The sequence below is a fragment of the Aulostomus chinensis genome, chromosome 14 (assembly GCF_037954235.1).
Source record: "Aulostomus chinensis isolate RoL2024-O1b breed Wild chromosome 14, RoL_Achi_v1.0, whole genome shotgun sequence".
In the NCBI taxonomy this organism is placed as follows: domain Eukaryota; kingdom Metazoa; phylum Chordata; class Actinopteri; order Syngnathiformes; family Aulostomidae; genus Aulostomus; species Aulostomus chinensis.
In genome coordinates this window covers 23,109,309-23,180,329 of record NC_141333.1, presented here as the reverse complement: position 1 = coordinate 23,180,329, position 71,021 = coordinate 23,109,309, and the positions used below count along the sequence as shown (strand labels likewise).

The 71,021-nt window shown below is 46.7% G+C and overlaps 3 protein-coding genes across 5 annotated transcripts in view; all 3 read right to left on the bottom strand.

Annotated features, from left to right (window-relative positions):
• Nucleotides 1-16,117, bottom strand: part of kita (KIT proto-oncogene, receptor tyrosine kinase a) — a 24,499-nt gene extending 8,382 nt beyond the window's left edge. The window contains exons 1-15 of one of the 3 annotated variants that reach the window (XM_086224645.1): nt 15,661-16,117; nt 11,861-12,115; nt 9,575-9,859; nt 9,284-9,423; nt 8,269-8,461; nt 7,754-7,940; nt 6,867-6,982; nt 6,359-6,473; nt 3,560-3,744; nt 2,047-2,153; nt 1,779-1,905; nt 1,179-1,283; nt 577-687; nt 334-475; nt 94-188 (exon numbers count right to left, since the gene is read on the bottom strand). In XM_086224645.1, coding sequence (XP_086080771.1) covers nt 94-188; nt 334-475; nt 577-687; nt 1,179-1,283; nt 1,779-1,905; nt 2,047-2,153; nt 3,560-3,744; nt 6,359-6,473; nt 6,867-6,982; nt 7,754-7,940; nt 8,269-8,461; nt 9,284-9,423; nt 9,575-9,859; nt 11,861-12,115; nt 15,661-15,715 — 2,218 coding nt within the window. In that variant the 5' untranslated portion in view covers nt 15,716-16,117. The remainder of the gene's footprint in view (nt 1-93; nt 189-333; nt 476-576; nt 688-1,178; nt 1,284-1,778; nt 1,906-2,046; nt 2,154-3,559; nt 3,745-6,358; nt 6,474-6,866; nt 6,983-7,753; nt 7,941-8,268; nt 8,462-9,283; nt 9,424-9,574; nt 9,860-11,860; nt 12,116-15,660) is intronic. The other 2 variants (XM_086224647.1, XM_086224646.1) reach the window with 2 other exon arrangements.
• Nucleotides 16,118-41,694: 25,577 nt separating this feature from the next.
• On the bottom strand, nt 41,695-58,136 carry pdgfra (platelet-derived growth factor receptor, alpha polypeptide). The gene is made up of 29 exons (XM_086224644.1): nt 57,928-58,136; nt 56,207-56,282; nt 55,838-56,128; nt 55,267-55,527; nt 54,804-54,943; nt 53,879-54,041; nt 53,206-53,398; nt 52,476-52,591; nt 52,038-52,334; nt 51,687-51,953; nt 51,471-51,604; nt 51,189-51,357; nt 50,911-51,100; nt 50,644-50,759; nt 50,397-50,523; nt 50,117-50,313; nt 49,518-49,612; nt 49,204-49,336; nt 48,805-48,909; nt 47,632-47,742; nt 47,179-47,332; nt 46,427-46,587; nt 46,051-46,166; nt 45,081-45,203; nt 44,885-44,996; nt 44,706-44,805; nt 44,492-44,597; nt 43,664-43,899; nt 41,695-43,578 (listed from the first exon to the last, which is right to left on the bottom strand). Exons 2-29 carry the CDS (start codon nt 56,262-56,264, stop codon nt 43,431-43,433), a joined length of 4,419 nt encoding a protein of 1,472 aa, XP_086080770.1. The 5' UTR covers nt 56,265-56,282; nt 57,928-58,136; the 3' UTR covers nt 41,695-43,430.
• A 4,223-nt stretch (nt 58,137-62,359) lies between these two features.
• Nucleotides 62,360-63,596, bottom strand: gsx2 (GS homeobox 2). The gene is made up of 2 exons (XM_086224006.1): nt 63,056-63,596; nt 62,360-62,964 (listed from the first exon to the last, which is right to left on the bottom strand). Exons 1-2 carry the CDS (start codon nt 63,432-63,434, stop codon nt 62,624-62,626), a joined length of 720 nt encoding a protein of 239 aa, XP_086080132.1. The 5' UTR covers nt 63,435-63,596; the 3' UTR covers nt 62,360-62,623.
• Nucleotides 63,597-71,021: the final 7,425 nt, after the last annotated feature.

Here is a 71,021-nt window from a genome sequence, read left to right as displayed (position 1 = left end):
CTGAGATCGCAAACATGACAAATGAGGTTTTTTTCCCCCTCCTTGCTTTCCTGTGTAATTTTTAGACAAGAATCCGATGAATGTCTGGCTTGCCTTTACGTAGTGAGCGTCTCTTCTCAGCAGATGAGCTGAATGGCGGTTTGCCAGCAGCAGAAGGCCTCATGGTCATGTAGCCGTTCAAGCTGTCTCTGTGAGGAGGAAAGGAGCAGTCTGATTTGAACTGAGCACAGCCACACATTCACACTGCTCCTCCTACGCACGTTCTGGATAGTAAATACTACTGTTCTATTTCCCTCTCCCTCTCCCTCTTCAGTACACATAAAAGAACCTGACCCAGCTGCATCTCTGTGTGGCACGATGTTTCTGTAGTAGCAGTCTTCCTCCAGCTTGGAGCAGATGAAATACTCTCTCTTCCTGCGTAGAAAGTTGAGGAGGTCTCCGAAGCAGCAGTACTCAGTAATCACCAGTGTGGGGCCTGCACACAAAGGAACACACCTAAGAAGCGACACGTGGCTCATTCAAAAGACAACAATCTGTCAAGTTTCACTCCGAGTCCTTCGTGACAGTGTAGCGCACCTCCAACAGTGCAGGCTCCCAGCAGGTTGACAATGTTCATGTGGTTTCCCAAGTAACTGAGGACTTTCAGCTCTGACATCAGCGCCTCTTTCTCTGTCGCGTGAGCACTTGCTGCGGGGGGGAGAGCGCAATCAGTATGCGTTTAAGAGTTGAACTATGGTTATATCTTGTTATCTGATATTTGCTGCACCAAAAAACGTTGGTTACAGCTGAAGGCTACCTTAAAGACACCTGCCAGCCTGTTGATTCAGTCAAAGTGTGCAAACCGTCAATAAACAGAGCTGAATGATCTTTTAAAACATGGAGTATCTTGTTTGCTCGCTTTTCTCTGTTTCTTTCCTGACCTCTGCTCCTCACCCAGTGCTGTCAGCCTCATTTGCTTTACACTTACCTGCCAATTTATTAAGCATAACTGGATAAACCAGTATAAAAAAGCCCTGCAGTAGATCCTGCAATAACGCAGTTTGGAGACTATAATTAGGCATTCCTCTACTCATATTTAGAAATATTATTAACACTCCCTCTATCTCTCTCACAGCCCCTTGTGTTATATTTACTGAATCTATTCCCACTTTGTTTGCATTTGTGTTGACAAGACTCACATTTGAGCATTTTCACTGCCACAGTCATGACTGAATCTGCCTTAGAGAGTCCATACGCCGTAGCTTCCACCACTTTTCCAAATGCACCAGACCCGAGTGTCTTCCCTGAAGACAAAAAGAAAGACATAAAGCTGTTTTTGCCCATCCTGTCTCCCTCCCACTTACTGGCGTCATTCCAGCATCCCTAGGACAACAGCAGTGTTAGCCCCCAGGCTGTATGCGTAAGCACCAGGACTCGCAGGATCCTGTTTAAGGAGGTTTGTTAAAAACAACACTCAGAATATGTCAACAATATTGTTTGCAGTGAGGGAGTGGGGTTTCTCCATTAATGAACTATGGAACTGGTCTGATATTGCTGAACCTCATTGCTGTGTCCATATAAAACAAAAACAGTGTCTGTGCAGCAGTGAGCAGCAGTGATGTCATAGCGAGCGCAGGGTTAAGCTTTGTCACGGGCACAAACTGCCATTTCACTGCAGAAAACAACCGGGGTTGCCCAGTGTGTCAGAAACGACAGATTGATGGTGCTGATGCCTCCACACGGGACGGGACACAGATGACTCCCAGAAAGCGGCGCCACCGTTATGAAAGGTTGCTCACCAAAGCGCAAGTTGTTTCTGGGAAACTCCCACTGGTGATCGTATGGAAGCTGGGTGGGGTCAATATACACGTAGTTGTTTCCATGGATGCCCTCGATGACTTTCCATTGAATCTGGTATTTAGGTTTCTGGCACACAAAAACAACACCACAACAATATTAGTTTTAGAAATTAACCTCATGGGGTTTGAACAGGCTCAGCTTTGTTACTTAATCTTTTCTTTCAGCAACATTTGATGAGCGGGGGTGCCTCAGGTGGAGGTGTCTTACCTGCACGTACTTGTAGAACAGAATGATAAGGACAAGGCAAAGGATGGCTGCCGCTGAGACCGAGCCAATTAGCAGCGGTGTGAACAGATCGTGGGGGACGCTTCTCTCTGCAGGAGACACGAGTTGACAGCAGTGACAATACACTCGATTTGTGACTCATTATTGGTTTGCTACACTCAAAAGGACATTGCAAAGGGGCATTAGGGTAAGCCGCGGAGGGCTCAGGCAAAGTGAAGTCCACTTTGGTCAAAACAGAGCAAACTAATCCAATTACTAGGTATATATTCTCTACCTTTTTTTAATCTGACTGTCATTTTTGGACTCTATTTTCTCAGTTAACTCAACTTTATTATCGAGTATGATACTGTTGCCTACAGCTGTGGGAGGGAGTAATTATACATAATCAGTGTTCTGTTCCTTCGTGTCTGACTGTGTGTAAAGCCTTATTGTTTTGCTCCTCTGTACAGTGGGGTGTAATAAGCTCTTTAGAGATAAGAAGCTTTCTCTCCACTTCAAAACTGAGAATGCAGAGTCTGCAGGAACTAATCCCCTGTAAACCTGTCAGTGGTTTCTAAAGCTCTGTGTATTCTCTGCACTGACACCTCCAAGCCTCCCACAGCCCCAGAACTCCCTGCACCGCCAGGACTCCCACTGTGCTCCACACACTCAGCGCCTCCGCCTGGTCTGCCGCTACTCTGTGCTGCACACAAATCCTGGGCACACACTTCCAAAGGCCTGTCCTGCCTGGCTGCAAATGCTCTCCTCCCTCATAATGCTCGCCCACATACCCGCTGTAAGCACAGTTAGCCCCCAGGGTCCTGCAAAAACCTGGGGCACCAGGTTCAGTCGGGCGCAACTTTCTTGTTCTGTCAGTCTGAGCACTGACGCGGCTGTGAGGACGTTGCGCAGCAGATGGGGGAGCCGTTATAACACAGCGGATTTGGAGTCATAGAGTAAACAATGGACGGGAGCTAATTCCTATCTGTACATGACAACATCTAATCATAGCCAACCATTTCTTAGGGTTTCTCTCCAGACTAGTATTTTACCAAACAGATTATGAACCAACCTTCATTTTTAAGGCTGCGTTTAAGAGCTAATCCCTGCCAAAATCATGCTTTTAGTAAACATTGTGAGCCGAGGAATAAATCCTCCCTGGGCCTCACAGAAGGACAGAACTGCGATGATAACTTCTTTCTTGGTAAACAGGCAGGTGTTTTTTGTTTTTTTTTCATTGTTACTGACTTTGTCATGTAGTTTTAGGTGAATCAAGCGAGTGCGGTTTTTAAAAGAGGACATTATCACATCTGTGTTATCTCCCTCCTGCTATCGGTTTTGTTTCTCTTAATTCCTGTCTCAAGGTGAGTGCATGCAGAGGATTACATCAGCAACTAAACATGAGACTAACAGGCGTTGACGCTGACTTGAATGTCACACGCGTGCTGTGGGACCACTCGTGTGTTCACATTCATTCATGTGCATTTGTGTGTGTGTGTGCGGTATCTCAACTCACCACTGATAGAGAAGAGTGTGTAAGCCTGCTCCCCCTCCACTGAAGCAACACACTCCAGAGTGCTGAACCGTCCCCTGCTGATGTTCACCCGACTTTCCACCTCTGTCTTTCCAAACATGGGACTGAAGAGTGTGACGGTCATGATGTTGTGCTCCTCCTGGGTGGCGTTCACCTGCTGGGAGCACCTGAGGGCGGACCGGACACATTTCTATGAGGATCATCTTTTATCTCATCGGGAACGAAAAAGCCACAGACATTCCATTGAATTCCCTCCGGGTGCAAAAGTTATTCAGATGTTCAAACTGCTCTTTATTCCACATCACTAAAAAGCAGCTCTTTCTTTTGTGCTCTGACTCATTAAGCACACATTTATTAGGTCGATGAACCTGATGCAGTATAAAACCAGGCAGATGCAATAAACCATCTCTTCGTGATGTTTGGTTTTATTAAATCTCTTTTTATCAAGTGCTCAGTTTTGAGGCTGGAATTTGTGGTGCTGTTGCTGCGTGAAGAGGCGTCCCTTACATGTAAGTGAGTGTGTGTTTGCATGTTTGTAACTAATGACTATTAAGTGGATTTGATTGTAATGCTACAATGACTGGATAAAGTTTGGATAATCACTCATTATTCACTGCCTGCGCTGCTTGGAATTTGTGTCGCTATGGCAACCAGGTGCTTCTCCGACTTTACATTTGACCCGAGATGAACCGTGTCCAATCATATCCATGCTGATGTATCCGGCTCCCACCAATCACAAGTCAATTCTCTCCAATCCCCCGGTCACATGGGGGGGTCATCTCATCACATTCAGCCAATCACACGTGAGCTCTGTCAATCCAACAATCCACCGTCATCATCATTCCTGACTCGCCCCACTTTAAGACCCTCATGACGCTCTTAAAAATGTTGAAACGACAGAGTCCACATCTGATTACTTGCTCGATGTCCGCCTGAGGAGAAGGCGGCGACGTGAGCGCAGTGACAGAAAAGTGCTGAAAAAAAAAAAATCACCAGAATTTTTTTCTGTGTAAATGCAATTTTTCACAGCCAATTCTCCCGACGCACCGTCACTGCACTCACGTAAACCTCATTCCCGTCGACAAAGATCACATCCAACTGAAGCTTGAAAACATTTCTCAACAAAAAGAGTCCTGCTTATGATTTGAGTGGTTGTTCTCCCGTGTGTAAGACTGGTGATCAGTGTGTCATCAGTTTCCAACCGCAGTAAATAATTTATTGCACAAGATCAGGCAGGATATTCTGTCTCTGGCCATGACAAAATGGGAATTCACTGTCCTTCTATTCAACAACCATCATCTTAACAGTGTGCAATGGTTTCATCACTGCATGTTAACAGATAAATGTGGCTAAAGGTTATGATTCGAAGATTTAGTCTGCAATCGAAGCTTCAAAACAAGTCTTTCTCAGTAAAACCCAGTAGGAAAAGTTTTTAATGCGTCATCTTTTTTTTTCTTTTTAAACAAATATCTACTCAGAGTTTGACACTGATTCTCCACACTCGGCAAAGAGTTTACTCGTGTACGGAGTCGAATCAGATCAGCTAAGACTCAAAGTACATTCAAACCAGTAAAACAGGAACGAATTCTCAGGCGAAATGACCACAAGTGTTGGCAGACCCAGTCGCTGCTACTAAATCTCCCCCTCAGCCCCCAAACACACAGTCGGACTTGCGAAATCATCCACCTGCCTTTCAGAGTGCATTCCTACTTGGGTTCTAAGCAGTGTTTTCCAGACAGGTGGCCTCGATATTTTCGCTGTTATTAACCGCTCACTGCCCACTGTCCATCTCCAAGCTGCCGTTTGTGACAAAGACTTAAGGGTCAGTTATCTGAACTGATTTGTCTTATGTGACCACAATCAAATCTTTGTAAAGTTTCCGTCTGGCTTCCGCCTCCATCACAAACCCTGGCCAGAGTCACAAACAGTGTGAGACTTGCAGCTGACAGAGACTTGGACACGTTGCACTCGACCTCAGCCAGCGATCAACACGTTGAACCACACATCCTGTTTACCATGCAGGTTGTTCTCTGTTCCACTGGCGTGGCCTCATTCTGGGCCCCCACTTACTCGGCAAATACGATACTCAATAATATGTCCCATTAAATCCTGACTGACTCAAGCGTCACATCCATCATATCTGGATGAAATCAAAAATTGGCTGTCCAGAAAAATTCTGCAGCTGAATGATTGTAGATTGGAAGGCTCTGACCCCGGCGATGGCAACACGAACATCTCTCTCCTCGTCTGGGGGCCTCATCTGATCATACACAGAGACAGAAACGCAACCAAGGCCTCATCTTTGACTCCGAGTTGTCTTTTGACTCTCGGGGGACCAAAGTGCTGCAGCCCTGCATCACAGAACTGAGGCACACATCCAAGATCAGGCCATTCCTGTCCGCTGCAGCTTCAGAGAAGGTCACCCACGCGTTTAGTATTTCCAGGCTGGGTAAATGCAATGTGCTTTATTCTGGTATCAACAATGCTTCTGCCAGGCTTGGAACAGGCACTAAAGAAGTGAGCATTAGACTGTCACTGCTGCCCTTCACTGGCCTCCTGTGAGTTTTTGATTTCGAGATTTTATTTGCCTGTTTTTACAGCTTGAAGTGGTCGGGCTCTGGCCTTTATATGTGATCCTAAACTCCCTGTGAGCCACATGGCTCAAATGTTACCCAAATCATGTCTTATCATGAAAAGGAGGGCCACTGAGACACCGGTGAAGCTTTTCAGGGCTTTCAAAGACTATAAAGTGCTCACTCGTGCCTTGTGTGGTGATCTCACCTGACATATGGCTGCTCACAGTAGTACCAGGTAATCTTGGGGGCAGGGAAGCCCTCCGCCACACAGCGCACCTGTCCATCCACCGGACCCTCGTGAGATACAATCTCAGGTTTGCCTAACAAACACAAAGTGTAACGTCAGAATATGTCACAATAAAAAAATTACAAATGATACAAGCAAGAACATGGAGAGTGCTTTTTCCTGCCATTTTCTGACCCCCAGAAGAGTTCAGGAAAAAAAATGAGAACCCAGATCTCGTCTCAGAAGAGGAGGACAAGAAAGATGATCCAGAGAGAGACCGGTGACGTCAGGAGGAGCAGGAGCACCACTTAGCACCAGGAGAGCTGTGCTGCTTTGTGCCGTGTTCATTTGGCATGAAAAGGTCAGTGACACCTAACCCTTCGAGTTGCCTACAGACAACTGCTGCAGTCTGGAGGGATGAAATTCATTGTGGGGCCTAGAGAAACAGATCGCCTTTCAGAAAAAAGTAATCTATGAAACAACTTACTGGTCACAAAGATGGTGAACGTGTGGTTCACTGATGCGTCACGGTTGGAGGCTTGAAAAGTGTAAACGCCACCCTCGGACACTTTCAGTCTCACCAGCCGCAGCTCACTGATGTACCTGAACACAAACGCACAGAATCCTTAGCGCGAGTATTTCAATGCTGCGATCGGGCATCAACAGGAAAGAGCAGACTTTCCTCATTCATGTGGAGAGACATTTGCTTTTACTTTGGCTTGTGGTCTTCATCAAACATCTTCTCATGGACACGATGCAAACACAAACAGCTGAAAAGATACTTTGACCGTGCGAGAAGCGGGAGAAAATACCAGTAACTCTCTGCAGTCGGTTTTATATTCAGTTGTTGCCCACCGTTTTAATGAATATTTCTTTCCTGAGTGGATTGATTGGTATTGATGTTGAAATGCGGTTCAACACGTGTACCATTTCCTTTAGGGAGTCCTGTCGAGGCTTAAAGGTCGCGTCCTTTTCTTGCCACATTAAGAGAAGTGTTTGTGTCACACACCGTGAAGCCAAAGCTAAACTGCATTTTGTTCGACATGCAGCCTTGAATAATATTATGTCATATTTCTATCTCAAGCACAGAGGTAATACTGCAAATACTTCATGGTTTCGATGCCTGCGTAAGCCATTTATACCCCGACAGTTCTGGTTTGTCGAGAAATCCTGAGGCCTTTTTTTTTGTTGCTGTTTTTTAAAGAATTTCAGCTACATTTCACAAGAGACTGCGACAAATGCAGCTGTTACATCAGCCCGGCCTCGGGGCTGCAGCCACCTCTGAACCAAACGTGTTAAATTCCACCAGGAGACAGTAATGAACGTTTTCATCTTTATGCTAAGACTGTGGTAAGTGTGCGTGTGTTGCAGCACCTGTACTCGTGAGTGTGAGTGGTGATGACGTGGTCAGTCGTGTTCTTCAGCTCGTGGCCCATGAAGCTCCAGGTGGAGATGTGGGGCTTTGGATAAGCCTCCATGTCAACACTCAGGGACAAACTCTCCCCTGAGCGGACATGGATGGTTCGGTTGTTTGCAGGTGTTAAGTTGATGAATCCTTTCTCTGAAAAAAAGAGGGAGAGAAACATTGTTTTGATTGATCTCAGCTGCGTTGGTCCAGAGAATTCCTGGCAACTCACAGAAACCCGACGCGTGCAAACAAAAAGCTCACATCAGAGGACGCAACAAACAAACACCGTATCCCTCAACACAAATACATAAAACATTTAGGAAAATTCGTTGGTATTCTGAGAAAGATGTATTGAGATGTAACGCAAAACGAGACTGATGTCAGATGTGACGGCAGCCAACTTTATTCTGGTGTTTCATGAGGTCAAAGGCGTGCTACGTTAGTGGCTGCAGCTTTAACTGAAATCTCTTGACGTACTCACCGTAAACATCGAGCCACAGGGACTGCGTGCTGACCCCCTTTTCATTCTCCGCTTCACATCTGTATCTCCCAGCATCTTGTAGTCTGATTGTGGTGATGTGCAACGTTGCGCTGCGCATGTGATTGAAGTCCTCCGCCAGGATGCGTGAAGCAGCATCAACCTTTGCTGGTTGCTGTGGATACCAGACGGCACCCTGTCAACGCCCAGAGATCTCTAGAGATTAACCCCGTCTGCATGTCTACCCTTGCCAAGCACACAGATACTGACACGGACACACAACTGCTGGCATGCAACACTCACACCTGCGGACACGGTAAGTTCACACATTCACGAGCTTTCACTCTCACAAGAACACACAGCCACTGATATCAGCAACAGGAAGTTCACCTCTTAACCTCTGATTCATTTGATTAAGCAAAGATAAGGCAGAGTTTCATCCATATGAAACACAGACAGAACATTGCGTTTGTGCATAAAACTTCAACATTTTTTGTGTAGAACTACAACATTGTCCTGCTGAGCCTAAGCAGTTTTACGCCTCCGCAATGGTGGCAGCTGCGGAACAAAGTTGCGTTATGTTGAGCCTCTCTAGATGTTTCATTTTTGTTAATGCGAAATTTCATGAATGCCTCAGATTTTTCTAAATTGTCCACTGGAACTCAAAGGTGAATCTTGGTGGTCAAAGGTCAAAGGTCACAGCGACAAACGTGACATCTCTGGGACATTTGGAGAGAATTTCTCCACATTTGCTGCAAATGTCCTCTGAGTCTGGATGATGAAGTGAAACAGTTTTGGAGGTCAAAGGTCACTGTGACAGGCAAACACGCCACTGGGTTAAAGTATTTCTAAATAACTTGCAGCTGTGATGGCACAAGGTTTTACAAATCCATCACTCAAACAAGCTGCAATATTTCATCAGAACTCAAGTGCAGAAAATTAGTTCCACTTATTAAAATGCAAGCTCGTCTCCCACCAACAACATGGCACACAGTATAGAAAGGCAGAGGGGTCTCACCGAGCCAGGTGGGGAGACCCACTTCAGCTTGATGTCGCTGTTGACGTTGGTGGTGTTGCAGGTGAGCGTGAGACTCTCATCCAGGGTGAGAATCACTCTTTTGGGGGCTTGCATCACAATCTCAGGAGGAGCAACAGGCACTGGTAGGAGATAATATTAAATTTAATGTGTGTGTGTGTGTGTGTGTGTGTGTGTGTGTGTGTGTGTGTGTGTGTGTGTGTGTGTGTGTGTGTGTGTGTGTGTGTGTGTGTGTCAGAGCAAATGCACACAAATGCATTTGTGTCATTTTACCTGGTTTGACTGTCAGGTAGTAGTTATGTGATCTGACATGCTGTTGCCCGAGCATCCCAGTGCACGTGTAGCAACCTTCGTAGGCTTTCTGTGTGTTGTGGATGGTGATGCCTTGCTCCAGGCTGGCAGAGAACGTGAGACCAGAGGCCAGAGCTCCACTGGAACATGTTTCTAGCTGCAGGTTGACCAGACTTGGATCAGTTGCCAGGCAGGAGATGGAAGCTGAGTCTCCCACACGAGTGAGAATGTTGAGCACCATTGATTTTCTAAAAGGGTTGTCAGGATCTGCAAAAAACAAACAAACAAACAAACATAAAATGATGTATGAGTTACAAACAAGGCTGCACGCTGTGGTGTTGAAACGTACATTTGTAATGGCCATGATTTAGAAACCTTATGCTGCTTTGGCAGGCAAACAACACACACACACACACACACACACACACACACACACACACACACACACACACAATCTCTCTCTCTCTCTCTCCTGGGATTTGCTTGTATTCTGTCTCATATACCACTTAAAATAACAAGTCTCGATAAGACCGTCCTACACATACAGTACTCTGCTAGTCAAATATAAAGGAATAGTTTTTCACTATTTAAGACTCCAACAAGAGAACAAGTCAAGAAGTGTGTCAGTGCAAGAGAACTCCCGAGTCTACCTAGTAACAGCAGGGAGCATCTGTCCACCTGTTGGTGCCCTGCAGCTACCGAGCACATAAACTACCACTTGCTCTCACAGAGCAAACTAGAACGATTGCACAACACCCACCGACCAAGTAGTTTGATCAAAACGTTCAAAAAAACAGAGGGAAAAAAATCTTGACTCCTTTTGTGAAAATGTACCGTGATGATTGCCATGAGAAAGGGGAAAATGTTTTTACTGAACCTAATCTATGAAGTAACAACTGAGAAATCGTTCATACCAAAATACGTTGAAGAGGAACCAGATGCCGTTGTTGTCGGCTGCTCCCCTGTCCCTGTTTGTGACGCAAATACTCAGTACTTACTGCATACAGTACTATTGGTTTCTCTTTACCCTGTGGGTACCCAGTGACTACAAGCTATTTATGAAAACATAAAACAAATCATATTTTTAGTCTTTTTATTTCCACACTTTACTTCACCAGTTCCAACGTTCACTCTGGTTGGAGCTAGATCTTTGCTGGCTTCCTGCGGCAGCCATATTGGATTATTGACACCTATATGGATGGATTTTCTGCCTATCTTCGTAGAGGGCACTTCCTTGGAGGATCTAAAAGTTTCACTTCCTTTGATTTTTACAGAATCTTATCTCTTTCATGCCTCGATGGATTTAGTACGCTATATTTTATGGTTCCACTGCTGGGCTGGGAGGGTTGGTGGAGTAACAACACACCCGCAGGTACCCAGTACTTTCTAAAATACTCACTTTCTACTCCCTTGAGCTGCTGTACTTACATGTAAGCAGTAGTCTGAAGTGGTAAGAGTTTAACATGTTCTTATTCATGGCTCTGGGAAATAATTTGGTCATGTCAAGGAATCTGACTCCAAATACGTTCTTGAGGGTTACCGTCTTATCTCCCTGTCTCGTCACATGATGAATGTGTGTGATGGAATGTGTGAGAGGGCACATTTTCTCTTACATTGTTTTTAGGTGGTTAAAAACTTTCTTGGTGTACATGAAACGGAGGCTGGTCCAGGAGCAAGTCAGTCTAGCAATAGAGTGAAGCACAGCCATAATCATTGAAGGAGACCTTCACAAATACTATAAACTAATAATCGTCTGTGTCTTTTCATGGACTAGTAAATGTATTAGTGTGTAGAAATGTGGTTTAGAAATGCGAAGGTGTGTGTGTTCACACGGAGGCTGAAAGCTACCAGCAAATACAAAGAGCTGGAACAGACAATCAAAACTTTAAAGTTCCCCACCTGCACCACCCGCTCTAGCAGGTAGAGCAGTTCTGATGATGCGTCCCGCGATCCGGGGTGAAGGATCAGCACATGATCTAATCCCGCAGCGATGGCAGCGAGCCAAAGGGATGTGGGGCCACACCAAGTAAGACTCAACGAGCATCTACTGAATCTGAATCTGAAACTTACAAACACCTTTATCTGCAAACACACCCACACACACTGCTCCTTGTCACTCCGGCAATAAACACTAAAAAGTTTCTTCTTTTGTACCCTGCAGTGTGTTTTCTCTCTCAATATCAATCCTCCTTCTTTATTTCCTTTCCCACACCAACCACACGAGCACAAATCACCTTCACGCTCCCTCACAAAGACAGAAGCAGTTACCCTTCACGTAGATGTAGATGGAGGCTTGCTCCCCGGATATCCTCTCCAGGCAGATGTAGCGGCCCATGTGACCCGCCTGCGCTCTGGAGATGTGGAGCGTGGACATCCCATCAACCTTTTTCTCTCCCCGCACCTTTGGTCGCTCCTCCCGGTGCCACTGCATCTCCTTCTCACCCTGGCAACGCAGGTCAAAGGGTTCGTTGAGCGGGATGACAAGGTGGGGGCCAGTGGGGGTGATAGTGGGCTTGGTGTTGCCTTAAACAAGGGGAAAAATAATCAAGGAAACATACCAGCGTCATGTGAAGCCAAACTTTTGCTTAAAAAGTGACACAATTTGCAGGAAACAATCATTTGGGGTCATGGCCACATCGGTGCTTTCAAAGTGAATTGCTTTCCGCTATTGACCGCCTGTCACTTCAGAAGGCCAAACGGTGAATTCCACGCGAACGAACTGTGCTGTGATTTCCACAATGAAGCCAGTGCGTGTTAACACCCACTTCCCCCAAGATTCACCAGCATTAACACGGCTTAAAGTACAATCCCTGATCTGAACGTAAACAACGGGATTGTCCCACCACCAAACTGACAAACAGGATTTGAACACGCCATTACTCACACAATCATCCAGGTTTCTCTAAGAAATACATCCGCTCCTATAAATACAGCTGTTTGGTCTACATCAGCAAAAACCAAAGCTCTGGGTCCTGTTTGGCTCAAAGACATCTGAATACATTTATATTTGAGATTATTTTAACGGCGCTGGTGTTATCCGTGTCTGTTCTTCCATTCATGAGCGCTCTCTCGTCTGATACAGCAGCCACCACCACAGGACGGCCAACCGCTAAAACCAAATCATAACATTCCACCTTAAGGAAACCTCTGACTGCAAACCCTTTAAACACAGCCAGCCCACGGTTCCTAACATAGCTAAAGTTGCTGTCACACACACATTGAGCCTTTAAATTCTGATTAGCATACTGTAAAACTCCAGGGAAAGAAGCTTAGTGTGACAAACTCTTGACATCTGAACACATGTCTGTAATCACACAGACATAGAATTCCTATCAGGACTGACACTGCTTACCAGCTTCAGTGATATTCTATCTGCATTTTAGCAGTCATGCTACAAAATCCAACAAACGTGTGTAGCATGAGAAAGACATGATGGATGTCATGGATGCGCTCTACAGGGGCCGATACTCAAAGGTTTAATCTGTAGAACCAACTGAAAACAGGTGGGGGAGCGAATGACTAATGTTTCCTGAACTCCAAGAAAACATCACCATGAAATCTAACAACAAAAAAAAAGGAAAAATCCAAGCAAGGGACTCAACCAGAGACGAGCCACAGAACCGTGGCTGCGGAGAGATGAACCGGCGTATGAGAGGATGCTCGCGCCATCTCCCTCCTTCAATGCAATTATCAAATCAATTTCTAGCCTTTTCCACAGAATGAAGATCCACCGCCAAGGGAGACCGAGGGGTGCTGGACACGACAGGCTCATCTTCACACTCACAGAATCACAGAACAACAAACAGCAAAGCAAAATGAAAAGGCGGGTCCACCGTGTATGGCAACTGTTAACAATGCAAGGGGGCTTCGTGTTTGCAGAACCTCAGCATCTAAATATTTACCCAGCAACTGTGGAATTTAACGCAAATGTTTGTCTGTCAACAAGAGGAAGAGAAAACTCTGATCTGCATCAAACATCCATCCTGTAACACCAGCGGAGAGCCGGAGAAAAAACATAATAAACGAGTTTAGCAGAAAAAGGTCCTCTATTACCAGCGAAATTATCTGAGTATTAACACTGAGTCATCAGTGTGTAAGCAGCTGTAACCGTTGTAGCTGCAGGACGTGGAGCTGTTGAACCACCAGCAGACAAAAACAGTTTGATATCTAATCTAATGGGTCATGGGATGAAGAAAAACAAAGTTCTGATACACAAATCTGTTTTTGCTTTTCGCAGTTGTTCTCTAATCTTTGATTTCTGGGTGAGATATTGGATCATTTGAACATTTACTGAAATGACACCACGTGAGGAATTGAGAGGGAACATTTGGTGGAGCTGTTAACAACTCATAGACGTCTGAAACGAAACCAAGACAACATGCTGCCTTTCGGCAGAAGCCAGAAAAATGACTGGAAAGCCCGATTAAAGGCTGAGCAACATGTGGTACTCAAAGGTGTCACTGAACAGTGTAAAATATCCATGGAGCAGCTAAAACTGTGAAACTGAAGCCCTGGAAAGATTGAAAATTACATAAAATGCTAACAGTAACTGTTCACCAATCGATTAGCCTCCTTTTTTTTTTTTTACAGAATTAAGTGGTGACTCTTTTAGTAAAATAGCAAGAGAATTTAAAAAATGCTCATCATAATTTCACACAGGCCAAATGTGTGCGCTCAAACTGCTGGTTTGGTCCCCCAACAGTCCAAAAGCTACAGACTCTTGGTTTTTCTGTTCTGACAGAAACAGGTGGGAAATCCTGATAATTACGAGTCGGGAACCAGCGAATGTCTGACATGTGGCTTGAAAAAGGAGAGGTTATTAAAATCGCTCATTTACTCAATTAACAGTTGCATCGCGGATGGAAATGCTGAAGTAGCCTGAACTACGGCTCCACGCGCTTCAATTTCTTGTTTAAAAACAATATTGAGTTTTGGGCTTTTATTTGATTTAAATTTGGGGGGTTTGAACTAAAATATGACAATTTCGTGGAAACTTTCGAAAAAAAATCTTTTATTTGGAGTCATTTTCTGTGCGAGTGTGAGTGTCGCAGGTCTGCGCTCGGATGCCGACGTAAAGCGCCGAAGACAAACTTCACGTCGTGCCATGTTGCGTCACAAGTCAGGTACACCAGCGGTGTGGAACGCGCTTAAATTCCCTAATGATATCAACGCGGGTATCGACGGCCTCCCGCGGGTTTGTGGGCCCATCTTTCAGCCCAGAAAGAAGCCGCAAGAATCCAGCTGATCCCGCACGATGCTCCGCTGACGCACGGAGCGCGCAAAGGAGCGCGAAGTTAAACAGCAACACTTTGCGCTTCGCCGCTTGTTTCGGAGGACTTGCCGTGACAGTTTCCCCCCAAAATTGCTGCACTCATACGAGGGGCCGCAAAAACTGTTTCCTGATGAGATAAAAACTTGACTTTAACTCGCGTTTGTTTCAAAATGACAATAAAAACCTCGCTCCTACGAAGGAGAGAGCGGCGTATTTGTGTTAAACGGCATCAAACCTGCGACGCGGTGTTTACGGAGCGGGACTCGACTGTCCAGATGATGCCAAGACGTAATAGCACAGCAACGCAACACAACCTGGGCTGCGGGGAAGAGCGGAGCCCGCTCTCAGGCGCCTGTGTGGCAGAGTAGGGAGTCGCTGCTTTACGTGCTGACTTCCAGAAACCGCATGAACCTGCCGCCCAGCCCGCGAGCAGCGAGCATCCCTCTCCGCTCCGGCCGTTTGATTACATGCTGGTAATGGCGCTCTCTTCTCTCGAGGAGAGATCAATTATTAAAGCCAGATATCCACTTCCCTCATTAGGTTTCAGCGACTTTCTTATCAGCAGCCAATTCACATCTGACTGCACTTAACTAACCAGGACAAAGAAAAGTGTGGAGAATTGCATCATGCAGGCGATGCGGAGCAAATGCAGCAAGCAAATTCATTTCACAATAATGTGGATTATCTTCCTGAGCTACCAGGAGATGAATATCTGCAGCCGCCGACGTGCAGGCGACGAAGTGAGCTGCAACAAGTTGCCTTCACAAAGTGGAAGGCACGAAGCGCCGAAGCTTACCGGGATGGGAGGTGAGCTGGAGAAAGACAGACAGCAGTATCCAGTGGTATTCCATAGTTATTATTCCATGGGTCAAGCCGTGAAGGTGAGCCAGTGCCTTTACGGTTCAGGTAGCAACTCGCCGATGGGGCTTGTGGGGAAGTTGTGTGTGTGGCTGAGACAGAAGCGCACTCACAAGCCCGAGGACGCACAGACGCTCAGTTCAGCTCGCAGCAGCAGCCGTCGGCGATCAGTAAACATGTTGTTGTCCGGGAGCGCGCCAGGCAGAGCCAGAGGGGACGGTGCAGCGGGCCGGCCAGGTGTCTCTCTCTGTCTCTGACTGACTGTGGCGTCAACATGTATATAGGACGGAGTCGGTGGCGGAGCAGCCGTCACTCCCACCTCACTCGGAGAGGGAGGCGTTTGGGACCTGCTGCTTCCCGACAAGGAAACCGAGCCCGACAGATCAAGATACACGCGTCCATGTCACGTTAGACTCACTGGTCCGTACTGATTGACTGGACTTGATCTAGATCGAGCTCTAGATACCTGGGACTAATTAAAGACCAGCCCCGGGACAGGTTTCATCTCTGGGACGCTGTTGAGGGACGACCACTATTATGGGCTGTATCACTGTGACACATGCATCATATCAGCGGTATCAGGGTGCTTCTATCACACTACATCATGATACCTCCTCCTATGATAGCATATAGAATACTTTTATCCTCTGTCGGACGTTGACGTCTCGTTGATGAATGACGGGGTGAGTTAGGACCTTGTGGGTTTTTTTAGTTGTGGACTTTTGTTTGGACTCTTCAGGGTTTTTTTTCCCATCATGAACTCTTAAAGATTAAAACGCTGAGCTTGGTAGTTTCGGCATTCCCTGTTTTCCTTGTCACCTTTAGTTTAATCCCAGTATGGGTTTGGTTCACCCTGTGCTGTTCCTGTTTTATTTTGAAATCGCTTCTCCTGTGCAATAGTTTCGCTCATACTTCCGGTTTTGGTCTTTTTCACGCTTTTTTCCAGTGCTTCACCTGTGTCAGGTCTTTGCCTACCCTCGTGTGTAACCACCTGTTCAGTGTTTATTCAGGTTGGGCCCGTCTCCTGTGTCTGGGTTCGGGGCCCCTGACTTAATCACAACCGTCCCAGAAGGATCCAACCTGACAGGGACCCACCAGAGGCACTTAACCGGCGCCCACCCCTCTTCATGGACAGGCTTTGGAGTAACTCTGAAGGTGCCTTCCCTTTCCAGGTTCTGGAGCAGAGAGCCAAGTTCTGATTGGAAAGTTCTCCCCAACCAGTCCCTCCAACCCCCCATGACCCAGTGTCCTGATTACAAGCCTGCAAATATGGACCAGCTACCCTTCAGCAAGCCCTCAGCCAGGAGAGCAGGTCACACATTTTACTGTAAGTGTTTCTGGAGGCAGGCAGGAAATATGTTGGATCCTCGACCCGCCTCCTCCGGGCTGCCAGCAGGCCCCTGAGGTGCATGAGACTCCCTGTGCTCCATAAGAACCTGGTCCAGGTGGGCTGATGACGTATTTACTCCTTATGCCAAGACACCAAGCTTGTCAGCGTTGTTTTAGTTGCTCATCGCTCCGTTGAACTCATGATTGTCGGGTAGGAATTGAGAAGAACGCACAATGAGCCTTTGTGTTTTGCTCCTTCCTGCGATCACACTCTATGAACACAGACTCTCTCTTACATATCTTTTCCATCGAACTTCGATTTTCCTGCGCTGAATAATGTTGACTGAAATCAGTGATAAAGTTCATCACCACCGGGGGGTGGGGGGGGGGCAATCTTTCCATATTCAAAAATAGATTTAAATCTTTCCTTTTATAGGTGAGGTTTATAGTTGTCTTGAACCTTCTCCTAGTTCCGTCGCTGGAGGCCCAGACTGGGGCTCCCATGATTCTCTGGGTTCCTCTGGCCTCCCCTCCCTCTCTCTCCCTGTCTTCGTCCCAACAGCTGGTCGAGGCGGTGCACGCTCATTGGGAGTCTGGCTGCCTTCAAGGTCACATGGCCACATGCTTGCTCACGAGTGAACGGTTGGGTCTCTGTAGATGTATGCAGAACGTGGTCTAGACCTGCTCTCTGTGGGACGTGTCCTGGGACATCCTCTGTCATTTACAGGCGCTATACAACATCAATAATTTATAACACTTGTCTGCCAAAAATCCCCTCTTCTCTTAATTGCATTAAACGCATTGCTGCTTCCGATTTTTGGGGGGATAATTATAGCCCTAAAAACACACGCATCCTTTGTGTAGTGATTTATATTTCATCCCCTTGGGTTGAACATGTTTTGCTTTTATGACTTATTTTTTTCCTTGTTGATGTTTTTCTTTTGGCTTAATTTGGTACACTTGTAAGATTTTAACCAAATAAAAAAACATATTGCTCTTGATTGGGTGTGATATTAATGGTACTTTTAGGAAATCCTGTGGTTCCCGATTGAGATTTACAGGCTTCAAACGTTTGGGGTCAAGAAAAAAAAAAACCCCATCCATTTCTCTAAATGCAGCCGTGGTTGCTGCCTGCCCGTTCACTGCCTGTCAGCTTCGCAGTTCCAGGTTAGTTTCCACATTCCACACTCTCACGTATTCCGAGGTTCGATCTGAAGATAATGTTTAATTCTCTGACTTTAGCCGGCTCTCCCTCCCGAGCCAAAGACGACTTCAAACAACCGTTTAGCGGGCTGAGTCATTCCCTCCGAGAGGAGCAAATTAGCCTCATTTTCAGAATATTAGTGGAGGGCTGCAATAAAAGTGGTGAGTAACAGCTTAAGTGTTCTCCCTGATTATGAGTTCAAGTCTATGTGTGTTTTTTGCGAGGTAACAACACTTTTTTGTTTTTATTTTTACAGGCCAAATAAATGATTTGTTTGTGCGTTTTGAAATACTGGCATGGACTTTAAAAATACTTGATATGATAATATCTGAGGGTGTGTGCGTGTGCGTGCAACCAAATCCAAGTATACTTCATGTGATGAAGTGATACTTGATAGACTTGAACAAACGTGCACATCTCATGTTGTATTTTACGCCCGAGGCTGTAAAGCGTTGATGTAAATGTTCTGCACGTCTGACACAAAGGAAAGCAACCAAGAATGTTATGGGTGAACGGAACCTACTTTAGCTGTCGAGAGCTGCAGCACCGCATTTCTGCAATAAAGTCTCATCTTCACTCGTAAAAATTCAAGTGGAAGCACTGGCAGACACAAAGGCATCATTTTGGTCCCGAGCACCAAAACCACAAATGCTGGAACCACAGACTCACATAGCAGCAGAATTACATTGAATTTAACACAAAAGTGCTGCTATCCGACGTGCTTCCCCACAGGAGGGTTTGAAATTACACCTAAATGAAATGTCACGACCTGCAAATCTATTTTAATTCTCTTAGCAATCCAGTCCTGACAGTCAGTCACTTTTGGTGGTTTTTCTCATTCCTCCGTATTATCAAAGGCATGAGCCGTAACTTCAAGCCTGAAGAGATTATGTCTCTCACTGCGGCATCGTCTCCGCTAACATGAGAACCACTGACCACTCTTAAAGGCTCAGATGTCTTCCACACTGTAACCAAACCTCTAATTCCACTTCCCGAAGCATTAAGTCTCATAAAAAGACGCATCAATTGTCACACATTGATTTTTGTCATTCACACAAACGTCTGACCAACACGTTGAAACCACCGATCAGCTCGACAGCAATCTGTTGGCGGTATTTATTTACCACCACGAGGACCTCGTGTTTTCAGTGGTGCTTGGTTTTGTTTTCTGTGTCTGTCAGCAGGAAAACACAGAGGCTAAGAGGCTGATTATCAGCAAACGCAGAGGAGGGATGAGGAAGAACCCATTTGATTTGTCACAGCGCCACTCGGTGGCAACAGGAAATGACATCTTTTTTTTTCTAACCTTTGATCTCCTCCTGCTGGGAGCTGGACCAGATCATCCCAAGCCTTCTCTACCGTTGCAAGTTGTTTTTGATATTTCGCCATTTTTCACATCTTCACCGCCGACTGTTTGAACCCGAACCACTGAGCTGTTGTCACGTGATGCACAGCAACACGATACGTAGTGTGTTGGTTCTGCTTGCTGTCTCGCTTCAGTGGTACATGCAGTACCTCAGCACACAGGTCTATGAGGCTTACTGAGGCCCCCCAAGAACCAGACAACTCAGATGAACGGCTGATGCCGAGAGGACATAGCGCTGAATCCCACTACAGTTGTAAAAACACAAGTTAACCGTATGATAATATCCCAGCATAAAACCTGCCCATATGCTCTTGAGCAGTTCCTCTTGGTCAGAGGAACCTGCCACCATCAAAAACGTGACCGTGATTTGGGACGTTTTGGTCCATTAGCACATGTGCAGGTGTTGCAGCAACAATCCAGGCCCCTCCTCCCCTCACCTGACACCTATCTTGATGTTTTCATTTAACCATCAACTGCAAAACAATTTCACTGCTGCCGCTGGTCATTTTCACTTCTTTCATGCACCACTGGTTGTTGTGCTGAGCTCGGGTGACCGGAGTGCTACATCCCTGATTCACAGAGAAAATGTCACCCCTCAAGCAAGACAAGTCAAATGACCGAAACCATTACAGCACAAGACAGATTAAAACCCCCCCAAATCCATACGTGTCCTGGAGGGGCTCAGAGAAGCCTCGATGGCTCCTGCTGAGCTGCCTGTCACCTCACATGGCCTCTGGATGCGAGTGGGAGAAGCGTAAACGATCTTACACATTAATGTGCTATATAAAGGGAGTACATAAAGCTCATTTACCCCATAAAACCAAGAGAAGATGTTGTTGTTTGGAAATCAACTCTCATGCTGATTTAAAAGCCCTCCTTATTGTAGGGTTGGGTTTACTTTAGTTTGTCAAAGGAATTCCAGGGAGTTTGGGTGCACAACGCCAGAATCTGGTCTGCCTGAACGGAATGGGCTCTGATATAAGTTTATACCTTCCCGTCTCCCCTATAATCACACGTTAGCTTTAAAAGGCCAATAAAACGGTAACATAAAGAGAGTAAAGAGGGCCAGAACGTCCTCGCCTTGAAGGTTTCCATCAAAAGATCCACCTGGAAGCTTGGGAGGTGCCAGGACCAGGTCTGCAAGGGGTGGAGAGTCAGGCACGTGTCTGATGATTTATAGGGTAGAAGAGAGTCATCGTGTGCTCAGAGAGAAAAGCAGGAACATGTCTCCGGTCTTCACGCTGGTTTGCGTGATCGTGTATCCAACTGACTCATGACAGATGGTTACAGGAGTTGCTTTGAACAACGTCGCTGCTTTGGTGACAGTAACATAAAGGTGCATGTGGTTGTATACACAACACCATCAGCAACATGTGGAGAGATGGAAAGATGGACTGGCAGGGTTGGGGAGACTGGGCCTGTTCAAACTTGTGCATGTGATTTAGTCAACAAGCCCCGAGGGACCTCAGACTCAGTACCAGACAATCTGATCCCAGCACAGCTGATCTTTGTCTCCTGTACGAAAAGAAGAAAGAAAAAAAGAGAAAGAAATATCAAACAGAGAGAGAAAAAAACGGGAGGAAAACTACATGCGACCACGCGTCATCAGCCAACCAATTCATCCATGTGAATTGTAGGAGATCAACCGAGACTTCAGGAGAACACACATTTATCCTCAGCTCCTTAACGTTTGGCGGCCATCTTTCCTCCTTCCTGAACACTTTACCCAACAGTTTTATAAAAACCACCGTCTATGCTGGAGAGTGAACAGTGACCCCTCAAACAAAACTCCATCTGTTTTTCCTTTGTGTCAATTTTTCCAGTTAACTAAACTAAAATGGAGAAAGTGCAGATATCTGTGTTAAAATAAGAGACAAAGTTGGGGCGGCGGCACGGTGGAGCAGCGGTCAGCACTGTGGCCCCCCATCAAGAAGGTTGTGGGTGGAGCCCCGGCTGCAGCACGGGATCTTTCTGTGTGAGTCTCCATGTTCTCCCTGTTCCTGCTGGGTTCTCTCTGGTACTCCAGCTTCCTCCACAGTCCAAAGACATCAAGAGGGACCAGGTTAATCCAGACTCTAAATTGACCGTAGGTGTGGCTGGGAGAGCCAATGGTTGTCTGTCTCTATGTGTTGGCCCTGCCATGGACTGGTGACCTGTCCAGGGTGAAGGCTGCTGGGATAGGCTCCACCCCCACCACCCTCAACAGGAGAAGAGGGAGAAGATGGAGGGATGGACAAAGTTGGGAAAAATAAAGACTAAATAAAAATACAGACACTGGAAAAATCTACGCACAAAGGACAGCAGCAAAATGCTATTTGAACTGTTTTTTAAATCCTTATTTCTTCTTACATTTTTAAATTTTCTCATCTTCGGAATTGAAATGAAAAAGAAAGGAACTTTTTTCATTATCCTGGCTAATATCTGGTCCCAGCAGCCAGCAGCCATCTGTTTTCACTGCAGCCAGAGCTGAAAGAAGACATCATCTCCTGTGGATTTGTAAACTGTTACAGTGTGGTCTTTAATCGCTGTTTACCACGCTGTGATTAGGTGAACAGACACAAATACGGCTTGTTTCGTAACTACAAACATACCCTTAACTGTTGATCCCGGACAGCGACGGGCAGCAAAATGTTAATACCACCTCTGTTACGTGTCCTTATGGAAGATATCTGCTTCATTCTTTCTGGCAGACTTTCGCTGATAATTTAAGATGTGTTGTTGGACTGTTTGGTGCGTGTGATCTTAACCCTTGGCAGATGGATTCGCACTTGTTTTTAAAGTTTTGAGGTCTGTGGTCATCAGCCCTTTCGCTCGCGTTCAGTAAAACTAACTGTTCTTAAGGTGGGCTCATGAGATGAGATGTTTTCTCAAATACAGTTTTTAGGTTACACTCAGGGGTGAAAGTAAGCCGGAACGGACCGGAACACAGTTCCGGTAAAATATTCAGGGCCGGAACGGCTGAAGGCGGTTTCACTCTGAATGCGGCAGACGCAGCGCGCTGCGCCGGGTGGGGAGCAAGCATGCGCAGCGCTACCGAGTTGCTGGGCTTGGTTTGCGCTCATGTGACGTCACAGCGCGCCCACATACACAATGAATGGACTTCACCCGCGCAGCCTGCACCTTGCGCGTTCAGTGTGAAACCACCTTGAAACGGAGTCGTGCCCAAGAGTGCGTCTCTGCATGCGAGGCATTTCTGGTTGGCTGACAGACGGACACGTGGATCACGTTACCAGCATTGTCAGTTTTGATAGGTTCAAACCACACGTGTTCTGCTTTCAAGGAACGAAAAAAAAGAGAAAGAAAACAAAACAGAGGGCAAAATCAAAGAACTCGGCTGCTGGCTAGTAGCCAGTGGCTACCTGCTTTGGCACAATGCAACGTAAAATAAGTGACACGTTTAAGCGAAAATGTGACAGAGTTGAAGAAGCAGGAGAAAAAGTTATCAAACTTAGACCCCCGGAAGATTCAGACTCAGAGCCACTCATTGATGAGAGTGAGTTCCAGGGAGAGACTGTCTCTGCCAGTGAGGACCGACAAGAAGAATGAGTCATTGAGTGATGGTGATGATCCGTTTTTTCATGTCTGCCTCTTCCCTGTTGTCAGCACTGTAGCGGGCAGTTACTGTCAAAAGCAGTTTTCAAAGCATTTCCAGGGGTAGCACGGGAAGGGTGGGGCTATGGGGGCTGCAGTTGTGTGGGGAACAGACACCTGAAAATTGGAATAAAAATCACCCAAAACCGATTAAAAACCGTAAAACTTTGGAACCCTTTGGGAGTGCGCTTTTTTTTTTTAACGCACACCCGTACAGTTTCGGCAAGACTTTTAAGCCACTTTCACCCCTGGTTATACTGCTCTCCAGTTTCCTGCACACTGTTACCTAAAAGTTTAATGTTTCATGTTTAATACCAACAGCTGCCACAAGAGGGAGTGTCCCGCTCCAGGCTGAGGATATCGCTGAGGTTTTGAGGTTAAGAGACAGAGAGTTTGGGACAACCCACATTGTAGATGCAGACTGAAGTCTGTTGGGCAGCTCTTCAGTCGTGTACCGCTGACCACTGTCCTACCAGTAACAGCCTTTGCCCAATTGAGTCTCAGCGGGAAATTCCTTCAAAGTTTGTTGTGTTTGGGTGTTGTTGATGAAAGGGGAGTCGGTTTGATATCCTTCATGGTCCATCAAAGCAAATAGCGAAGGGAGATCTCAGACGTCTGGCATCACGAGACGACTCACAGGGTTTCTGTCAGACGCTTGTAGTTCAGGATTGGAACATAATGAGGGACAGAAATGCGCTGTTCTCTCTGTATATACGGGTAAGCAGGTATGAGTCATCAAAGTAACCAAGTATGAGCAGGTAGACGGTCACAGCTTGAGAGCTCACTGATTTTTAACAGTTACATTAGGACCCTGCATGTGGAAGCTGCGAGTGCCTGGAGAAGCTGCGCGCGACCCTGCTGCAGCACAGGCAAGGTGCTAAAAACTGTAAACTCCATGAGGACACGCACACACGCGGAAAAGTGAAGTAGCTGATAATGGGAACAGAGATGAGCAGGTGGCACATGAGCTCCTGGTCAACGCCGAGGAAGTGAAAGAAATTAATGACCCAACACAGGCAACAGGGAGTGCCAGTAAAGATGCTGCTGCACTTGCCAGCCTGCAGGAACAGTTTGCACCATAAAAATACATTTCCAGACCTCGTAAAACAAAACTGAGGAAATGATAAGACTGGAAAACACAAACTAACCAGGTGCCAAGTCTCTGCTGGTTTTGCAAGCCAAGCTAACCCCTACGTCTGCAACAACCTCTGTAATCTTGTTGAGCTTCTTGTTACCAACCAGTATTTTTAAGTGTGGTTTTTATGCTATAGCACACAACAATAAACACTTTGAGCTTGCATCAACCGCAGAGCTCACTTCAGGCATTTAACTGAAAAGGAATTTTTAAAAAATCTCTTTGAGACGAAGGATGCGGATGTTCAGCAGTGTTGGTTTTACGATTCTTTCCCGCAACACTCAGAGGACAGAGACTCTCAGCTTCATCCAGACAGCCTGGTGCACAGGAGCAGTTCAGCTGTCAATACAAATACAAATGACATTTGTAAGAGCAGAACTAGAAACAATGTAAAACACCAGGTCAAGAAACACCTTGATGATCCAGCAGGATCTCGTCCTGATTGCTGAGACCAATGCAGATGTGCTGCCAGTCCCAGATACAGCGGGAGCAGAAACAGGGCGAGAACAGTCCAACGAGATCCCTGCGAGACCTGATAAGAGTCATCACTATCATGGTTTGCTTTACTTATATTTGTTGTAAAGTGTCAAGACTGAGTTCACCTTCATCACATGATTGCAGCCCCTTCCCAATAAAAGTCTAGTAGCGGTTTCTGCACGTCCTGGCAGTCTCCTAGTGGTTCACGGTCTCATCGCTGCAAACATTCATGCATGCAGGTTTTAAACTTGCTTCAAAGAGCTGATTGGTCCCATTCACATGGTGGAGAGATGGTAGGGGTTGCCTGTCCCAACTACTACTAACGCAAGTAAGTTGGGAGGAATTTATGGCTGAAATGATTGAAATTAGTGGAAGTTGCTGCCTCAGTAAGGGGCACACAGGGTGTACGTCCTCGAGTGTGCTGGCTGTGGGTCTGAGGCCATGAATTACCATGTTCATTCAGGTTTTGTTCTCCCGTCAGTCAGAGCAGGAGCTGATGAAAAGCTACTACTGCTGCAGGGTGACCTGAGAGTGAACGCTGATCAAAACTCTTCCCACTGCACACAAAAGCACAATGGTAACTGGTGTTAGTGAGTTTCCTGCAGCTGGGAAAGGGGCTTAACACCCTGCTAACAATAGAGAGGTCAAAACCAGATGTAGCATGTAGGTTAGATGGGTTAGTTAGCAAGTTCAGACTAAACCTGTTTCACTTCCCTGTTACAGTTCCACAGGGGCCAGCCATAGGTCATTAAACCCTGACCAGAAGGTCACTCAAGTGGCACTGGAGTGTCCCTTGTCTGACTTCAGGGGTAATAAAGCACGGAAACGTCTCGTTAGGGAATAGACTGGCTAACAAGAGGCACAGAGGGAATAAAAAACAAAGCAGTGGAAGTGGAACAAAATTTGGTGAAATAAATGTTTGTGAAAAACAAATTAAGTAACAGAGCCAAAGGGAAGTGCTCAGAGACAATATTTGCTTTAATAAATACTACAAATAACTCTTGGCTGTAAGCAAAACCAGAAAGAATCAGGGTCAAAAACCTCATTCAGAATTAGTAAAAACAACTTCCATAATCATTTTTCCAATTATAATTTCCAACCTTGAAGGGTGTCTTTTTAACACTTGGAAAAGCACCAGACCGTTGTGCATCTAAGGAAGCGCGTGTACCTTGCTTGAAGATGTGTTGTTAGTTCACCTTCTTAAGCTCGCGGTCTCAGACTGGCGAGGGCTGCAGAAGACAAACCAGAGCCAAGTGTGTCTCGTTTACCAAACATTTACCAAAACTTTGGCACTGATAACCACACCCATATGTGTGATGTAAAATCTTAGCAAAAAAAAACAACTGATTTAGCATTTTGGGAGTTGGAAGGTAATGCGGAAAAAAAGCATTATTTCAAGGCTGTAAGAATTTAAAATAGCGAAGATGTAGAGGACCCCTGAAAGAGAAAAGTTTCCTTTTCTTATTTTGGAATATAAAGTTTTGGATGAGGGATTCACATCCAAAAACAGCATTAGATGGAATACAAACAAATACTGCAAGAGAAAAGTACTGTAAATATCAACAGCCAACGGCCTGAAAGCCAATCAGAGTCAAAATAGGATCTTAAAGATGTTTTTGGAATTTAATTTAATTTTGTAAAACTCTACGATCACATTCATGGAATAACTTCAACGTATCAGCTGTCACTGTATGCTGATGATGTTATTCTTCATCCCGGCAGGAAAACAAACAACATTTAGACTGTCTCACACAGCCTGTTTTAGACAAGAATTCTTCGCTGCTATTATACTTCACTACTAGAAACAGAACGAGGGCAAAGAATATTCTGTTCTTCAGTTACATCTGCAAATCCACAACTGTGTACTGATAGCAAGATAGCATCCAGTTCCCTCTGGACCAAATGTGGTGGTGATATTAGGCCAGGTTTCGGTCTAATTTGTCCTTTAGCTAATCAAATGGAATGTCCTCAACTTCCAAGGCTGTTTGGAACAGATTCTTGTCCAATCTCGGATCCTATTGGCGATGTCTGACAACTTCACCTCCGGGAACAAGAGGCTGTATTTCCGGCGTAGCCAGCGGAGATACGGTCCGAGGATTCATGTTCCGTCCTCCAGTCCCTGTTTGGAGTCTGTATTTGTTTACAGTCTGTATAGCAACCTGAGACATTTGCATGTAGCTGGAAGGTGGTGAATGTGTGCAGATTGTTTCAAAGTGTCCACTCATATGAACACATGCAGATGGTTAAAAACAGAAGCTCATGAACAGTTATATCCTCAGACGACAGCCATTTTTACGTTCTTGCATTTCAGCCACTGTGTGCCCTCTTTTGCGCTCCTCACAGACTTGTTTACGTGGAAACACCTGAGGCCTGCTCAAACATGATTGGTCAAAGCTTCTCAAACAGAAACCAGAAGCTTCCATGTCCCCGACATTTTCTCCCTTGCCTACAGATTCTGTGTTTATATGCACAATCTGTTTACAGAATTTAGTTGCTGCCCAAGTGATTCTCCTGACTGGAAAGTCGAAATACATGAGAAATGATGTCGTTAATAATACTTTATTTTAGTTTGGCTCAGCATAAACAAGCAAAGCGACATGGTGGTGGGGTTGTTTTCTCAGTGGTATCAAGGAATTTGTCAAATTGATTTTTATTCTGGAAAAAAGGCTTCAAACCTCTGAGGCTTGGAGTTGATCTTTCAGTTTTAATCATCTGTTAAGAAAGAAAATAGGGATTTTGTGAGAATTGCTTCATACTTGTAGGAGGAAAATGGATTAAAATGCATGTTATGATCTGAAGTGTGCAATCGTATGAGCAACTGTGACTTCTTTATGGTGAGGTAGTGCAGCAGGTAAGAGGATATCTCACTTCCCTCCACTCACTGCAGGGGATTTAAATGTGGTATAAGGACACAAGCATTGCCATGGAACAACTCCTGGCAGATGTATTATCCCAAAGAAGTTTTGTTGGTCTACACACAACCTGCAACCACAGTAAATAATTGTAAGGAATGTGATGGGACCCCTCGCTGTTCCCACAGAGTCAGACATTTACAGAACTTCCAGACTGGAAAACAAGCACCTTTAGTTTACGGTCCCTTCTGGTGAGACCTGAACTTCCCTTCATTTTACACATAGTCCGTGAACTCGCTGCAGTTTTTCACAAATTGGCTTCTTTGTTCCAAGCCGTGAAGCTATCAACATGGTACTACCAGACTGTAAGAGAGGAAGTACAAAGCAGGTCAGACGTAGTGTGTCTGCCCCTGAATACTCCACTCTCACAGCTGTGTTTCCCAGGAGGTGAAGCTCTTTGTTCCCCTGTGTCAGACACATTTATGACACAGATATGACATTTATAACGCAGCTTTAGATAAATTCATTCATGTCAATCACACTTTTATTGGTTTTTTTTAACTGAACTTTATTCAACTTTTCCTAAAGTTGACAGATCTTCATTCTCTTTCCCCTCAAAATTTCAAGGGAACGACAGGTGAAAAGCGGCTTGTGCAGTAACTGTGAGCTCGGGTCCTGCAGCCTCCCCTCCAGACCTCGTCTGCTTACACCAATATTGACATAGTCAGTTAAGGTGTAATGTAACACCCCAGGTACAGAAATTCAGTTTAATAACCACAATAGTTCTCACTTACACGGAGAGAAAACGAATGTTGTCACAATACCGGCACATGAGATGTTTGAAATATGCGAGTCCTCCCTGGGACCTTCAGCAACACGTCATTTTTCCTGAGGACAGTGCTTTGTCCTAGCATTCAGTGCTGATAAATGTTTTGTCAAAGGCACTGATACTTCCCCATCTGTTACAGGTTATGATCTTTGCCGTAGTGTGAGAGCCTTGAGCTCAATCTTCAAATATTTGAAGCACGTGTTGTCCTTTGAACTGCTACGTCGTGTCAAGACAACCTGAGGGCAGCAACTCTTTCAAGCTGAACTTTTTATGAAAACATTGTAATGGTTTTATCAATTGATGAAGCCTGGCTTCCCAGTTAAAAACAAAAAAAAAGCCATGAGGAAAATGGGTGTGTTGAAGAGGGGAGTTAATAACTGAGAGGATCTTGGAGGGATTGGGAGCTGCTCAGCTGTTGATCTTTGCTTCAAAAGTTCAGATCCTTCAGCCAGACTGGAAGCCCAGAAAACATGTTCTTCATTTTATTTGCTATGTAAATACTCCACATGTCTATACGCAGCTTTGCCCCTCTTGCTCTGTCTCAACACCACATTCTGGGGTTGAGGTTTTGTTGGAGACAGGGTTTAAAATGTACTCCTCTCCTCCATGACCACGAAAAAAGACGGAGACGTGAGATTTACAGTATTTATCCACAAAGATTTTCCAGTCTGTTGATCTGTGACCAACTTTTCAAAGATGCAATGTTTAAAAAAATGTTGCATTGGATTTCCAACTTACTTTTTAAGTTGCAGTTCAAAGAAAGTGCTATGTTAGGTCCTCCGGTGGGTGTGGTGTGGCTTCACTGAATGTAAATGAAGCTGTTTCTCTATTTCACTATTTAATGGACACAGAGCTCTGTCTTAGCTGATGGAAGACAAATTCCAACACCTGCAGTACTCCTGATCTGCAGGTTTTCTCCAGATCATGTTCATGGAAATACGAGCCATCAAACTACATTTAAATTTAAAAAAATAAATAAAAGGGGCAGTGTTTTCCATCTATCATCAACCACTTATCCCAGTTCAGGTTTGGGGGGTTGGATCCTTTCCCAACTATCACTGGCCAAGAGGCAGAGTGCACCTTGGACATGTCACCCGTCCATCCACATACAGAGAGAGAACCAGCAACTTTAGCCTTCAGTTAAGATAACGAGCATGTTTTTGGCATGTGTGAGGAAGCTGGACTACCTGGAGAGAAACAATGCTGACAACATAGCCAAGGCTACCGTGAGGCAACAGTGCCATCCACCGCACCGCCACGCTGCCCAGAGCAGTGTTGGCTTTTTATCTCTTCATTTATAGAATGTGTCCTAATGCCAAAGCAGCATTTGTGAATATGTCATCATGGAATACAGGGAACTCTCGTGGATATTTACAGTGTGTGGGGAGGAGGGCGGGGCATCCAGTCAGAACCCACGCATGACAACTGGGCACTCAGGGACTGTGAGGTGGCACTGTTAACCACAGCCCCAGGGAAGGGATGGGGATGAACAGGAGGAGGCGTACAAGCAGGATGTGGCAGGTGGATCCTCCCTCTTGAACCACGACGCTTCTTTTTCTCTGTTCATCAGTCTGAATTGTGTTAATCGTGATCCAACTTCTCAGAAAAGTTATTTCACAAGTTAAATAAAAATAATGAATGGAAAAACAGTTTAATGATATAAAAGTTTATTCATTGTCATCCTGAAAAGCTTCAGCTGTTGTAAATGAAAATCGTAACAGCAAGTTTGAAACCATTTCATTGATTTTTCCCAGTTAAGTTGAACCACAGTGATTGCTTTGTGAGCTGCTCTGGAAGTAACCAGCGTCCCTCTCGCATCAGTGATGCCCATTTGGAATTAAGAAACAGACAAATAGTTTTGCAGCAGTGTTGCAGGAATCAGCTCCTGCTGATCGCTGGTTTCCCTGGTTCACAAGACAAAGACCTTTCAGGACGTCAAGTCCTCACATTGACAAAAACCCCCAGAGACAAATACGAGAAGTTCGTTTGTCGCATGCAAAATGGTAAATATGCTTTTCAACCTCTGGAGGGGAATAAGTTTTAGAATGCAAAATAGCTGGTCAATATTGTTCCGAGCCAGCGCATGCAGGAGAAAACCTCCCGTCTACACAACTCTGCTAAACAAGTTGGACTGAAGATCAAGCGGAAGAAAACAGAGGTGATGATGCTAAACATCCCAAACCCCTCACCAATACAAGCAGAAGAAATAAACCTACCCACGACAGATCATGTCACCTACCTCGGTAGCGTTGCCAGTCACGATGGAGGTGCAGGCAGTGACATAATCAGCCTGAACAAAGCCAGAAATGCCTTTCAAAGACTCAACAACGTCTGGAAGTTGGCCCAGAACAGCGCAACCATCAAGCTGAGACCACGTCCTGTCCACCCTGTAGTACCGCTCAGAATGCTGGAGAGCAACTGAAAATGATCTCCACAAACTGTCGGCCTTTCACACCAAAAGCCTACGGAAAAGCCAGAGAATTTTCTGGTCGGAAGCAACATCCAGCCAACACCTTCTTAGCCTGTGTAAACAGGAAGATGTTGCTACCATCCTTATGAGAAGCCGATGGAATGGATGGGGCTCATCACACATAGAGAGCAGGACAAACCCGAACTGTCCTTCACTGGACACCAGATGGTAAACGCAAAAGAGGCTGACCCAGAAACACCTGGTGCAGGACAGTGGAGGGAGCGCCGAAGGCTCCATGAAGACGCTGGCCCACAACAGACAGGAGTGGAAATCCTTTGTTGCTGCCCCACACACAAGGCAGCATAAAGGGCAGTAAACTAAGCTAAGCTGTTGTTCTGAGCATCAGCAACCACGTTTTGTCTGTTCGTCTCTCCTACAAATGCAATAAAAGTAGCTATGAGTTGTAAAGGTTTATCATCACTCTCTGCACACTTCTGGTTTTGGAGTAATGCTCTTTGTACATGGACATACTGGACCAGGACTGGGGAGCAATCCAGCTTGACTGTTCTCTCGGGGTCAGATTGTGTTTGAGAAGAAGACTGGCCCAGCCTGAGTGTTGCCTGCTGCTGGAGCACTGCAGGATTAAAAGCACTGTCTTAACTAAGATCCGTTACATGGACCAGGACCACCAGCACACAAAAGGCAAATACAGTCCGTGTCAAGTTAGTGTCGATAGGTTTGTTGTTCTGTACGGGGGGCACCAAAACTCTTCAGGAGACTGATCCAATTTGGTGGATTAAGAGAGTTTATTTCTGTCAGTCTGTCAAATGAAAGGAGTATGTCTTTGCCATGAAGCCCCAGGCTGCGGGTTTCAACACAGCCTACTGTTGCTGATCACATGAATGGAGGGGTGTCATCCCCAGGCCAAGGCCACAAGTCAAAAAGCACATGACTGCAGTCATCCCATGTAGTATAGTGCGCTGGAGTGGTATACACACACACACACACACACACACACACACACAGGCTCACTTCAATCCGTTTTAGGATATTTACATTAGCAAACATTTCCTGCAAACCCACACCAATAACTACAATCCTAAATGTACCAATGTGAACTCCACCAACTTCCCCTTCAGCCTCAAACATAAACATCAATGTCATACAGTCAGAGTGGCCGAAGACGCTGCAGGAGACGACCCCAGTAAACAAGCTCCCATCAGGTCACAAACAAGCCACACGCACAGTTGCTTCCATTACACATTGTCGTATCCAGGTCAAACCCCCAGAAAGCAACAAGAGGCACAGTGTTCCACAGCCAGGCTATAAAGCAGATCGGGGGGGGGGGGGGGGGTTCAGAGAAAATAAATAAATAAAATGAAAACAATCTTAAGTCTGTACAAAGTCGCAGAGATACGTGCGTGTGAGGATTTGGGGGGTGATGCAGATGCCAGGGGTCTTGTTGCTTTGTAGAAATTTTGGAAGCAGCCATCCGATGCTTGCTTTAATGCATTTGGCCGAGGGGCAGACAAGGAAAATATTTGGGCGCTGGGAAAACAGAAGATGACTTCTCTGTCACAGCTCCAGATAATATGAGCTTTATACAAAAGTTCTCATTAGACCCTTTTCTATTCTACTGAGCAGTCTGAGAACGGTCATTCAGAATTGTGGAAATTCTGTGACGTGACTTTATTTTGAATGAACGTCCAACTCCTAAACCTTCTGTTGATACACCCCTGATCAAAATCCAAAGACCAGGTAAAAAAAAAAATTTGCAAGAATTTACATTCACAGGAAAACCTCAGAAAACAGCAATTCAGTTGTCAAAAACCAACCCCTAATGAGCAGCTCCACCATTACTGTCCATCACTTCAAAAATTCGTTTTGGCCTGCGTGATGCGAGTGTTTCCAAAAGGCTCATGGGAATGTTGCTCCAAGTGGTGAGGACGGCTTCGCCAAGAGCATCCACAGTCTGCGTCTGATGTCCATTTTTGTAAACTTCCCTTGCAATCCATCCCCAAATGTCCTCAGTTGGATTTAGATCAGGGGAACACGCGGGATGGTCCAAAAGAGTGATGTTATTCTCCTGGAAAAAATTCTTGCTCAGACGGCGTCGTGGATTGTAGCGTTGTCCTGCTGGAGACCCAGTCACGACCACACAGACGAGGGCCCTCAGTCCTGAGGGACACTCGCTGCAGCATCTCCACATGGCCAGCTGCTGTTTGACGCCCCTGCACAGCCTGGAGCTCCATTGTAGGAAAGAGCACCCCAGGTTTATTGATGAGACAAGTGGAGACTTATGTCTTGAGGTTGGCGGCTTGCGACTGGAAAACGTGTGACTTGCAGCTTGAGACCGAAGACTTGAGACCGGAGATGAAACTGGAGACCGGAGACTTGAGACTCGCAACAAACCCATGTAACATCCGAACTTAACGACAGCACACAGTGAAACAACTAACTAACAACAATGAAACAACACCAAACAGGGGAAAACACTGAGGTTAAATACAGGAGGGAAACAAGGCACAGGTGTGGTTATCAACCAGGTGAGACACATAGGGTAATCACAGGAGGGAGGACAGGAAGACTGGACAAGACTCAAAAATAAGACAGGAAATGACTAAACTAAAACCACAGACACAAGACAGGGATCGTGACAGTACTCTTTCAATCCAACGTACAGAAATGTTCTTGTTATAGCAGAACACAGACGATAAGGGGCAGCATGGTTCAGAAGTAGAGCAGCGGTCTAGCAACCAAAGGGTTGGTGGTTCAATCTCACTGACCATATCAGCCCCCCCCCCCCCCACACACACACACACACACACCCTGAACGTTAAAGTGGTACAGAAAATATCAAGTCAAGTCAATTTAATTTGTGTGGTATCAAATCTTTACAAGTAGAGGAAACTGATGGATGGATGGATGATGGATGGATGGATGGATGGAACACAAATAGGTGTTCTGGTTTTAATCTTTGCCCTGGTGTGGCGGGCAGTGAGGGCTCCAGAGCTGCTGCCACCTGGGAAATTCTGCACCAGGAGACATGAAACGCTCCAGCTATCAGTGAAATGACACCAGGCTGCACAAGCTCAGTATCTGAAGTAAGACGGCGATGTGGTTCCAAAAGAAAAGTCAATTAATTCAGTATCATTAGTTACTGGATCAATCCTTGGAGGGACAGTGGTTATGAGTGTGGAGTGAATAAGTCCAGGCTTAATGTAAATAGAAAGATGATTTATTTCAAACAATGATGCTTTTCTTTAAAAACACTTCCAGTGAACAATTTCTAAAATTACCCAAATGGGGAAGGGGAAGTGGGCTGGTGCCAGGAGCAGGGAGGCGGCCCACTCAAGGGTTTGTTCCAGGTGTGCAGTCACACACTTTGCACACACGCTCACGGCAGACAAAGTCACTGCAAACGGTGCATCAATGGAGCAGCGAGCCAGCTAACAGCGACCGACTTGGTCCCTCTACAACAGTCAACCACTCCAGTCCTGCCTGCAGGAACAGAGCTGTAGACAGAAATACAAGGACAAAATGGAAGGGCAAAGGCTGCGCTAAGGACAAACTATGATTAAAAATGGAAAAAATAAGACTTAAGGACAAACTATGCATGAATTAGGTACAATGAGGCTGCACTAAGGCTAAACTACAGCTGAACTAAGGAAAGACTACAGCAAAAGAAAGGATAAACTATGGAAAAACTAAGGACAAACTCAGGGTAAACTGAGGAGAAACTACAGCAAAATTACAGAACCAGCCAGGCAAAAGCAGCTGGAACTCAAATACAAGCATATGACGTGTTTGAGAATGCCATCAACATGTAGTACCATATACCACAGGCACTACTACCCCACCTACCCCGATTCAGACATTAACACAGTTTCATTCAGTTGTAGAAATTCCACACAGCTCAGGAACGTCGGGAACGTCACACCACAACTCCACTCAGGAGACACCAGTACAGCCACTCCATGACCAACAGGAGGCTCCACAAGCAAATGCAATTCAGACAACAAGTACAAAATTGAAATAATTCTCAATTGATACTTGTAGCAGTAGTACTACTACACTAACATTGTAGAACATCTGGTTCCTTCATCCCAAGTCAAGTGATCTTTGAATTCCTGACTCCTAAATACCAGAGATAAGGACTGCAGTTCACACGAGGTTCAGACGTTCATCATTTGGTTCTACAGCAAAAAAATACATCCTGAAATATCAGACTTGTGAGTTTTGAAGCCTTTAGGTATCTTACGGTTAAACAATACTACAAGCGCCGTCCCACACACAAATAAAGAAGCAAGTTTGTTGAGTTAAAGTAGTTTGTTCATGCCTGACATTTGTGTGAAGCTTTGTACTTCTACAGGTTGAATTTACACCTCAAAAAAATCAGTGTTCATTTATGTTGTTTAGTGGGGAAGATGCTCGAACTGTGGCCAGCACGGTGGAGCAGTGGTCCTCACTGTGGCCCCCAGCAAGAAGGTTGTGGGTGGAGCCCCGGCTGGAGCACGGGGTCTTTCTGGGTGAGTCTCCATGTTCTCCCTGTTCCTGCTGGGTTCTCTCCGGTACTCCAGCTTCCTCCACAGTCCAAAGACATCAAGAGGGACCAGGTTAATCCAGACTCTAAATTGACTGTAGGTGTGGCTGGGAGAGCCAATGGTTGTCTGTCTCTATGTGTTGGCCCTGCCATGGACTGGTGACCTGTCCAGGGGGAAGGCTGCTGGAATAGGCTCCACCCCCACCACCCTGAACAGGATAAGCAAATGGATGGATGGAACTGAACAAAATATCTCAGTCTCATATTTTTCTGCAATAATCCAAAATTCAACCAGGTTTTTGTTGAGGAAACCAGGTTTCTAACTTCCAGGTTGGCCTGCAAAGAAACACCTTTCCATTTACACAGCACAGAAAACCTCCCAAACTGGCTCAGTTCTCTGCACCAACGAAGCCTGATGTTGCTGTTTTACATAACTTTTGACAACACCAAACATAAAAGGGCAGTAATTTCTGTGTCGCTTTCTGGGAACGTGGGAAACAGAAAAATAACCCACACTTCCATGTCTTTTCAACAAAATCGATTAAGATGGTTCTGTGTGTTACCCAATGTAAGATTACTTCACTTCCTCAACTTGCTCCAAGCAAGCAAATCTTATTTTTCAACATCTTAAACTAATTGTGTGTGTTTGTGTGTGTGCGCGCGCTCATGATGTATCTTAAGATATGACACTAAAGATGAAAGATGTTTGATAAGGTATCATTGGAAGAAGCCATACGAGACAATGAAAAACTCTCCTTGTGTTGAAAATATCTTTGTTTATTTATTTCAACCGATTGTTTTGCTCTATTTGTTTAATGGGCACGATTTGATCAAACAAAAGTGGTGTTTGTAACAGAGAAGTATAAATATAAAAGCCGGTCTGAAGTGCTATTTGCAGGGCTGTACTGTCCCAGCCTGGAGCAGTCTCATATGATTCCTGAGAGCAAACTCTGCACAGTCATGAGTTAGCATGTTTTCTTAGCTTGCAGCAACTTTCCAACAACAACGCCTATGTGAATACAGATTTAGATTAAAATTTTAAATCAACAGCCTGCATTAATGCTGAGCAAAATCTGTCTGTTAGAGCAGTAGACACAGTCAGAATGTGTGAATTTCTACTGCAAAAGAGAAACTTCAACCAAAAAGTGTATTTTGTCTGTCATGCGCCCACTGATGAGTGTCTTGACCTCAAAAAGATGTTTTCCCCCCACTTGCATCGCTTCCTTGTGACTCCAGAGTGCAGAAAGAGCCAGGCACACGTATGTAGCGCACATATGTAGCTTGTCGCGAATGGTGACTGACAGCTAGCAATAGCAAACCATCCGTCTACAACGTCAAGGACGTCGGCCAGTATAATCCACGTCCTCTTATGCTCAATAATCCACAAACACTTTGATTTGAACAAATTTGTGTGTTAAAAAGCTTCCGTGGATGAGAGCAGAGGAGCACAACCAGCCGGCACATTCGGTTGAAGCAACTAGCCAACAGTGGCTCAGAGGCCGAAATGTTACAGTCCGTTTGTTTTGAGCTCTTTGGTGTTCGTGGATGACTGAGAAAAGGAGGATTACTCCAGATGACGATCACGGGAGTTTGGAAACAGATGTTTTGGTGTTGTTCTCCATCAGTCTCCATTAGCTAAATATATGTGGCTAAAGTGAAAACTGTGTTTGTGTTGTGAACCAAACAAAGCTCACTGACCAGTGTTACTGTTGCACACATCTGTGTGTGTGTGTGTGTGTGTGTGTGTGTGTATGTGCGTGCATCTTTTAAGTGCAGTTTTTATGTAACCCGACTGCCGTTCATTTTCCTGTGCTGGTGTGACAAATCAATGCCTGCATCCCTCACAGAGATGGTGTTTTAATCTATATGTGGTGCCTCTCGATTAGCAACAAGCCTGGGAAGCTCAGCCCAGCCCTCAGAGAAAAGCTTGAAATCAGAAACCAGCCTGGAGGACAACCAGTGGCCAGGAGACAAATGCATTTTACAGCAGATTTGTCCAAACACTGGACGACTCCTGCCTGCGTTCCCAGAGGAGCTGTGCATGGAGACCTCAGAGAAGGCAACAAGGCGTTGAGTTTCACAAAGGAGACTGATGTTACATATCAAACAAACCAAAGAGATTGCTAATCTAATTGTCTCACACTCACTCACGCAGCCAAATATATCAAAATCAGATTCCCTCTCACTCTGGCAAAGTAAAACATGATACAATTACGTTTCCCTCAATCTCTTTCATGACTTATGATCTGGTCAGGCCTCGCTGAGTCTTTCCATATTGTTAAAAGAGATCTTTATTTGTCATTCTAAATCAAATCTGAAGCTGGTTTCTACTCCCAGCAATGAGGAGATGCGGCACATTATTGGCTCGCTCCTTGTTTACAGCATGTCCTCTCCCACAGGACGCCCGGCTAGACTTAACTCAGTCTGATATCTGGATTGTCCTAATTCTTCAGCTCTGCTCCCAGTTGAAGACGCTTCAGATATTCCTTTTCTTGCACTCTTTATTTTGTCTGAAATTATAAACCCTTGAGATCCAAAAGAAAACTTTGGCTTATAAATAATTTTGCAAAATGAGACAGCAAACTTTTTTCCACAACAACAGCAAAAAAAAAGAAGTGCTGGAAGAGAAGCCCTGCTTTTCTCAAACTGGACACAACAGTAAGCAGTGAGACATGATCACTCATCAAATATGAGCTCGTTATTTCTCAGAGGCAGGTCCGAATTGAGGAACCATCCGAGACAAAGACTCTCTGAGCAGTACAGGGCTCCTCTAGGCGTTTCCTTTTCCTCCCACAGGAATCCCCCAAAAAAATAATGAATGTTTCTTGCAGAAATGAGGGTCAAACAAAATCCAGTCATATGATTTATCACGCATTTGCGTGTGTTAACTTGCCCAGTGGTTGTTGTTTGTACTGCAGTTTGTTCGAGGGTAACCTCACCCCCACCCCCCCACCATTTGACAAAATTTGACAGAGACCAAAAACACTGCGGGGCACCAACTGTCCTGAGCAGCTGCTGGATGAGCCTGTGAAATGTAGCAAACACCATGAAGCCCATCAGCAGCGCACCAAATCACTTCATAAATAAACAAGTGTTGACACAGTCCATAATGTGGGTCTTTGTCTGGCCCCCCTCCCCACAGCAAGACTGTTATCTTTTCAGATTAGTACATTTGTTGAGTTAGGTTGTTTGCTTAGCATTTAGCATGTCAGTGTGCATGAGCATGAGTGGACTACATGCCAGTTCACATCCAGAAGGTTTCTTACTTACTTATCGAGCGTCAGCGTGAGTTCTGTCAGGCCGTGGTAGTCAAGCGCTATTGGCTTTCCCGTCCATCAATCAAACTGATCAATCAGCTGAAGCAACTTGCTACCCTCCACCTCCCCAGCTCCACCTTGTCCTGTATACATGGCATAGTTCGTTCCATGTCATGTTGCTGCTCTGTTCGCGGGGGTATGTTTGCTCTTCCAGTCTTAAACTGGGAGAACCTTCCCTCACGCTGCTGGTCCCCTGTTTCATGGTGCTCATGAAAAATTATCAGGGGACTCCTCTGAACAGAGCCAGTCTACACACAGACGGTCTCCTTATTCTGCAACCTTGACTCAACAATCATCATCCATCCATTTTCTACTGCTTATCCTGTTAAGGGTCATGGGGGGGTGGAGCCTATCCCAGCTGCCTTCCCCCTGGACAGGTCACCAGTCCATGGCAGGGCCAACTCATATAGACAGACAACCATTGGCTCTCCCAGCCACGCCTACAGTCAATTTAGAGTCTGGATTAACCTGGTCCCTCTTGATGTCTTTGGACTGTGGAGGAAGCTGGAGTACCAGAGAGAACCCAGCAGGAACAGGGAGAACATGGAGACTCACCCAGAAAGACCCCGTGCTCCAGCAGGGGCTCCACCCACAACCTTCTTGCTGGGGGGCCACAGTGCTGACCACTGCACCACTGGGCCGCCTCAACAATAATCGGTGAAAACAAAAGTAAAACCTGCTTATTGCAGCTGTAAAATTGTACCTTCATGAGCTAAAAAAGTGGGCTGTCAGTTCACCATAGCGCTCCAATAAAACCAAACCTGGGATGTGGGACAGCTGTGCACTCAGTTTACCACTTCATTTAAAGTGCTTTTATAATATTGAAGCTACAGGACAGAATACTCTCACATGAATGAACCTTCTAATGCTCATCTAGCTCAAGACTCTCCCCACAGACGCTGCAGGACACAGGCTAGCTGCTCCCAGGTAGCCCTCCGCTAACGTGGCTGTGGATAAATAAAGCCTCTCCGCTTATCAGACCAAATGGCTGAATTGTGACAGTGACTCAGGTGCTGCTGAGGAGGTCGTCCGTCACTCGGTGCAGTTTATCCACCGTGTAGTGCTGGAGATGAGGCGAAGGAGTGAAGCTCTCAGCAGTATTTCTCCAACTATCCTCCCGTCATCATAACAATGCTGATGTATTTGTCTGTAGCCAGCACAGACCGGTTTGCCACACACACACCTTTGTTTGATTTAAAACATTTTGATAACATCTGTAAGGTCTGGCAACATACATCGTTATGCAGAATTGAGCAGTCAGGGACAAATGCCGGAGCGTCAGGGCCGTCTCATGTCATATAACTTTGTTTCCTGGCAGGAGGGAGTCCGTTCTCACCGGGTTTCCACAGAAGCTCGGTCTGAGCTCTGTCAGCGCTGGGCTTGTCTGCACCTGTAATGGTGCTGTGACGAGTGAATCAACCACTCATAGATTTAAAGAATAGACTCTTGCTCGTTTATCTCCTGAGGCCGCGTTAAGACAAAAGGTCCTGGGTGGGTCCACCCACGAGGGAGGACTCGAACAGCGGCAACAGAAGTGGGTGATGTTCCATCATGTTCCTAGCAATAGTGGATAGCAATAGTGGGCCTTTTAGAGCCTGGAAGTTCAGTTGGGAGTATTTTTCCTGAATCCCTGTTTTCATTCTTTCATACACAGAACTGCCTTTTTTTCTCACATCCAGGCTGTTCTTGACATCTCAGATTAGGAATTTGAATACATTTACAGACCTCGTTCTTTCCTAATTTTTTCTCACAAGAAAGCTTCTTATGGAACAGATTCTGGCACACGTGTTTAATTTCAAGCATAAAAAAATACCGTGAACTTCTTATTTTGACGATGAATGTAAAAAGATTTGCTCTGTGTCCAAGTTCCCGCTGAGAGAGTTAAAGTCTGAATTTTACAGACTGTCAGTTGCTTCTCTGAGCTCCAGATGGGATGGTTCTTTTCAGTTCTCCCTCGGGGAGCCATTGTTCATTATAAAGACACAATAACAGCGATTCCCTGAACATAAACTGCTTTCCAAGTTCCCTTGTGGTTGTGGAGCTGATATGACCCTGTCGTGTACGCGCATCAGTTCTGCCTCAGGGTCCAGCAATCTGAGCAAACAGATCAGAAAAGACAAGAACCTGTAAAACAAGACTGAATTAGTTTTACAAACACGGGAAAAGTTTTCAAAGTTGTAAATTTGTCTTGTCCAGGAGTTACAAGTAACGGTGGTAATATTTGTGTTTAACTTGCTCCTTTTATAGCTGCAATTAGTGTCAGCATCCATATTTTAGCAGGTTGTAGTCCTCAAGAGACTGACAACTTGGCCTGATAAAACACACACACACACACACACACACACACACACACACACACACACACACACACACACCTTCCTCCTCTCCCAAGTTACCTCCCACTTCAGAGGCATGAAGCATTAGCTGGACACTTGCTCCCTCTGGTGGAGGTAAATGGAGGTAAATTTAGATTTTCAGGGTTCAAGTGAACGAATTCAACTTAAATTTCACACCAGCCGTTAAAAAAAGGACCCTGACAACAGTGGGCTGTATAGTGTATGACTTTAAAGGCCTTCCTGTGGCAGTGTTTTAAATCACCATTGTGAGGGTCTGTAGACAGCAACCCCCCCACACACACACACGCACACACACACACACACACACACACACACACACACACACACACACACACACACACACACTTCATTCTGTTTTATGATTAATATGTTCTCATTAGCTTTTATTGTTAATATTACTCATGTTGTTGATGTCCCCTGTGTGTCTGAGGCCGAACACGCGTTCATCTTCCCACTCTTGTTGCTCACGTCGTGGCCCTCAGTGATACATCACGTTGCCATCCGTGCCACCTTTGTGCAATGAGTCTGTGTTTTGAATTCTAGTTGCTCTCGTCCTGGAACGCCGCTGCTGCACAAAATGAGCTTCATTTTTCATGTGTGCAGAGAAAGAAAATGCCTTTTTTTTTTTTTACATTATAAATCATTTATTGAAATATATATCATCTGAATGTACATGATGTAATGCAACATAGTAGTAAACCATCATATTGGGTGATTATTACAGATACTGTACCGTCAACAACACATCACTCATCAGCGGCACAAACACTCTCATCCACACTGCTATAAACAGGAAGTCATCTAAAGCCAAAGCCAGACTTTTTTTTCTTTTTCTACCTCTTCTTTTTTCTTCTTTTTTTAATTTTTTAGCTATTCTGCAACAGCCACAACAAAGTGGAACAAAAGAAAGTGCAACAAATGATTGCAGATTACATCACAGTCACCAGAAAGAGTCGGAGGCAGTGGTAGAGCTGGTGCAGCGGGAGGATGAGGAGGAATACACACAGCGAGCTGATGTATGACATCAGACCAGCGCTCATATCTAGTCCATAACGTGTCTTAGTTTTACTGGAACCTGCTACCAGACTTCAGGACGATAGATACTGTATGAGTCATGAGGACGTAACCTGCTAGTAGCCATTGGAAATATTTGAATTTGTCTTGACTGGCATGTTTACTGATACGATGAGGTGGGTTTCTCTTGAACACTATTGTAGTGGCTACGTTGATTAATACCCATGTCATAAGTATAAAAACACTAAAGATATTGCTGAATACTGTATTTTTGTAGTCCATCATGGTACCATCACTATACTCGTCTCATCTCTATTAAGAATTCCTCTTCTGTAAGTCATTGATCACAAGCAATGGACAAGGGCTTAACATGTGCTTACATAAAATATATGAACATTGTCCCATTTATTCTCTCTTATAAAACAACTCTGGCGCTATTTACAGTACAATCACACTTTAGTTCTGAGCCCATAAGACGAACACGGTTGATGTTCATTCTGGAGAAACTTTAGGGAAAATCTGGGCCGAAGGTGAGACACAGCAAAGACGCATGCAGCTCATATTCTCATAACCATTGAAACAGCTACGGTCAATATCTACTCGGTATTCACAAATAATACATGTGTACAAAGTAAGGAAGTAAAAAAATAAACTGCACTTATTCCGTCTTTAAAAAAAATTATATGGTCACATACAAAAAAAAAATGCACGTAGTCCAGATTTTGTGCTTTTTAATCCAAGTATTGCTACTGATTGTGCCAGCATCAGGTGCTTCTCTCGCAGGAGTGTGAAGTGAGTTGTTCCTGCCAATGCTGTTGCTAGTATTGGACTCATCTAGTTTAAATAGTGCATCTGTAGTGGTTAAATATGGCTGAACGATATCCTGTGGTGTTCACTTAGAGCTGCATGTTTGATTCTTCCCTTCTTGCTTATATTGCTGTTACAAGAATGCCCGATAGAATAAATCTCTGAAAATTAAAAAGACAATCTTTTGATTTGTTTTCAGGTACATATGGCACTGCCTCGGTCCTCGAGGTCTCCTTCTCATCGTGGCTCATTCACTCCTCCAGCCCACCAGGGGGCAATGTCCAGGGAGGAAGTAATGGGCGTACCACACTATCACCACAGACTCGTCCAGGCAGTGAGTGGTTTGGTTCTGTACTCTGAGAGGGCTGAAGGGGCTTGAGGGTAGACAGCGGAGTCTTTGGTTGAAGCACAGATCTCTCTGCCCCGTCTCTGACCCCCCTTCCATTTGCTGCTCCCGCTTCGTGAGTTGGGCAGATGTCACAGGAAGCTGTCCTCCACCAGGTCACTACAGTCCAGACACATCTCATCCAACAGTGTGATGTCCTCCAGGGTTTCACCCTCACGCTTGGCAAAAGTGGAGCTGCTGGAGCCGGTCTCGATGGCGCTCTCCTCGGACGTCTGAGAGCTGCAGGGGACGCAAATGACGTTTTAGAGCACAGAACAGAGAGAATACAGACCGGACAGTCCTGTGTTAGCTGTGTTTGTGCTACCTGTGACGGTTCCTCTTCCCGTATTCATCATCGGATATAGGATCCAGGTCAGGGAGGGGGATGATGTAGCCGCTGTCGGAGCTGAGCCGCTGCTCATCGAAGCCACTCTCCCTGTCCTTCAGCTTGCCCTGGTTCTTGTAGGTGATGCCGATGTAGGCGTCGTCGTTTTCCACGCACACCCGAGTCACAGCTGGATGGTCACTCTTCAGGAACTCGTGGTTCACCCTCTCATAATGCTGCAGCAGATAGGAGAGTTTGAATGCAGTGAGAGGTCATGAAACAAACGTGTCTGCTGCGTTGCTATCACACATCGCCTCCAAGACTGAGGTGCTAAGGACTCAGGGCTTCCTTTGCCCCCCAGCTGTTAAAGCTCAGTGCAGGCGGCAGAGGTGAGGCTGTTTTGATTTGCCATGTGTGGGGCAGAGTTTAACGGGCTCATTAAGGTCGTTGGATGATGGAGGCGAGAACCAAAGCTGCGTCACTCGCCAGACTGAGGGCAGCCGCTCTGACAACCAGCTGCTGCCGTTGCACTGTAATCACTGGTAGGTTTCTGTTTAACAGACACACAGAAACACTCCCAGTGCACTGGTGTAGGAAGTGGATGAGGTTTATGTGCACTGCCTGCTACTTTTAGAGCAAATTATTTTCATCTACTTCGCTGGGCAACCCAACGACAAACAAAAGCATGTGAGAGAAGAGATTTACGTGTCTGAGACAACAAGGAGAGACGGGTACAGAATGTGCAGGTGCCACCACGAGGTCAAGAATAAAGCCTGTAAATGAGAAAGCAGGTGCTATGGAGGTTGAGGAGGTCACAAGGAGACTCACCCTCTTGTAGCTGGAGGGCAGCAGAGAGGAAACAGTTTCACTCAGACCCAAGAAAGAAGGCCTCTTCTCCGGCTCGCTGTTCCAGCACTTCATCATCAGCTCATACCTGGGAGAGAGTACAAGCTGTCATGTCACGCGTCATTTTAAGCTACAAACGACCGGGTGTCAAAGGAAGCGACTACTTTCATCAGAAATCACACAAAAAGGCACGTACACATCATGAGGGGCGTGCTCCGGTTTGGACATCCTGTATCCACTTTTGATCTTGTTGTAGAAGCTGGAGTCCACGACCATCCCCGGGTAAGGGGTCCCACCTTCAGACAAAACACATGTCTTAGTTCAAAGTATTTAAATATTCTAAGATGTTTCTAGAAGATGTTTGCAGAGGCACACCTAAAGAGAAGATCTCCCAGAGGAGGATCCCGTAGGACCACACGTCACTCAGGGTCGTGTAGAGGTTGTCAAAGATGCTCTCTGGAGCCATCCACTTCACCGGCAGGAAGGTCTGTGTGTCGAGGGGACATTTCTGTTAGACCTGCACAGCAGCAGGGCATTGTAAGGTCTTGTAGGTGGAAGGACACAGACTTACACTTCCTTTGGAGACATAATTGTTGTCGTGCATGATGTCTCTAGCCAATCCAAAGTCACAGATCTTCACTATCTTGCCCTGAGACAGGAGGACGTTCCTGGCCGCCAGGTCCCGATGCACACACTGCAGCAAGACAGCAGGACACAAGTCATTAGATGCCTCATGCACTTTTATTTTCACTAGCGATGGGAATTCCGTCTGTTTTAAGGGAGCAGGTTCATTTGGCTCATCAGATGGTACTTTTTAAAATCAATATATTCCCATACAAGTTGTGTTTCTCTTGTTACTCATATTTTCCTGCTGTTTTGTCCTCTCTGTGTTGATCTGTTGTCTAAGCTTGCCTTCACTAGTGCCCCGTGGCCCCGCCCTGCTCCTGTCTGTCACCACATGTTCCGCTGAGTCAGCACAGTGGCGGAGCAGTGTAGCAAAAAAGATCCAAGTTATTCAGTCTTGTATTCATTTACAAAGGAAAAACATCAGTTCTCAGATTGGAGCCCGTCACTCACTTTCCCCTGCGATCACACTGTTGCTCCCATAGCTATGTCTATTTCTGGGCTTATGTCATTTCAGCTGAGTTCATTTTTAATGCTGCTTCATATTGCTTTATAAAGCATGGTCTTTGTGTAAACATGCCAGTTGAGGGACGGCTGTGACCACTGGATATTTAGGGATAATAACTATGAAGCTGAAGGAGTAGCTGCTGGCTGCAGCGTGTCCCTGCCCGGTAATTCTAGCCTGGCGCTGCTGCTACTATATTCAGCCCCTGGCCTCATGCTGCAGTGGGCTCAGACGGCATGGGACTGCTTATCACACAACCGCTGATTTCCTCAGTCCCCTTGGCCAGCACAGCTGTCACCATACAGCGCTCATCCACCACAACCTGCCATCAGTGCCGTGGGAAGCAGGGGAATGCATGTCTGGAGGGGCTGTGGGCCAAATGAAGGGGTGGTATTCAGTCAGGCTCACTTACATTTTTGGATGCCAGGAACTCCATTCCTTTGGCCACCTGGTAGGTGAAGCTGAGCAGGTCTGTGGTGGTGAGTCCTTCGTTCACATCGTCCGACAGCAGGCTGTCCATCTCACTCTCTAGTTTATGAGACATCATGAGGGAGTCCATGAGGAGACGCTCAACATGTTCAGTGTATATAGAGCTCAAACCTACTTCTACTAATGGCAGGGACTAACTGGCCATTATTATGCATGTGCTGCAATTATCCTTTCATGTAATTACAGGGCTGCACCAGTCCTAAATTCTGACAAGGGTGCACCCCTCAACCAACTGTGACTCAAACACAACACTACAGCCAACGACTACCTCAGAGGAGAGCTACAGAGAGAGTCCTCACCACTCGAGCCTTTCTGGGAGGGTGGGTGGTCATAGTCTGACCGCTGGATGTCTGAGTACTTGGAGGCGTTGCTCATCTCCAGCATGGGCACATACTGAGTGTTGTCAGCCTGCTTCATGTCCATGTAGTCTCCTTTGCTCTCGAAGGACAGAATCACATAACTGAAAGAAGAGAGAGGGGTACTGTCAGGATGGGACGGGGGGCCGTTCTGCTCTCCGCGCTGAGACTAAGGAGGGTAACGGCATGTGACCTGCGGTGACAACAATCTAATTCACTTCCTATTGTGTGTCTACATCTGTGTGGACTCATGTCCTTAAAGCCAAGCCTTCCATTCCTGCTGGCGGCGGTTAGAGGACGATGCGGTTGAGGCTAACACAGTAACCAGGATTCAATCGTGTTATGGTCATTTCGAGGCGCGGTCAGTGTGAGTCATCCATCAACACAGCTGAGCCTCAGACAGAGAGAGAGTGAGCGAGAGCGCGAGTGCTGCACCATGCACGTCTGGCCAGGCCCAATTAACAGGTACCTCCATCGCAATGAAATTACCCTGAAAGCTGAGACCCCTTCAGGCTGTGATTAGATTAACCGAAGACGCCAGACAATCCTCTCCACCGCCGAGAGAATGGTGATAGAGTTACTGATTACTGGGAGAGGATGTCTTTGTATGTGTGGTAAAGGTGAAGCGTATTTATGCAAATGTTGTTGTTGTAGCTGATGGACATGAATTAGAATTGGATTCAGAGAGTTGGTACCTCCTGCTGCTCTCATCTGCAGGGTTGATTCCAAAGATGTCAAGCTCTTTTTTGGTTTTCTCGGGGTTCAGGCTGAGGAAGTTCTCCCTGTTCTTGTGCAGGTAGTTGACCAGGTCTCCATAGAAGCAATACTCAGTGATAATATAGATCGGGCCTGGGAAGAGCACAGCAGATACAGTCATCATCAGCGTCGGTATGTGGATTAATCTTGTCAGAGGCTCGCAAAACAGGCTGAAAGCGCAGTGAAGATGGCGACCCTTGACTTTCCCTTAAAAGCCAATTAAAACGCCACTCCCTCCGAGAGCAGAGGCGGGCCTGGCGCTCTGCTCTCGCTGTACGTGTTCACACTGAACTGAGGGAGCTCTTGTGTGTATCACAAGGGAGCGTCAAACATTTTTCACTTGCCTGATGCGTCTGTAGCGGTGAGGCTGTCATCATGCGTGTCTCACTCACCTGACTTGGTGCAGGCTCCCAGCAGGTTCACGATGTTGAGATGTGGTCCAAGGTGAGTCATGATCTTCAGTTCGGACATCAGGGCCTGTTTCTCACTGGACCGCGCCGTGGCTGAAAGGAGGAGCCGTACAATAAAACATCACCTCCTCCGTCCCACTAATTTTCTAAAGAAGGATATTTATCTACTCCAAGATAAATGTAAAGTTTAGACTTTTTTTTTGCTGTAACAGTCGCTGTTATTGTCAGCTTTTACCAGCTTTCCATATTAATTTGAATGAATGTTTTGATCATGATTTCATTTTTTTCTCTTTTTCACACCAGGAGTTATCAAGCAAATATGAAGATGAGATTGTGTCATTTCAAATTTTAAAATCTTTTTATTTACATGAGTGATTGTGTGGCTGAAACACCAGATTATGTTGAAAACTGAGCATTTTTCAGTGAGCGTATCTTACGTCAAGCATAACCCTAACCTTGAAAATCACTGAACACCTTAAGGAACCCACTGGAAGGTACACTTATCTACCATCCTCCCCAGAACCAGACAAGGTGAGAGACACTTTCTCTCCTCTGTGGGTGCATCAGGGAGCTGGGACCCACAGACGCCAGCTCACTGCGACATGGATGGTTAGCTTAGTGCAGTTGGTAGGAAGTGTTAGTATGGCTTCGTCATCAAATAAACTTTTCTCCACAAACTGATTCAAAAATCAAAATTGCAATATTGTAATTGTAGTATCACATTCAGTCGGAACTACTTTCCTAACTAACAAAAAAGAAAGTTTGTTGACGACTAGAAGGAACTGCTGCTGCTAATCATGAGGAAGAGGAAGACTACTGCCGGACACCGAGATCCTGACCCTGACCTGCTTGAACCAGAACAAGCAGGAGGAACTACAGGTTTTGGAAGTTGGTAGCGAGCAAGACTGAGGAACGCGAACCTGCCCGTCCACTACCATTCATTGTGCTAAGCTAACTAGCAGTCAGCTGGTCTCTGTGAGTCTCAGCCTTCGAACTCACACACAGGGTTAAATAAGGCAAATAAGTACATTTCCCCAAAAGTCTGCAAGTTCCTTTAAACAATTGAACATTTTCCAAACTTTCAGGACTTTGGGGGTAGACGGAAACACATTGGTCATATTGAGTGTGTTGTCAGTTGTGCTGTGATTAACTTACGTTTCAGCATTTTCACTGCCACCTTCATGACGGGTTGGGAGCGACTCAGTCCATACGCCGTGCCCTCCACGACCTTTCCGAAGGCGCCGGAACCCAGAATACGACCTGACAGACAGAGAGCAGAAGCCGTGCGGTTGATTATCAAGCAAGTAAAAGAAAAGATCCTGTATGCAAATACATCAGCGCACTTCAGATGCCTCTGCTTTATCATCTGTGACACCCGCAGTGGCTGGTTTTTCCCTTGATCACTGAGTTGAACCAAACAGGAACCAGCAAAGCCCACAGGCCAAACCAGATAAGCTTATCATGGCCTGGCGTCCAAGACTGGATCCTGAACAGAACATCCCAGCAAGGAGGCTGCAGGGCCACTTAGCACACTGAAAATGAGAGTCAGCTCACCCAGCACAAGTCTGTCACGAGGAAACTCCCATCTGGAATCATAGGGAAGCTGCATCGGATCCACATAGATGTACTCATGGCCGTCTGGGCTCACAGACTCGATCACCCTCCAGCGGATCTCATATCGTGGTTTCTGAAAGACAATTCCGCTTGTTAGTTCAGTCGACTCAAACTGTCAGTATCTCATATAAACCCTGAAGCTAACGTGCTCGGAAGACACGCGTGTGCCTGTCTGAATGCAGCCAAAGGGTAAATGAGTGAGTAGATGAGAGCGTGAGTATATGAGCATGAACGTGGCATGGAGGCAGCAGTACCTGTTTCCAGATAACAACCAACACAATGAGTGAGATGATGACAATGACCAGGAGAACCAGCACAGCGGCAGCTACAGTCAGCTCTCGGTGAGGTCCTGCGATCAAACATATTAGATGAACATTAACCACATGAGTGAAAGCCGTCTCTTGAAGTGAAAGCAGTTAATTCAGTGTTGCATAAGAACTCAGGGACATTTAGAGGGTGTCCAGATAACTGGGACCAAATGGTTTGCTGGGAGGACAACATGGAAGTAGTGGTGGTGCTGGGGGGGAGGGGGTTAAAGCTCATCTGGAAGAACCAAATGGCTTCCATACATTTGCTGTCAAAACAGATCCCCTTCCTCTCAGCCCCTATGTCAGTTGCCTCACCATCATTGGACAGCTGCTGCAACACTGACAGCACCCACTCAGCTTCACACACACACACACACACACACACACACACACACACACACGCACACACACACACGCGTGCGTGCATGCATGCCTGTCACCCTTTGAGTGTCACAAATGGTAGGAACTTGAGAGGAAACAACAACATCAGATGCCAATTCAAAGCTGGTTTAGAGGACAGGGTCATGAAATGGCTTTATTCTTACCACTAGACACCAGTTTGACCTCCCGGCTGACGGCGGCCATTTCATTCCTTGCCAGGCAGCGCACCGCTAGAGTGTTTTCCAGGTGACCAAACATGACCTGGCTCTCCAGGTTGTTGTCCTCGTCCATGTGCGAGTCCATCGTGATCTCCGTGGAGTTGGCGGACAGCGGCGTCCAGTAAGATGAGTCATTGGCACAACTGAAGATAACTTGAGTTGAGTGCACGTATGTACAGTGAAAACATTCTTGTCGGATGTGGAGGTGAGCGCTGAACAGACTTACTGTTTAATGTTTTTGCAGATGAACCACTCCACCTCAGGAGTGGGCTGCCCTCCGGCGATGCACACCACAGACTGGCCTGTGGCTGAGCCATGGTGGATGTCCATCAGGTCCACGATGACTGCAGGGACTGTAACCCAGTCAGACAGACGGCGGTAAACACGGCGAAGTGTGTAAACATGTGGGAAGCAAGCTAAAAGGTTTAGAGAGCAGTAAGGTAATAAAACTCAAATAAGCACTCCTCTCTGACCTTTGACCTGAAGGCTGAAGCTGACACTGTGACTCTGGTTTCCATTCTCTACTCGCATGGTGTAGTTGCCGCTGTCCTCCTCCTTAGCACGGATCAGGGTGAGAACACTCAGGTACCTGGACACAACAAGACCATACCAGAACTGCAAAAACAGCACGCAAGTTCTAAATCAACCTGGTGCCTAATTACAGACCAATGTTGGGGAATGTTTCTTTGAACGTCTCATTTTCTCTGCTGTAATTACTGAAGCTGGGTTGAGCGTCTCACCTGGTCTCGCTGACCTGCCGCAGGCTGGTGGAGATTTCTGCCGTCACGTCGCTGAGTGGGAGGCCATCTTTGAGCCAGGTCACATGAGCACTGGGGAAAGAGTTGATCTCAGCCCTGAACTCCCGCACCTCGTCCAGCTCGGCTGATTCATGTACACTGAACTCCGGCCAGAGGAACAAAAACTCGCTCTCTGTTAGAAAGGAGCAGATGGACAATCAGCAAGATAATAACTAAATAATGCTAATTTGCTGTAATTAGACCAAAAACAGCTTATATACCATAGACTGTAACAGCAAGTTGCTTTGTCTGTCTCTCATTACTGATAATATCAGTGATGGAGCAAGCGTAGATGCCACTGTCTTTGGCTGAGGCCTGCGGGATGGTCAAGTTGTAGAGAATCTCCTGAGTCCTCTTATTCTCATGCACCGTCTTAATGGCACGGTTTGCCTGTACAGACAAAAAGGTGCTTTGAGGGTCAGACCATCTTGCGATGTGATTTCAGTAACAACAACAAAAAAAACACACGTCTGTGTGCTGCTCATGGTGACTGGAGCCCTCACCACTTTGCCAGGATATTTCCAGTGGTCCTCCAGGATCTCAGACCCCCGAGCCAGGCAAGTGACTGTGATCGTGTCTCCCACCAGCAGAGCAGTCCGCTTGGCCGTCAGCTCCACGTGCAGCCCTCCGGCACCTCCTGAGATACAACCATCGATCCATGAAAGCTCAGATCTGAAGGAAATGTGGACCTGACAGAATCAAACGTGTCTCTCACACACCTGTCCAGCCGTGAACGATATATTCCCCGCTGTAGTGCTCCTCTCCATTTATTACGGCCTTGCAGACGTAGGTTCCAGCAGTGAAGACCCCCAGAGCACCCCTCTTGCTGTCATACACACAAGGCACGGGTTGCTGGGTGTCAACGTTAAACAGAGTCACATTTGCAGTGGGATCAGACACGAGACACTGAATCTCCATCTCCTCGCGGTTGGACAGGACATGGTTGCCAAAAGGCACCGGTGATGGCACGAATGGAACATCTGGATCTGAGATGGAGCAAAAAAGAAAGGTTTCTCAGAGCAGGTCACACAAATAGGATTCAAAAGTCCAAACATGAGGCTGCATCATACCTGGCACGTAGACGTAGATGCTGCTGTCCTCAGACTCCTCAGTGGTGTTTCTGCTGTAGAAGCACGTGTAGAAGCCGGTGTGTAAGCCAGTGGCCTTGTCCACGGTGACGGTGGTGACAAACAGGCCGCTGTTGTCCTCCTGTGTTTGCTCAAGCACATCCAGGGGCGTCTCCCAGGCCAGCTTTGCCTCGCCTCGACAGGTCAAGGTGAAAGGAGTGCTGAGAGCCACCACCATCTCCTCCACCTGCGGCAGCAGCACGGGGGCTGAGGACGGGGGGAAGGTCATCGCTGTGGCGGCTGAAAGAAAGTCATCAGTTATCAATGATAATACATATTACTTATGGAGCACTCAAAGGTGCTTTATGAACATGTTAACATGATAAAATACAATAAAGGCACAAGGTGAGGGAAGGAGGAGCTGGGAGTGAGAGACCGTACCTTTCACTTTGAGGCTGAAGGAGAAGTGCGCGGTGCGAGCGCCACTGACCGCTGTGATGGTATAGTTCCCGTTGTCCTTCTCCAGCGGCTGACGCAATAACAGGATGCTCTGATACCTGTGAGAGGAAAATTTGGTGAAAAACACTCTTATTTTCTTACCAAAAGTTAAATATGTTTATTGACACTCATATCTGTAAGTGATGGCTAGGCTAGCTTAATTTAGCTTAGCATTCAAACTGGAAACAGGTGTGCCATAAATGGCTAGCCTGGCTCCAACCAAACATAACAAAACACACCTACCAGAGCCCCCAAAGCTCATGTCTTTTATTTGAATTGTACAAAAGCCAAAGTGTAAAAACAACTATGTCGTTTTACGGGTGGTAATGTGCTGGACTGTTTCTTGGCGGGAGCATTTTGGAGGCAGCCAGGAGAGACTTCAGGTCAGCTCGCCGAGCCAAGAAATAGTTTGGAGAGCAGCTGTGTAGAAACACTTCAGTGTTTGTGCAGATTAAACAAGCAAGACTTGACGTGTTTATAGGTGAACCTTTGCGGTCAAGCTAGGCAGGTTAAGTTACCTACGGACGGAGCCGTGCGAGCCGTTTGTCCAGGTTATGCTAAACCAAGTTAAGCTAACGTGAGTGGGGCCTCAATATTCCTGTCAAGGTGAACTAAATAGAAATGCTGGTTTGCTTTCAGCTGCTCCATGACATTTATTTTCCTTTATTCTTACCGATTTCCTTCAACATGGCTAGTTTTGGTGAGGACGTAGTAACTCTCCGGTATGTCTTTGCCATCCTTCAGCCACATCACTTTGGGGGCGGGGTAGGCATTGATGAGGATGGTAAACTCCGTCTCCTCCAGAAGGCTGACAAACTCCATGGGTAGAATCCCACTGTGGTCCAGTGCCACAAAGGAGTTCTCCTCTAAAACCACAGAAAATAATGAACAAAAATAAATGAAAAGCAGCTGATCACAGGTGAAAACTGTAAATTTAGAGTTGTTGGTGTGGGGATGAAATGAAAAAGACACAGTGGAGGGTTGAGATGAAGGAGAAGAGACGGAGAGGTGAAACGGACGTCTGACACACATCTGCTGAAGCCATCTCATAAAACACAGTAGCTAATGTTTAAAGCAGAGATGAAGCTTTACAGTCCAATAGGATATAATGACTTACACACACACACACACACATACACACACACACGCGCGCGCAGAAAAGCTGCCAAATTAACCTGAATGATGATGAGAATATTATATGTGGATTAAGTGTCTGTAAGTCACTGGTGGAATCAGAGTTTATTACAATTCTGCTAAAAAAAGAACCCACTGAATCCAGGACGTGTGTGTGTGAGCGAGAGAGAGAGACACAGAGAGAGAGAGAGAGAGAGAGAGGGTGGACTTACCGAAGACGGTGACAGCTGCGCTGCCGACTCGGACCTCTCCGCTGACTCCGTGGGTGACGGAGCACTCATAGGCGCCGCTGTCCTCAGAGCTGGCTTGGAAGACACTGAGGGTGTAGACGACCTGGTCGGGAAGGACCTGCTTCATCTGAGCTGCGTTCACAGCCTGTAGGAACAAGAGAACAACGGGAGTCTGAACTTCCACTCAGTGGAAAATGATGCGACATCTTTCAGTGTCTAGGGGTATTTATATTTTTGGTTAAAGCGCTTAAAAAGGGTCAAATGAAAATCGCAGAACCTTTTAGAACCTGCAACGGTCCGAAACAGGACTCTCCTCTAGAAAAAGCCTTCAGGGAATCTCATGCATGAAAACATGCAACATGCTGTATCCATGAAAAGAATCTGCATAGAAATGTTAAAGACATTGCACATGAAATTCTCTCTGACCTTTGACACCAACACGTTAAAAGCATTAGCGGTTTCACCGTCTGTCACGTAGACAACATCTGCCCTCTCAAGGTCGTTAGGTTCAAAGGATTTACCGTCCCTTCCCTTTTTTTTCTCCTCTTTTCAACTCCCTTCTTCCCTCAAGCCGTTTGTCTTGTGTTTTAACTTGTGAACTGCAGCGAGAGCTGTTTGGCTGACATCCTCGTAATGAAGACACAAATTTCAGTCTGCGCTTTCCTAACACATACTTTGTGACCACCGAGGGCAGAACAAGCCTATATTCCACTCGCCACGGCGAGGTCCAAAACCATTATTCGCTAATTTAAGGCTCAGCGCTGCCTGGTAGGAAATAACATGGAAATATGACAAGCGGTTGAAGGAAACAGAGCAGCAGGACAGCAGCAAAACCAGAGGATTGGGGGGGGGGGTTGTGCATGAGAACACAGAGAGACGGACATGTTTGACTAGCGTCAGATCTTGCCTGTTTTTTCGGGTGGAGCCATTGCTGCTGAAATTCAAGTCCACCAGAAGCAATGCAGATGATGCTGAAGGGCAGCCCAGCTCTCACCGTGTCCTCGCTGGCCTTCACCTCCACCTCAAAGTCCCGCACCTCCGCCGAGACTGAGGGCACAGAGCAGAGATCAGCACCTAACAGGTCAGGCGGTGACGCCTAGATTCCCAGGAACTCCATTATCGCCAAACGATGGCTTTATAAGTTGTCACCAGACACACACATGCACACACACACAGACTATGTAATTCCCCCCCCCCCCCCCCCCATAATGACACAAAGCTCACATCAGACTTGGAGTGTTTCCAGCTGTACACTATTTAATTTTATCATTTGAGAGAAAAGACAGTTCATTTTAATTTATTGGTTTATTGACGCTTAACTAAATCTAAGACATTCAACTCTACCTGGAAGGCGGTTGGCGTTTACTCACCCTCCTTCTCTACTGTGTAAATGGCACTTCTGACTGCCTGGCCGTTCACGAGGGCCTCACACTGATACTGGCCGGGGGAAAGACTCCCAAAGAAGCCTATCTTGGTGTCGTAATAAGCGGGCATCTCCTCTCCACTGGGGACGCTCCTCAGGATGACATGCAAGTGGGGGTCGGACACGCGGCAGGATATGCCGGCTCTGCTCGAGTCCATCAGCACAAACAAATTTTCAGGGGTCTCAGGAACAAATGGAGCCTGAGGATCTGGGGGGTGGGCAAAAGGACAGAGGGGTTTGACTGGAGAGTGTGATAACATGAGGACGTAGGAAGAAGTGCTGACTGGCTGCTGAGACTCTGAGAGATTTCCTATCTTGAGCGGCGCAGACGCCTCGGCGCGCTACCAGAGCTGCACCTCATACACTCAACAGTGAGTGAACCACCTCACTCTTTCCCCTGAAGAGCAGCTTCAGGCAGTGTGCATGACTCAACCCCCAGCAGACCTCCTTGATCTTGTGTGCAGTTTGATATGTTTTATGCTACTGAACGTTGGCGCACAGCAAACCAACAAATTTACCTGGAACAAAAACATATATCCCAGCTTCGCTGTCCTCCTCCACCTCCCCCTCCTGCTCTCCCTCCTGGCTCTCATAGATGCACATGTAATAGCCGGTGTTTGCCACAGTGGCGTTGTAGATGAAGAGAGTGGCGGTGTAGTATCCCGGGTAGACGAAGGTGTTGGGGGGCAGGGGCTCAGCCCAGATAACATTTCTTTTACCGGTGCAGCTGATGTTGAACACAGAGTTTGGCTTCAGAATAAATTCTTCCTCGTTGGAAATAATGGTTGGTGGCGAGAGTCCGCAGGTAACTGCAAAACAGTTTACAAGACATTAGCGTGTCCAGCAAAGAGAGACAGAGCTGAAATATCACACCCAGTACCACTTACCAGTGATGCTCAACACCAAGATAACTCCAAGGACCACATACAGCTTCGCCCCATCCATGGCTATGGATGTCCTGGCCTATAACGACAGAAACAGTGGACTGTGTCATCATCAAGTAAGGACTGTTTGCTGATAAGCTTTTCTATCATTTCGTCTCCATATCATCCAGTTGGATCAATAAATCCATCCATCGGGGTCTTCATGTCCAGGCAAGCCCATAACAGTCCCACAAAGACAGCAGTGCTCCGGCCTCTACCACAGCAGAGCGGTCCGGAGGCTGGTCACCTCCCGGCCAACGCAGCGCTCCGTGTCAACATGAAGGCGGCCAGCAGAGGGCGACACAGTCCGGCTATTCACACCTCCTTGGCGCTCGTCTTCTCCTGCTTGTCCGCCCGCTTTTCTTGAGTTTTTCTTTTCTCTTTTTTTGTCAGACACAAAAAGAAACACCCCACAATTTTGGTAACCGCTTTGATTTACCAAACCGTGCGCCTCAGTACAACAGCCATTTGTGATTCGTTTTGTTTAACAGCTTTAAACCATTTTTCCACGTTTAGACCAGGCTCCTGATGGTTCCTGGTGGCTCCCGGTGGCTCCTGATGGTGCTCGGTTCGTCTGACGCTGAATTCGTCAGGGGCCACACAGTTTATACCTCACCTTCAAGGCCTGAATACGGTTTTTTACACTTGGAAGTGAGGTGCCGCTGCGCCGTCCTCAGTCCCTGCGGAGCTTCCTGCGGCTGCGCGCCACGAGCGCACCCGAAACGGACAAAAACTACCACCGACAACCGGGGTTTGTTGAACTCTAACATTAGCGGACCACAACAAACTATATTCGCTCGGGAATCCGCTGACAAAAATTCCTCAACTCACTTGGACGCGTTCGCGCAGCCGCCTTCTCTCAAACGATCCGAACAAGGGATTTTTTGGGGGTTTGGCGACGGTCCTCCAGCCGCTCCGCGTAAATGTGGAGAGTGACTGGCAGGCTGCTTCCCCCGCGCTCTGCAAGCGACTCGACAAATGTGCCAAACAACAAATGTGCTCGGATAGATTCGTCCGAGAAAACAGCTGAGAATCACTTGACTCGAATCCCGACTCGACCGCTTTTTTTTTGTGTGTTGGTGGGATTCGTTTGTGATTACCAGAGCAAGAAGAACGTTGCACTTAAAGGAAAAAAAAAGTTGTGTCTTAATATTTGAGTAACTTAAAGTATTCCCGAGTAAAAAAAAACCAACCAAAACCACTGGTGGCACAGCGGGGCAGGAGGTCGCTGCAGCAGCCGTCCGACCTCCAGAGATGATTTTCCTCTTTAATTCCAAACATTCCAGAGGACAAAACGGTTCGATGAGAGGAGAAAAAATTCCAATGTGTTTCCCATTAGATGCCAGGTCGTCCTGGAGGTGACACCTCCAGCTGCGTGGACGATATCGGGAGCTTTTATCCAGGCGAGTCAGGCGCGTCTCCTGGGGGGTGGGGGGTGGGGGGTGGTGGGGTCCCGTATGGAGGAACCCGAATCTCAGTTAGAATAAAAGACTGAGAGAAGCCGCATCACAGGCTGCGGCGGCGGGAGGGCGACGGCTTGAACTTTAACTCAAAATTCTCCACCGCGTGAAACCGTAATTTTATTATTTAAGTAATAATTGACGCATAAACGATCTCAAACTCCCCGGTCAAAAAAAGAGAGGAAAAAAAGAAACTCATCAGGATCCCGACGCCCCCTCATTTACCTTTAGTAATCCCCTCGTGACAATCCTCCGGTGTCGGTAAATCCACAGTCAGGGTTCGATCCTCAGGTCCTGCGCGGTGAGAGCAGAAGCGCGCGACCCTCCGTCTGCATCCGCGGCCGCCCTCGCAACTGCAGCAGCATAAGCGACCCGCGACTGATGCAGCGGAGCAGTCCGCCCTCCTCCCCTCCTCACCGAGCGATCATCTGGCTCAAAGTAAATAACTCTCAGGAAATGACCCCCCCCCCCTCGCCTCCTCCCTCCCCCTCCTGTGCTGACCCCCCCCCCCTTTCAAATTAAGAGTGCCAACGAATTTACCCGCTGAAATTATAAGGCAAAGATCTGCTACTTTTTTTTATTTATTTATTTTTTAATATATTTGGATGCGAGGAACTCTCGGAGACAAAAGACTGAGCTGATAATCGCTGGAGCAAAGTTCCGCTCCTGTTTATGCGGCACCGCAAGTGTGGCACTGCGCGTTTTGACTGAAATGAAGGAAAAAAAGTGCGCATCTTCATGTTTGCTTGCAAGATAAAAAAGGAAGAATTTGAGTAAAAGAAGCATCCTGGTGAGCAGAAGAGCTGCTGCAGAGAGACGCTCATAGAGGGCGCTCCAACACCACCTTATCACACACTCACACACACATTCACAGACTCACACATACATACACACACTCACACACATTCACACGCTCACAAACATACACATTCACACACTACAAACATACATACACTCACACGCACACACACACTGACACACATACATTCACACACACTCAAACACATACATTCACACACACACACACACACACACACAAAAACACACTCATACTCACACACATACACACACAAACAAATACCATCACACACTCACACACTCTCATACACACACATTCGCACACTCACTCACACACATACACAGATTAACTCACACACACTCAGACTCATACACACATACATTCACACACACACAAATACATTCAGACACACTCACACACAAACACATACACACACTCACACAAAAACACACACATACGCACTCACACACACTCACACATATACACTCACACACACTCTGTCACACAGTCAAACTCATACACACAAAAACACACACTCATACTATCACATACACACACTCACACACACAAACACATATCATCACACACACTCACACACTCTCATACACACACATACACACTCACACACAGTCACATTCATACACACCCACACTCACACAAAAACACACACACTTACACTCACAACTTCACTCACACACGCACAACCTCACACACTCATACACAAACACACACTCGCACACACACACACAACCTCACGCACTCAGACACACAAACACAAAACCACACATACACTCACACTCATACACTCAAACACGCACATACCCTCACACACACTCACACACAAACACACACACAGACACACTCACACTCACACTCACACACACTCCTCGGGTACTCATGCGCCAGCTGTTTACCGGCTCCTTAATCACGGTATCACCCCCCCCCCCCCCCCCCGGCTCTGCTAACGGGCAGGAGAAGAAGAATGGGGTCCTGTGACCCCCCCAAAACTCTGGGTAAAGAGGGGAATCGAAGCGTTGTCTCTGCAGAGCCCGGGGCCCAAGGCACCCCCCTCCCAGCTCCAGACTCCAGACACAATCACTTCCACATGTTGCTGAAGAGAAGAGAAAAGAGGAGGAGGAGAAAAGACAAGAGAGGAGAGGAGGGAGAGGAGAGTCCTTCTCCAAACAAAGGGTCTTCACCTCAAAGAAGCGGAGAATCCAACTTTTAAAGTTTTTTTCTGAACTTCTAGAGGCGTTCACGTGCGTTGAGAAAACTGCAGCAAACGTTGTTCCGTCCACCCAGCGTCACATGACGTCATGTTTATATCACACTCATTGCTTGAGTCACGTGATTAGAGTCAGTTACCCTCAGAAATGACTTCAGGTTCACGATGTTTGCCCCCCTTCCATATACGGGGGATGGGGGGGTACTGCTCCCCCTTCGTCCCTCCTCCGGTTGACCACCAGGGGGCTTGGGGGGCCAACTGGCAGCCTGCGTCACGTGTTGCAGCCCGGTTCTTACTTCTAACACAGGACAAACAAGGCCAGACAGGGCCGGGGTCGACCTGCAGGTGAGAACACACACACAGGAACACACACACACGCACACGCGCACACACACACACACACACACACACACACACACACACACATCAGCTGATGCGTGGTTGCTCATAGACGTCCTTGACACCGATGACTGCGGCGGCCCCCGGGGGCGGTGCGTCCTGCGGAGCTGTCCCGCGTGCTGAACCCGCCATACCCCCGCCCCCGACACACACACACACACACACACACACACACACACACACACACACACACACACTCAGTCACTCAGCCGACGACAAGAATGTGAACCAGTCACACTCGTTGTTTCAACCAGCTAACAAACCAACAGCCATCAGAGGTTTTAACGTGGACCCTCCGGACAACGCCGCCACACCAGAAACGCGTCAGGGATTTGATTTACGGCCTCAAATCAAAAATACTCATAAAAACCAGTGTGAGTGCAGCCCTCCGGGCTGGGCTGCCACGGGTCACGCTGCGTCACGGCCGGGCCTGAGAGAGTTGTCAGTTTAGGCTTCTTCCCCTCCAAATATCAGCTGACTGGTGTCAGGTGACCTGGTTCAACACAACATCGAGCCCCTGTTCCGGTTTCGAGGTTCGTTGAATGAAGGAGCGTCGCCCCGTCGTCGTAAAGCGGAGGTCTGCTGGGGAAGAGACAGAGGCACTTCAGCCTCCTCTCCTCTATCTCTCCGCGCGGAACGGCAGCTGCAGCCGGATGAAAGGCACTCTTATTAATTATCTTTTGTCATGCGTAATTGCCAGATTCTCAATGGCGGCAGGGACCTGAAGCCTTTGGAGTGGCTTCGTTTCTCTCGTGGAGCTTGATTACAACATTTATTTATTTCATTTGAGTTTGGGGTTTCAGTGAAAGTTTGGGGGGATCTGACCAGGACGAGCAGATCTAAAACTCCAAATGAGCTTCAGACCATTATTGCGGCCCTGACAGGCTGAGGTCACATCCTGCGGGCCCGCCATGAGGGACTCTTTCCCCTCCCCACGTCCCCTCCTTTGTTGGAGGCTTTAAATGCTGCAATGGTCTTTCACACCTGCAAGGGAACTCTAATTCGATTAATAGGAGCTTCAGTATATATTCATTAGGTGTCTTTCCCTCAATAATATATGATCAGCAGCGGGATGTGAAAGGGGGCCATTTATTCCCGCCCTGAATGGGTCTGCGTGGGACCGAAACTTCACCTGCTTCCCCTCTCAATTAGGAACGTATCCCGAACTCTGACAGAAACGAGTTAAATTAGGCGTCAGCTAATTTCCAGCGGCCCCTCCCACCTAATCCCCCCTCAGAGTCTTTCCATTCGAGCATGTCCCCCTTTTAATTCACCATAAGTTGAAAGGTTCAAATGGTGCCTAATGAAACAGTGACTAAATCGTTCTCTGTCACTCGGGGGAACCCTGTCGCTGTCCCTCAAAGCTCTCTGAGCACGCAGCCGTCGGGGGTCTCCGGCTAAATAAGAGTCCCAAGGCAGGACAATCTAACCTGTCAAAGCCTTTGGCCACTTCTATATATCCTGGTTCTGTGGTTTCAAGCAACGGCAGCACAATCAACCGACGTGGGACCGAAAACGCAATTAAACTCGCTTTGGAGGAGCAAAATCTTTCTTCAGAAAGCGACCATTAATGGACTGTTGGCTGCTCCCCATGCATGCGCGCAATCGGGCAGCCTTTTGTGGTCAGATGTGAGGGGGAAATTACAGCCCCATTTCATAAAGTTCACCGCCCCCCCCCCCCCCCGACCCCCTTCCCGCGTGGAATCAAACAGCTTATATATCGTGTAAATGTCGCGCTCGCGGCTCACTGACGCGCGTGGAAACAAAGCAGGTCTGAAGGAGAGTTTGTTGTTGAACCTGGAGGAACAGGATCGATGGAACCAGAAAACTGGGTCCACAGTGATGGAGCCCTGCTGGAAAAATCGCTTTTTAAAGTTTATTTTTGTCTGAAGTGAATAACATTTGAAGTTTCAGCCCCCCCCCCCATTACTAAATTTTTCCTTTTTTTTTGCTTTAGACGGGAAAAAATGACTAAAGCAGCATATGCGCCTCATTCTAGGGTATTTTTATGATTTTATATTTTTAAATAATATCAAAATAAATTTTGGCAGATTTGTATTTGTAACAATCTGTTATTTTTCAGCGCCTCGTTGCTCACAGCGACTGGAATCAAACGTGCAATAAGTTCTTAGGTCAAATTCTTTATTACAATAAATACAGATATACATAGTTTACACATATTTTTTCCAAAAACACCCCCCCCCCCCCCCCCCGGGTTCAGGCCCCCCGGGCTCTTCCTGAGGGCTTCAGTGACACGGACCGTGGACGTGGGGCAGAGCTGCAAACCTCTCGTGGGGATAAACACTTCGGAGGTGGTTCAACAGACGCAAACAGCGACGGAGGGATCTGAGAGGAGGTGCAGGCTCCGGATGTCGCACCAACAAAAACAAGATTCACATTTATTTTTCCTTTTGAATGAATTTTTAATTCTCATGCAGGAGATTCGTGACATCATCACCCAGCAGCGGAAGCGCCAGCGCCGCGGAGAGCCGGTCCCCTCAGATGAGAGACACTTCTTTCTCCTCCGACGTGGACGCGGGGGACAGAGACTCCTCGTCCTCTGACCTCGGGTAGTCTGTGTGCGCGCTCGCGCACTTGCACCCGCCGTGCGCGCTCCTCTGCGTGGCTTTGCCCTCCTTCTTGTGTTTGACGCGGCGGTTCTGAAACCAGATCTTCACCTGTTTCTCGGACAGGTTCAAGTACGTGGCGATTTCGATCCTCCTCAGTCTGGACAGATACATGTTGGTGGAAAACTCCCGCTCCAGTTCCAAGAGTTGCGTGCTGGTGAACGCCGTGCGCATCCTCTTGCCGTTCTGTATGTGGCTGCTGTCGGAGGCGCCTGGGGGGGGGGGGGGGGGGGGGGCAGTCAGAGGGTTACTTGCTACCACAGGAAGACATGCCGACATGCTTGAGACTAACAGGTGTCTTACCCATGGAGAGGCAGTGGTATCTCCTGGGGTCCGTGACGCTGAAGGTGGGCGTGCAAACAGGTGTGTGTCCGGGGTGCGGCGCAAGCGCCGGAGACTGCGGGTGCGCTATCCTCTGGCAGTACTGCGCCTCGGCTCCTGGGAACTGGCTCTTCAGCATGTGGATCCCGCTGCGGGAGGAGTGGAGGTGGGACGAGACGCACAGCGGGCAAACACAGAAAGTCCCGTTTTTCCTGGAGGGGCACACCGGAGCGCTGACCGCCACCACGCTCGGAGAGTGCACGCTGATGGGGATGAGGAAGTCCTGTCCCGGATGCTCAGCTGGTCCAGGTCGCACCGTGTCCTTGATAATTAAGGAGTCGACGTAGAAAGACCTGGACATGGCTGCGCCGCTGATGGGTGAAGGCTGCTCGCGCGGAGATGCTGGCTGTTTCTCATCTGAACCCCTCGGGATCTCCAAAGGTGCTTATGTTTGATGGTTCAACAAAAGGGACCCCCGAAGAGGGTTGGCCCTGCAGCGTCACCCACGTGCGCACCCGGCTTCAAGGGTTTATACTGTCAGCAAGCAGAACCACGTGACGTCTCCCTCGGCCTCCAATCACAACTTGCAGAGTTACTCTCTCTTTTTTTTTTATCCCCGAATTTTAAAAGTCCTGCACATCAGAAACAAACAAGAGGACGCCCCCCCCCCCCCGAATTTAATGAACAAAGAAACTTTGACTAAATCCTGTTTTTTTTCTCTCCAATATTTGTTCGAATTATTTTTACGGTGAAATCATGATAACATTTGTAAAAATAAAAGAAAAATCGCAGTCTAAAAACATTTAATCTCGTTCGTGTGAGGTTTTCCTCGCGTTGACGGCGCAGTTTCCTCCCTGAGCCTCAAACACACATCAGATTCTTCTGGTCCCCTTCAATGAGCAGGTGCGGTATCAAAAACACTTTCAAAATTCAAAACACTTTCATGTGTATTTTATATTGTGTAACTGATTTGACATCCACGCGTGTGACCCAAAGTCAGCCCACTGGGATTTCCTGGTCAGCCACGATTGTTTGTTTGTTTGTTTGTTTGTTTATTTATTTATTTCAAAGGCGACTTCAGGAGTTCTGCAGCCTGGACTCGGAGTTCTCCTGCTCCAGGGTTCCACTCGCAGCAATCAAAGAATTATGAAGTAACGGCGAGTCTGGGCCGCGGCTATTCGATGGCGATTAGGACTCAATTAGAAAGTGTTTATAAAGGCCGGTCTGTGCGGGGGTAAACAGCCAGTTATTCCAGAAATGCGCTAATCCCTCATCTTGTGACAATAATTAGCGGGTTTGATCCTGCGGGCGGGTCACCAGCAGGTTTAGCTTCTGCTTTCATCTGCCAAGCGACGCCTCGGACCCGCAGACAAGCGGCGAGCCGCCCGCCAGTGGCACTGAGGCGCAGACGGCTCAGGTACGTTCCCCTTTGACCTCAGCGACGAGCCTCGCAACCGCTGCACCTTCGCCCCCCCCGGAGGTGCTCAGCGCCGGGGAGGAGGCGGGGGAAGCTACCGGGGCTCCAACCGAGTTGAAATTAGAAAGTCTTTAAAGCGTAATCACGGCCAAAACAAACTGTCACGCAGACAATAATTGCTATAATAAAGTGTGTTTGACGTGGAAAGGTTGAGATGGTAAAGATGGAGGAGAGAGACAGAGACAGAGACAGAGAGAGAGCGAGCAAGTCAGGCGGAATGATGCGTGGCGCGCGCCCTCATCACACCACGCGAGCTCTAATATTATTTTTCCATAATTCTGCACGATAAAATCTCATTGTCTATTAAGTAATCCCACAAATGAGATCCTTTATGAGGCTATAATGAGGCCTAATTGCCAGGACTAGTGGAGCCACGTGGAAGGATTTAGGAAGCATTAAGCCGTCCGGGTACTGAGCACAGGCTGTTACCTCGCCATTACTTTCATAATTCAAGGAGAAAATTAGTCCATTTAAGGGAAAAAAAATCCTATGATTCCCTTTATTCTGCTCGGGGTGACAAGACTGCAGCTTTTAGTCCGCTTCGTTTAAGAGACGAGGCCTTGGCGGCGTCGCTCCTCCTGTTTAAATTAAAAAAGAATTTCAGAAATGCTTCAGCTCTCGGGGCTCCTCTGCGCGCGGCGGTTACCCGCCACTATTCACCCCCTTTCAGATCACGTTGATGGGCAATTAATCACTGGCCCATTCAATTCAGCGAAAATTCAGCTGAAGATAAAAGAAAAAAAAGATGATTCAAGTTTACTCGCTTCAACAGAAAACATGAGCTTTTTTTTCCCCTCTCCCCACTTTATATGCATGTGCAGCAACCAGGGGGAAGTGTGTGTGTGTGTGTGTGTGTGTGTGTGTGTGTGTGTGTGTTTCTGCAGCTCCTCCCAGCAGTAAAAACACAAACTTGTTAGTGCTCAGCCCCCCCCCCCCCCCCCCATTCACAGCGCATCCCATGCCATATTATACCGTGAAGAAGTCCATTAATGTTTTGTTGAACAAGCATCATTAACTTGTATCAACGCCTTTTTACAAACCTGGCATTGTGGTGCAGGGCCGGTCCGCAGCCCGTCTTGGCCAATACAGTGCATGATTTGGCCCTTTATTAGTAACCAGGCAACAGATCCTGAATACCAAAACTCAAAGGAAACACTCTGCTCCACCATATAGATTTCAGCGGCGATGGGGGGAACATGAACAATGATCCCACGGACAACATAATGCCACGCAATGACTTTTCATTAACAATTATCTCGTTGGTGTGAATAGCAGCTGCAGTGGCCGGTCTCCACCTCCGGGCTTCCCCAGGAAGAAAAGGGGAGCAAAGAGGCTCAATAGCATCCTGCAGGAGTTAAGGCTTCATGGTCTCCATGAATGTGGAATTTAATTTATTTCTCAATGAATAATTAGGTTTCTATGCAAAAATGAGTTGGGCACGGTTGCATCTTCGGATGTCGACTTAGCAAGAAAAAGAAGGGAAAAGAGTTTGATGTGTTTCAGCAGAAACCTCGAATGGCGTTGAGGACGGCAGATCAGGAGCCGGCGCTTCCAGAAATGCGAGATGTTGCAAATGCGTCTTTGAAAATATGTGGAAATTGTTTGTGTGATTGGGTGAGAGTGCAGCCCTCAGAGCTTTAGAAAGTAAAGTGACAGGCTGAGAGTGAGAGGAGGCTGCGGAACAAAGGCGGCGAGGGCCCCGTTGATGGTCTATAGAGATGTCCTGCACCAGGCTGCCTCTAATTAGAGAAACGCTTCTCCGTCTCACAGAGCTGCTCAGACCAGACACTCCAGACTGAAGTGTGCCCCTGCACCAACGAGCGTCTGGATGTCCACACACACACACAGCGGCATCCACGAGTGTGCGTGCGCGTGTGTGTGTGTGAGTCTACGTTTGATAGTGCACACTATTAACGAGCCTGGAAAATGAGATAAACGCCGAGCGATAGATCACGGTTAAGTTCCCAGAGAAATGTCTTTATCGAAGCTTATTGTCAGAGGCCTGCTCCCTCCGACGGCTCTGCTGTTTCCAAAAGACTAAGCAAACGCAATTATGGGGACAAAATAAGCAGCACAACACAGAACAGCCCTTATTTCAATCTTTTCTTGCTTGAGTTGTCAAATAGTCTTGAATTTTCCTCCTTGTCATAAGAAGCTCTTCCGTGGGTCACTCTGCCCTCACTGGAGAAGCCATCAGCTGGAGGACTCGTTACTGGGCTGCTCGCTGGTTCCCGGGCGGACACGCACTTCCTCTTGGCTAATGATGAGCCTTTCACGCCTTCACCCTCACTCCTTCAGATATCAGCTCTACCTTGCTGCTCCGAATTTATTATTCAAGTTATTTGTTTCAAAACTCACAAATTAAAAGCATCTGTGTCTTTTCAATGGAACCCATTCAGCCTCAGTTAACAGCCGGACCTGGATGGTTCTCACCCCCCCTCAGCTCACATTCTGACTTCCTGTGAAAACTTAAATCAGAAATCTTTCAAAGAGTGAATGACAGGAGTCCCTCCACCCGGCGCTGGCTCCGTCTAAAGGAGGTGATATTGTAGCCCTTCTTTCTCCCTTTGAAAGGGGAAATCCCAGGGATTGAGCTTGTGTGCTGGAGCGGAAGCAGACTGGAATGTGTGTCCAGGCCGTAGCTTTTGTTGCCAGCAAGTCCATGAATAGACATGGCCAGCGATCGCTCTGTCCTCTGTTTTATCGGACTGTGAAGAAGCAAACAAACCCAAATGTTTCATTTGCAGCACCTTCTACCTGTCAGTCACCGTCTGGTGGGACGTTCGAGGCCCGTAGGAATCACCCAGGTACCTGCAGATTTAAATAGCTGCTCTCCACTCCACCGCTCACAGACAGTCGGCTTGGTTTGAGTGCATGTTCCTCTCCTCATATCTAATACTGATTAGGGAGAGTGTCATCTTAAATGGAGTCTGTCATTATGTTGATTTTCATGGCTGCTTGTTAGTGTCTCCCAGGCAGCTTATTGCTTTGTCCTGTCCGTCCCCGCTGCTTCACACAAACAGCACATTTATCTCTTTATTGAGCTGCGCTCCCTCAGAGGGGACGCAGAAGTTTAAGGGGAGGCGGAGGCCAACTCTGAGACTCGTATTCTGCTCATTTGGTCGATGAGGAGCACAGCGATCTGATTTTTGCCGTGTTTATGTCTTCATTACAGCAGGATTCATTAAGACTCACTCCACAGTTCCTCTGCTCCCTGCTGTCATGACATGGCTCTGATCATCACAGAGGAATATCAGACTTACATGAGTGGTAATGGGCCCTTTACATAACTACAGCAACAGTGTTCTTGTCAGAAATGACACCAAATAAGAACCTTCTCTAACTCTCAAAACAGAACCTGGTTCTTGTTTCTGTGTCGCTCGGGTCTGAAATGTTGCTTTTGACGAGAAGATCATCCTTCTCACGGTTGATCATTTTCGTTGTCATTCTCTGTCAGCTTGTGAGCACATGAGTTCATGTCATTCATTCAGAACTGCATGAGCTGTCGCTGAAGCAGCAGCTTTTCTTCCTGCAGTCCAACACAATCAGTCCATAATCAGGTTCCTACCCTCCTCCTCCACCACCACGAGGATTACAGCACCTAACAGAACCAGAGAAACGCTGACAAGCATCACAACGCCGTTAAGAAGATCCGCAGAAGGAGCCTCATGAACGGCCACATCACCTCAGCGCCAGGATTTCTCAATTTCCTTATCGGCGTCAGCACCAGCAGACACAGAGAGCCGTTCGGCGAGGATCCAGGCAGGAGGAACCGGGGCTCGGCCTCCACTCAGCTGGTGTGAAGCCGCCTTCAGCAGCAGGCCTGCGTGATAGAACCATGTTCACGGACATTTAAACAACACAACTGGCAATTTGGTCACTGAAATATATCTAATGAAATGAAGTAATGATGCAGAAAATTAGTTTTTAACTTTTAACCAGGATGAACAGTTGAGCATTAAACAACGTTCTGATTCTGAACTTTATTAAAGTGAATCAGCAGCCCTCCACCAAACCTCGGAACGCTCATCCAAATGAGATGAATCGCTAGTTTTCACGCAGCGGTTGAAGGTGAAATAATGTGCATTTCTCTCCAGAACAGAGATGTTACTGAGCAGCTTGCTGCTCCGCTCGGGCCGGGACAAGTCCCCCTCCACGGTGACCTTCCCTCCCTGGCTGAGCTGCTTCTCCCCCATGCGCAGCCTCAGCAGTGCTTTCCGTCTCAGCTACATTAAGAAGCAATTTGTTCCTTGTTCCTCTTCGACTACCGACTGCTTTCTGCTCCAAACATTTGAGAGCTCATCAGCTCAGTCAGACGTTAGATCCCCGCCAACCCAAACCTTGTAAACATGAAAAGATGAGATAACTCACAATTTCAAACAGACTTATTGGACCGGATTTTGTTTTGTTTTTTTTTCAAATTTTGCTCAGAAGAAAATCAGCTGGGGCGGCACGGTGGTGCTGTGGTCAGCACTGTGGTCAGCACTGTGGCCTCACAGCAAGAAGGTTCCAGGTTCGAGTCCCGGCTCGGGCACAGGATCTTTCTGTGTGAGTCTGCATGTTCTCCCTGTTCCTGCTGGGTTCTCTCTGGTACTCCAGCTTCCTCCACAGTCCAAAGACATCAAGAGGGGACGAGGCTGATTGATACTCTAAATTGACCGTAGGTGTGACTGTGAGTGTGAATGGTTGTTCGTCTCTCTATGTTGGCCCTGTGATGGACTGATGACCTGTCCAGGGTGAACCCTGCCTCTCGCCCGTTGACGCTGGGATAGGCTCCACCCCCCCCCCGCGACCCTTAATGTGTAGGAATAAGCGGAAGATGACAATGACGATGAAAATCAGCTGTGCTTTTATTTGGAATTCTGTTTAAAACTCAAAGTTAGATTTTTTTCTTTAAATATGAAAAACAATGATGTGATTTTCTTCTCAATACTCGGGGATCCAGTGCATTAAACGGCCTGTCCATTTTTTTGGGGGGGGGGGGGATTCTCTCAACTATTGGTTCTTACAGATGGAAAGTAACTGAATTAAAAGTAAAGCACTTAATTAAAAGTGGCATATCAGCTCAGTTGTATTCTTTCTTTTTAGCGTTCACTCATGTTGGGGGGGGGGGGGGGTTCCCAGGGTGAAGCGTTTCACGGCCAGTAAAGCTTAATGTATCGTACAACAGGCTGATTGTGTGGTCATCACATGAACTGGCTGCAGCTTGGAGGGCAGCTGCATCAGCCGGCAGCTCAGTGAGTCCCCAGCACACGGGAACGCTTCCGTTTGTTGCTCAATAATGTACCATATTTGCTGTAATTCACCCAAACAGAACAGAAATTTACAACTCAAAATATGACAGTAAACTGTACTTAAAAACGAGCACAAGCGTTTTAATGCTGCAGTGAACTCAGAGGCAGTTAACTGCACTTCAAACACACTTTCAGAGAATTACTGAAAGCACAAATCAGCCTAAACCGTTGTGACAAGAAGATTAATTAAGATTACCTCGAAAAGAACAAGCACACAAATATTTAAACGAATTACTGACATTGGATAACCGAATGAAAAGAGCTTCTGGTTTTAACTCAGTCAAACTCGCACTGGTTCGATGGTAACGGTGTAATGACACTGGCCTGCGTTTAACGACCTTTTTAAAAAGGTCGAAGGTTTTCCACCTGATTTGTGTATATTTTGGTGCGCTGAATCCAAAAATAACACCCATTTTCTTTGATCAGGTCAGGTTTTTAAGGTATGATAAGTTTTGACCCTCAAATAGGACTAATTCAAGGAAAACAAGCCTTCATCCATGATGAGCTTTTGGGTGATGTACAATCATCCTTTTCTGAAGTTTGTTCGATAAAATGCTTGCTTTTTGTGAAGCACATTATCCAAAATAAAAGGGAGTATAACAGTAATAAAGGGAGTTAATAACAATTATTTTACAACCCCATATCTCAAAAACTTGACCTGATTGGACAAAATGAGCATGATTTTACAGAGCAAACTACCCTAGGATCACCTATCACATGCTTGACCTTTTTTTCTTGGCAGGCCAGCGTCATTAGTCAGTTTATTCTCACTGTGTGACTCCAATGAAATGAAAATGTTTGCGTATAACAGATTCACTGAATGCCGGTATGTAGGATTTAAAGGGATCTTGAGGCAGAAATGGGACCTACTACTCACGATATTTCCCCTGGTGTGTAAGCACCTGAAGCTGAGTTCCTCCCGGGTCAGAAAAGGCCCTTCAGCCCCAGTGCGAGGCTGAACTCACTCAGTTATGGATTAACGGTTGGAAACATCTCAGCCGCTCATGGGAGCAGCAGAAACTGTCGGAGTGGAGGCAGAATATCGGCCGCAGACGGTGATAAAACTGTCTCCACATCATGAGCCAACTCCATGCTTGTTCCACTCCTTTATATAGAAGACGTACAATAACGTGCTAAGAGCAGCGCAGGCAGAGAGGGTGCACAGCAGGGGGTTGAA

Excerpts from the sequence above, each read along its gene's own strand:
- gsx2 (XM_086224006.1), bottom strand. The coding sequence starts at position 63,434 with ATGTCCAGGTCTTTCTACGTCGACTCCTTAATTATCAAGGACACGGTG. Across the intron at positions 62,965-63,055 it reads ATACCACTGCCTCTCCATGG|GCGCCTCCGACAGCAGCCAC; the intron begins GTAAGACACCTG and ends CCCCCCCCCCAG.
- pdgfra (XM_086224644.1), bottom strand. The coding sequence starts at position 56,264 with ATGGATGGGGCGAAGCTGTATGTGGTCCTTGGAGTTATCTTGGTGTTG. Across the intron at positions 53,399-53,878 it reads CGCAGCTGTCACCGTCTTCG|AGGAGAACTCCTTTGTGGCA; the intron begins GTAAGTCCACCC and ends CTGTGGTTTTAG. Across the intron at positions 50,524-50,643 it reads CTTCAGCCTTCAGGTCAAAG|TCCCTGCAGTCATCGTGGAC; the intron begins GTCAGAGAGGAG and ends ACTGGGTTACAG.